We start from the raw sequence: 70649 nt of genomic DNA, 5'->3' as shown, positions 1-70649 counted from the left end.
TCTTTCCCAATACTGGTACATTAATACATTTTGAAGCCTCTTCCCAATGCTGGTACATTTGGGTCTTCTAGATAAAGGATCATGTAATCTGCAAAGAGGGATAATTTTAATTCTTCTTTTTCTATTTGAATTCCTTTGATCCTTCTAGTGTCTTATTGGTCTGGCAAGAGTCTTGAGGACTATATTGAAGAGGAGTAGTGACAGTGGACATCCTGTCTTGTTGCTAATTCTAGAGGGAATTCTTACAGATTTCCTTCATTCAATATGATGTTGGCTTTGGGTTTATTATATATTGCCTTAATGATTTTGAGATACATTTCTTCTATTCCATTTTATGCAGTGTTTTTAACACAAATGGGTGTTGGATTTTGTCAAGAGTTTTTTCAGCATCTATTGATATGATCGTGTGGTTTTTGTTTTCAGTTTTATTTATGTGGTAAATGACATGTATTGATTTGCATATGTTGAACCAGCTTTGCTTTCCTGGGTCATGATTTGGTTTTGAGTGTGTATAGCTAGTATTTTGTTTAAAATTTTTGCATCTATGTTCATCAAAGATATTGGTCTGTAATTTTCTTTTCTTGAGGTATCTTTGTCTGGTTTTGGTGTTAAGGTGATTCTGGCCTCATAGAAGGAGTTTGAAAGAACTCCATCTCTTTTGATTCCCCGAAACAAGTTGTAGAGTATTGGGATTAATTATTCTCTAAAAGTTTTATAGAATTCAGCTAGAATCCCATCTGGACCTGGGCTTTTCTGGGCCTGAGCTTTTCTTTGATAGCAGAATTTTTATTGCTGTTTTTATTTCTTTGCTTGCTATTGAAACGGGGGTTTCTTGAGAGAAAACCCAGCGAATTCTTGTCTATGGTGAGCGAAGAATGACACCCGCAGACCTCAGGAAGGGGAGTAAAAGGTTTATTGGAAGCAGCAGGGAATGGGGCAAGGGTGGCTGAACACCCCAAAGGGGCTGGAACTCTGGGTCCAGCAGCTGCCTTCAGGACAATACTTGATAGTAGCCCAAGCCGAATTGCCTTCAGGTGCAGGCTGCTTTCTTCCGGAGTCCACGCGATCTGCCAGAAGGGAATAGAGAAAAGTGGCCGAACACCCCATAGGGGCGGTCGGAACTCCGGGGTCCAGTAGCTGCCTTCAGGGTCACTACCCGAGTGTCGCCCGAGCCAAGTACCCATCAGTTGCAAACTACTTTCTCCCAGAGTCCATGTGATCTGCCAGAAAAGAGGTGCAGGTCACCCCTAGGGGCCTGGCCAGCCATGATGTCCAGCAGAGGCCTTCAGGTCACTACTCGAGAGTCACCTGAGCCACGTGCCCTCAGATGCACTCTGCCTTCTCTCAGGGCCAACACGACCTGTGAGAGAGAGAACAGCTCCCCAAAAGGGGAGGGGGTCCCGAGCGGGAAAGTCCCCCCTTTTGCCATCTGACTGGCCTTGGCTGACCGCTTGCAAGTCAGCTTTTGGTTAGGGTGACTTTTGGGATTCCAAGGAGAATTTGCATAGGGCATTTGCAAGTCCTTTGAAGGGTCTCCTTTCAGGAATGCCAGACTTGCTTGGTAGGTTTGTTGATTAGGAAACTCAGGATGGCTTTGTGAAGCTCTGGTCCTTCTTATCTCTGAGCCTTTGGAGTTTCAGGCATTTGTCGCCCCTCAGGAAACTCAGGAAATTAACTTTTTTCTACCAAGGCCTTTTCCCTATCTGCCTATTTCCTTTCTATCTCCTCACTATTGGTTGGTTTAGGCTTGCTATGTCCTCTGGGTTCAATTTAGGTAGGTTATTTGTGCTTAGAAATTTACCGATTTCTTCCATGTTTTCCAGTCTATTGGAGTATAAATTTTCAAAACAGTTTCTGATAATCCTTTGAGTTTCCCCACTGTCTGTGGTGCTGTCTCCTTTTTCAATTCTGATTTTAATGATCTGAGTTGATTTCTCTTTCTTTTGGTTAGGTTGGCCAGGGGTTGTGACCTATGTATTTTTTAAACCTTGATGTGTGGTCTGTTGAGCATTTCCTTCTATTGGCTGAGATTAGTTTATCTCTATATCCTGGTTGTCCTTTCCTGTGGATCACCTCTCTGATCCAATCTTAGCCAGAGCAATTTAGAGGTGACAACAGGTTCACACACGGGGAAGTAGTATTGTTTTCAATGGTGAGAGTTAGGTGAGAGAGGAGGAGCTGGGTGATGGGTACAGGCATAAGGTAGAGAATATGATCAAGTTGAGTAAGAGCCTAAGTATAATAAGATAGTATCTGAGCCGAGCATGGTGGCACATGCTTGTAATCCCAGAATTTGGGAGGCTGAGACAAGAGGATCCAGGTTTGAGGCCAGCCTCAGCTACTTAGTGAGGCCCTTTGCAACTCAGTGAGACCCTGTTTCAAAATAAAAAATAAAAAATAGGGCTGAGGGTGTAGCTCAGAAGTAGAATGTCCCTGGGTTCTATCCTCAGTACCACACACACACACACACACACACACACACACACACACACACAAAGGTAGTATCTGGTTGAGATGAGAGATAGTTAATATATAGTAGGATTCTTATAATCAGTATAGAGCATTTGGGTATAGAGATATGAAATAGTCTGAATATAAAACAAGAAGATACAGAAAGAGAAAAAAAGGTTTTAAGAGAAAAGAGTAGATAGGATAAAGAGAGGTTTGTAAAAGGGATGAAAGAAGGAGCTAACAAACATGTAGAAAATAACAAAATAAAACAACCAACCAACAATAATTACAGCAAATCAATAACAAAACCAACCAAAAAAAAAAACTAACAAAAGTGAAAGAAAAATAATTCTGCAAAAATTTATACTTAACAGGCCCACTTGACCTCCGCAGAGATACTTTCAGCCGTTTAATATCTGTTCACTGTAATAGGTTCTGGGGAATGTTCCAATATCTCTCGTTTAATCAGCAACCTATTGTCAGTTTTTGGACCCACTTTTTGAGTGTCTGCACCCCTCTCTTGCCTCTCACCACCTTGTGCTCAGGTCTCAGGGTGGCGGGTATCACTGTAAATGGGTTCCATGTAAGTGCAGGGCTCTGTGCTTTCCAGCTCTGGGCCTGTGCCTCCCTACCTGCACTGGCAGAGGGTGCCCAGAATGATACCCAACCTACCTTTATTCGTCAAGTCACCTCAGCATGCGAATAAGAGGCTGTGAATTAAATACTTGCTCTCTTCTTCTTAGAGAACTCGGACTTCCCATCAGGTTAACACAGCGAATCAGACTTTAAAATGTACTTTAGGGCCATGCATGGTAATGCACGCTTGTAATCCCAGCATTTGGGAGGCTAAGAATGGAGGATCATGGTTCTCAGACAGCCTCAGCTACTACTTAGTGAAGCCCTTTGCAACTCTGTTTTAAAATAAAGAATAAAAAATAGGGGTTGGGGTGTACCTCAGGGATAGAATGCCCCTGGGTTCCATCTCCAGTACTGCAAAAATGAAAAGAAAATGTACTTTAGGCAAACTCTGTCAAGGAACTTACTACTCTGGCTAGAGCTTCCCCCATACCTCTTTCCAGGCTCTGAGTTGGTCCAAAGGCTTGTCTTAGGCCCAGCCCCTTCAAAACATGATATGATGAGCCATTCTTAACATGGCTGATACACGCCTGATACAGAAAAACCTGACCTAACCAATGTGTAGCTTCTCTGTGTCAATTCCTACAGGCAATAGTTGCCTATGACAAGAAGTAGAAGACAAAACAAGCCAGGTACCATCTCACTATTAAGACTCCATCAGATGGATCTCAAGGGTGCTAGTTAATTCCCTCTTGGAAGGTGTTCACTTCTCTACTCCCAGAGCAGTAAAAGTGCCCAGGATCGCTAGCTGGCTCTATCCTACATGAATCAAACCATGCTGACAGAAAAAAACTCTGGAATTTCAAAATCAAGCCAAACCTGTATGGAGCTGGGTGCCGATAATTATTTAAATTTCCTTGTTAGAAAGGAAGAAGATGGCTGGGCGTGGTGGCGCACGCTTGTAATTCCAGCATTTGGGAGGCTGAGACAGGAGAATATCGGTTCGAGAACAGCCTCAGCTAATACTTAAGCTCTGTACAACTCAGTGAGACCGTGTTTCAAAATAAAGAATAGAAAATAGGGCTGGTGTTGTCACTCAGAGGTAGAATGCCCCTGGGTTCCATCCCCAGTACCGGAAGAAAAAAAAAAGGAAAAAGAGGAAGAAGATGGGTAGCTCCTAGATTCCTAGTTTGGGAGGCCTTCCTCAAGGGAGATGATATTTGTATAAAGGAATGGGGGGTACTGGGGCTGGAAGTCAGGGGCATTCTACCTGCATACCACACCTCCAGCCTTTTTTCAATTTTTATTTTCAAACAAGCTCTCACTACATTGTGAAGGGCCTCATTATATTGTGAAGCTGGCCTTCAACCTGTGGTCCTCTTGTCTCAGCCTCCCAAGGATTGGGATTACAGGCATGACTCACCACACCCAGCTGAAAACATATTTATTAATTAATTAATTTATTTATTTACTTACTTAATTACTTATATATTTTTGCGGTACTGGGGATTGAACCCAGGGACATTCTACCTTCAAGCTATACCCCCAGCCCTATTTTTAATTCTTTATTTTTTGAAACAGAGTCTCACTAAGTTATGGAGTGCCTCACTAAGTAGCTGAGGCTGGCTGTGAACCTGCGATCCTCCTGTCTCAACCTCTCAAGTACTGGGATAACAAGTATGCCTCATACTACACCTTCAGCCCTTCTTCATTTTTTATTTTGCAACAAGGCCTTACTACATTGTTGAGGGCCTCGTAAAATTGTGAAGCTGGCCTCCAATCTGTGATCCTCCTTTCTCCACCTCCCAAGAACTGGAATTACAGGCATGTCTTACCACACCCAAGTAACAACATTTATTGTTTAGGGAAGCCTTCTCAACATAAACCCCTGCACAAAGGAATGGAGAAATTTCCAGTGATTTACAATTCAGCTAATGGGCAATATACAGTTAGAAGGTCAGACACGGGGCTGTGGGAAGCTGCCATGTTCTTCCCGACTCTTTGCTGTCTCTGAGTCCCTGTGTTTTGGCTGTTAATGAGGAGGGAAGTCCATAGCCTGTCTGAACTTCTTTCTTGTTTTGTTTTGTTTTGTTTTGTTTTGTTTTGCAGTCTTGGGAATGGAACCCAGGAGCATTCTACCTCCGAGCTTACACCCCCTGCCCTATGTTTTTCCTTTATTTTGAAACAGGGTCTCACTGAGTTGCAAAGGGCCTCACTAAGTAGCTGAGGCTGGCCACAAACTGCGATCCTCCTGTCTCAGCCTCCTAAATACTGGGATTACAAGCTTGTGCTACCACGCCCAGCTCAGCCTGCCTAACTTCTGAGACTCAAGGCCCCATTTGTTTTTCTCCAGAGTTGATCCCCATTACCTGATCAGCCCTCTTGAGTCCTAGCAGGCAATATGCACCTGTCCAGATGGGGAATGGTATCTCTGAAGAGAAAGCAATGTCTGCATTATCCCAGGAAATGCCTCAAAAACCACAATTGGTAGTGAGAGAAAGGGGCTGATGAGGAGCTTTCTGCCATGGCCCACTGCAGGAGCATCCACTATACCAAGCACCCAACAAAGGGAGGACTGTTGTGGGAGCCCCAGAGACAATTCCCACACACCGCTAGATCAAAAGGAGTCCAAGAATACTCATGGAGGGGTAAGAGGAGCAGTCCACTGTACCCACATCACTCTCGCCATGGTGGCTCAGCCCAGAGCACCAGAGGCCCTTCACCCGGGGTTTCCCCTGCAGGGGAATTGAGACGCTGTTTGAGCATGCCAGATTCCCTAACCCATGGGCACAGTGCCCAAGAAGCCACTTCTCTCCAGCCACCCCAAGTATAAGGTGATCATCTTGGCTGAGTATTTGGAAGAGGCTGGGAGCAAGACCAGACCCCATGCACCACCAAGAAACTCACCCACAAGTCACTAGGCATGCCTCACTCATGGGCCTCCACTGCCGGAGAGCAGGCATATTGACTGTCCACCAGGGTGGCCTCTGGAGCTCCCATGACCTGTGCAGGTGTCTCGAGCAGACAGCTGGCTCAACTGCAGGATGACAGCAGCACATGTCTGACCTGTGAGCGCAGCCCTGGGAAAGCGCTGGTGTCCCCAGCTGACGGGTCCAGCCCGTCAGGTGTGGGGCTGAGAGGGAAGGTTGAGTGCCGATGGCCTGAACAGAACCACACGAGCCAGGAGACGTGTCAAGCAGGATCTCGTTTTTTTTTTCCCCCCCTCAGGCAACCCAATAAGGCTCAACATTACCAAATTGGGCTAGCAGGGGCAAGGAGAGTAGTTACGCCCTCCATATCCACTCAGCGCTACATGTTGCAGATTCATTCATCGGAAGTTCAGGTGGTTCTGCAGACCTGCGCTTGACACTACCTGTAGCTGATTCATCGGAAGTTCTGTCAGGCAGTTGTGCAGACGTCAAGGCGCTTGGCGCTACATGTAGTTAATTCATCAGAAGTTCTGTCAGGCCATTCGAGCAGACCCCAACACCCAGCACCTGTCCTAGCCTCGTGGAACAGAGAGAGTGATGGAAGGAACGCCACTCAGGAGAAACAGAGGTGAGAGCCTGCACAGGTGAGAACAACTCCAGAGCCTCCCAGAGCCCAGCTGGACCCATGGTGACAGTGATACCAAATACCTTCCCTCCACACCAGAAGGAGGGGACCTGCCTTCCCATTCCAGTGCACACCCAAGGGAACCGGCAGTGCTGGGAGTGGAGGGAGGAGACCGCAGAGGACAGGAGGTCAGGCTCTGACCAAAGGGACTGAGCTGAGGGAAGAGGAAGAGGCGGCCACTGTCCACAGCCTTCTTCTGTCCCCCACACAGGTGGCAGTCTTGCCTGCGAGGACACACACAGTGCCTATAGTCAGAGTCTTGGAGCCTGAGGAGTCACAGTCTCCATTCAGTCTTGGCTGAGCTTTTGGGTTATCCCTCTCCACCTGGAATGTCTCCAGAATGGAGTGTTGGCAGAGAAGGTGGGTGGGAGGTACAGGGGGGGAGGGGCTCAGGTTTCAGGAGCACTAAAGCCAGCGTTGCCTGTGGAGTCCTCAATTTGGTGGACCTGTGGGAAGAGGAGGAGGCCCAGCTAGGGGGAGGAGCAGCAGCAGCCACAGCTCTGTCCATGGTGCTGACCTCTCAAGTCTAAAATTCACCCTGGAGCAGACATGGTGGCGCACGCGTGTAATCCCCACATTTGGGAGGCAGACACAGGAGGATCGCGCAGGTTCGAAGCCAGCCTTGCTGGTTTATGAGACCCTGTTTCCAAATAAAAATATAAAATAGGTCTTGCAGTATAAACTGGAGGTGGAAAGGTTCCCAGGAACCCCAGTACCACCAAAGGAGGAGGAGGAGGAGGAGGAGGAGGAGGAGGAGGAGGAGGAGGAGGAGGAGGAGGAGGAAAGAAAAAGGGGAAAAAGAAAAGAAAAAAAATTCACCCTCGAAACCCCATGTAATGTGGCCACCAACTGGAAGAGGAAGAGGCAGGAGAGTGTCTCAGGTACTTGAGGGATTCGCTAAGAGTTACTCTCTGATGTTGAGTAGCCTCAGACACTGGGAATATTTGCAAAATCCGTCTACTTCTAGGACTCTAGCTTCTCATTTCTCAAAGGCAGGATCCTGTTGGCATTTTCCAAAGGCCAATAGGTTCTGGACTTCTGTGCCAAGAATGTCCAGGCAAAGGGAGTGTCAGAGCTGACCTGTGCTGGGACCGCAGGCAGTAGCTAAGATCATGGTGTTAAGGGAAGAGGGAAGGTGAGGAGGGATGGTGACCCATTTCCACATGGGCAGGGCATCCAGATATGGAGGCTGAAGCTGAATCTCCTCTACAACATGGCTGGGTCACTTTCCTCACAAGCCCTCAACAATTGTAACTCCCAGCCTCCACGCCAGATGAGGTTCTGGGGGTGTGAGAAAGGAAGTGAAGGGGACAGCGCATGGGCTTCCACCCACACTGGGAATTCATGGTCCTGCTGTGGCCGCTGGAAAAAGGGCCAGGCTGAATTTGAGGAAGGAAGAAACAGCCTTCTCCACACATTTCTGAATCCAAGTGGCCTGCAGTTGGGGTATATTTTTAGCAGGAGTGCACTCATGTGTCAAGAACCTGGAAAGCTTGGGGTCAGGGTGCTGGCTGGATTGGGAGCCAAAGTCACCTCCCACTACAGTGAATGTAGAGGCTTGTACCTAAGAATCGTCACTCTGAGGAGAACCACTGGGGTGTGTACTGAGTTCTCACATCCCATCTACACAGGATCATAATCTGGAGCTCAGAGGAACCTGAGGATTGGGGGAAGAGGAAATCTATGCAAAAACTGGATGAAACCAGAAACTTTGTATGCACTCTCAAAATTTTTTCTTAAAAACTTATTCCCACTTTTCTCTATATTCTTTGACTCTAAAACACATATTTAGTGAAGGGCGTAGTAGTGCACAAGGAATAGGAATACAAAAATAAATGCTTGTAATCCCAGCATTTGGGAGGCTGAGACAGGAGGATTGTGGTTCAAGGCCAGCCTCAGCTACTACTTAGTGAGGCCCTTTGCAATTCAGCGAGACCCTGTTTCAAAATAAAGAATAAAAAATAGGATGGGGGTGTAGCTCAGAAGTAGAACACTCTTGGGTTCCATCCCTGGACCAGGAAAATAAATAAATAAATAAATAAATAAATAAATAAATAAATAAATAAATATTTGCATGCGCGCGCGCGCGCACACACACACACACACACACACACACACACACACATCCCTGACTATTGCATTGATGCATGCCTATAATCCCAGTACTTTGGAGGCCTGGGAAGTTGTTGAGGGTCTTGCTCAGTTGCTGAGGCTGACCTCAAACATGCACTCTTCCTGTCTCAACCTCTTAAGTACAGGTGTGTCTCACCACACCTGGCTATGCCAGATTCATTTCTAATTGCTTGTCTTTCCCCAATACACTGTCTGTGGTCCACCCTAGCTGGGGGTCTGCACCTGGTCTTGCAGACAGCAGTTCTCCCAGGGCTTCCTGGGAGTCAGACCTGACAGGGCTGCTGCAGCTGCCCCTGCCCTGTGGCATCTGCTCCTCCACACCTGGCATCTGCTCACAGCTATGTGTGTCACCTCGCCATCCCACAGCAGGTGACATCCTTGCAGACAATGCTGCGGGGAATCTGTGTTTCAAACAGGGTGAAGCCTCAGCACTGAGCCTGGGCCCAGGCAGTGAGCTGAAATGGTCCAGTGCACGTTCCTACCAGACCTCAGCCCCCTGGTCCATCTTCAGACCTGTAAAAATAAAAAATAGCAGCATAACAAAGTGACAAACAACTATAATGGTAAACCAGACATAGTGATGCATATCAGGCATCGCAAAAAGTGGGTGGGAGAGACAGGAAGATCACAGATTTGAGGCCAGCTGCAACAAAGTAGCAACAAAGAATCTCAGCAACCGAGCAAGAATCTGTTTCAAAAACAAAGATAATAAAAATGGCTGGGGGTGTAGCTTGAATGTAGAATGCCCCTGGGTTCAATCCCGGGTAACACACACACACACACACACACACACACACACACACACACACACACAAAGATAAACATATGGACAAACATAATATGATATTGTATCCTGCAAACACAGAGGAGGGGAGCACAGCTTCTTGCCCATCCTGGACACCTGACCTCATGTCCAGGAGGTTCCGGAAACTCCTCCTCTGAGACCCCTGGAAGATCCAAGATTGCAGGGGCCTCAGCTTGGACCTCTGTTCCTTGAGGCCAATCTTTCTCCAGGGACTTTCCTTTTTCTTCTGCTCATGACCATGATGATATAGATTTCAGACATTTGAACTATTTCTAAATGTTAAGAACAAAAAGTGTGTGTGTATGTGTATGTGTGTTACTGGGCACTGAATCCAGGGGCATTCTAGTATTGAGCTACACTCCCAGTCCTATTTTATTTTATTATTTTATTTTGTGGTACTGAGGATGGAACCCAGGAGCATTCTACCTCAGAGCTACACTCCCATCCCATTTTTTATTCTTTATTTTAAAACAGAGTCTCACTGAGTTGCCAAAGGCCTCACTAAGTAGCTGAGGCCATCTGTGAACCGTGACACTTCTGTCTCAGCCTCCCAAATGCTGGGATTACAAGCGTGTGCCACCGCACCCGACTCTTATTTTTTTTTTTTTTTATGTTGAAACAGGGTCTCACTAAGTAGCAGAGGGCCTCACTAAGTTGCTGAGGGTGACCTCAAACCTGTGATTCTCCTGTCTTAGCCTCCCAACTACTGGGATTACAGGTGTGCACCATCATGTCCAGCTTATTTTATTTTGAAAGGGGATCTCACAGAGTCAAGCAGGTTTTCCATGATCCTGCAAGCCTCATATCTCAGCCTCCCAACTACTGGGTGTACAGTACTTGGGACCTTCAGTGGACACACACATTGTCCAACACCTTGAGCCTCTCACATTCCAAACCCATGTTTACCCTGGTCTAGAAATTAACTATAGCTGAACCTCCCCATGTCTTAGGAACCACAACTCCGAGGACGGATGTGCAGGACAGCAACCTTCAAATGAGGAAGCTGAGGCTTGGAGAATAGATGCTGATGCTGAAGACAAGGTGGGCAGGAAATGAGGGGCTAACATTAAATACAAAATAGCCTCACCGCAATCAGGGCAGCCCTGCCCAAAGAAACAGGATTAGTGTTAGGCCAGAATGGCTCAGAAGTCTGTTCTCAGGGAGTGGGGCAGGATCCTTGTTAAGTAAAGAAACAGGAAGCCTACACAGGGGACTGTTCAGCAGAGGATACACACACACTCAGAGCCAGGACGAAAGCCAAGTTTCCATCCTACCTCCCCGCACCAGTGCCTGTGCTCACCCAGGACGGAGCTCCAGGTGAGATTTACATCAGTGCTCAGCGTCTCTGCTGCTCTGCGTCCACCTGCAGCAGGAGCCTGCATCTTCCCCACAGTATCTCCAGGGCGGGGCTGATGACTGGCCATGGCAGGGACCCCACAGCACTGTGCAGATGGATGGGCTGGAGGAGGGGAGGGGACCATGGGAGACTCTGAGAGGAAGAACCAGGTGTATTTCCCACTCTATCTTGGTCCTCAGTGAGGACAGACAAGGCAGAGAGAAGATGGGGTGGGAGGAACCACGTTCCCTCTGAAGGGGCTGCAGAGAGGTTGAGCCTATCAGAGTCTCCACCCTGGGGGAATGAGTGGTTTCTGGGGAGCAGTTCCCCTTCCTGTGGGGCTGCTGAAGTGACAACCGCGTGAGTAGCAGGACCCAGCCTCCAAGTGGCCACAATCCATGTGTCTGTCCTTCCGGGCAGACACTGTGAGCTGCTCCATCTGAACACCGAGACCATTGGGAAGGGACGCCATGGCTCCAAACTTCATGTACCTGCTCTGCCTTGGTGAGACCTGAGGAGGACAGGGGACACCCTGTTCTGGAGGGGCCCCACCCCACAGCTAAGACCTAGTCCAGCAGGACACCCCAGGATCCATGGTTCTGGGGAAAACAGGAGCTGTTCAGACATCATGGCAAACCTCTCACAGGGAATTCTCTTCCAGGGCTGAGTCTGGGTCCCAGGACCCCAGTGCAGGCAGGTGAGTCCCAGTGTCCCAGATTAATGCTCCTCACTGGAAACAAGGGGCTACTGTGGGCAGTGGGGTGATGGGCTGATGCTGGGGAGGCCTGGAGGGTCCTGGGCTGAGAGCTGGGGTCTGAGGGGGAAGGTGCTGGGACCCAGCCTCTGATCTCCTTGCAGGGACCCTCCCCAAGCCCAGGCTCTGGGCTGAGCCAAGTTCTGTGATCAGCTGTGGGCAGCAAGTGACCATCTGGTGTGAGGGGACTCTGGGGGCCCTGGAGTACCACCTGTATAGAGAAGGAAACATACAGCCCTGGGGGCGACAAATCCTGACTCCATTGGAGCCTAGAAACAAGGCCAAGTTCTCCATCTCGTCCATGACAGAGCACTATGCAGGGCGATATCACTGTTACTATCACAGCCCTGCTGGGTGGTCACAGCACAGTGACCCCTTGGAGCTGATGGTGACAGGTGAGAGGACACTTGGGGACCCCAGACCCAGGCTCTGCCTTCAAGGAGGGGGTCTGCTCTCAGGGTGTCCCCTCTCACAGCCAGCCCTGAAGAATAACTTGTGAAGTATGAGCCCATTTAACTCACTGCTTCCTCCTCTCCTAGGAGCCTACGGCAAACCCAGCCTCTCAGCCCTGCCCAGCCCTGTGGTGGCCTCAGGGGGAAACGTGACTCTGCAGTGTGGCTCCTGGATCAGATATGACAGGTTCATTCTTGTTGGGGGAGGAGAACACAAGCTGTCCTGGATCCAGGACTCACAGCCACATCCCAATGGTCAGGTCCAGGCCCTGTTCTCTGTGGGCCCTGTGACTCCCAGCCACAGGCAGAAAATGTTCAGATGCTACGGCTATTATGGCAATAAACCCCAGGTGTGGTCAGACCCCAGCGATGCCCTGGAGCTTCTGATCTCAGGTAAGGAAACCCTCTCTTTGCCTCACACAATCCTGGGCACCAAGCAGGGTAAAGGCAGGGCCCTGTCCTGACCCCTGGAGAGAACCACATTCTGCAGTGTCCCTCTGACCTCAGCTATGATAGATTCACTCTCTCCAGGGAGCGAAGATGTGACCTCTCCCAGCACCCTGGCCAGCAGCCCCAGGCTGGGCTCTTGCAGGCTGACTTCCCCTGGGCCCCGTTGTGCAGCTCTTATGGGGGACTGTACCAATGCTACCTTGAACACGTGTTCAAGTATTCAAGTGTTCAAGAACACGTCCTCAAGTGTTCGGCCCCCAGTGAGCCTTTTGGGTGCAACCAGGGACCCTGACAGGCCCCTCTAGGGGAGCCCCAGGAGGGGAAGGCCAGGGTGAGGGGGGTCGCATGGAAGGAGAGACAGAGTTACAAAGTAAGACAGAATCAGATAAAACAGAGACAGACAGGGACACTGAGGGTCCTCAGGGAAAGGTAGTGGTGACATCTCAGTTCAGAAGCAGATGTGCGGCCCTCACCCCTTTCTCTTCTCTCTAGGAGATGGAGGCCACGCCCCCTTCACAGTGCCCCCAGGAGAGAACATGACCCTGTTGTACCAGTATCAAACCCTGATATATTCTTTCCCTCTTTCCCGGGAGGGGGCAGCCCACTCCCCGCAACACACATCTGAGTCCTGAGCTCAGCAGCACCAGGCAGAATTCTCCATGGGAGCTGTGACCTCAGCCCTTGGGGGACCTACAGGGACCCTGGTTCCCAAAACTTTCCCCCATCTCCTGTTATGGTCCAGTGCCCCCTGGAGTTTTTGGCCTTAGGTGAGGATCTACTGACCCCATTCTCCATGAGCTCAGAGCATCACTCTGTCCCTGTCCCCAGATCAGCTCTGGTAGGGATAGGACTGAGAGCCACTGAGGAGGCTCTGTCAGAGGGGTTTCTGCCTAAGAGGGGAGATCAGTGGGTTCCACCCAGATATTTGTACCCCTCCCCATCACTGGAATAGAGAAGGGGTTTGTGGGGCAGCAGGAGGGTCGTGGGCAGGCCACAGGGCAAGTACAGGAGAGTGAGCAGACACAGGGTTCCTGGGGTGGTCCAGCCCCTCATCTTCCTCTGGTCCTCATTGCCAGGGTCTTCTGGGCCACAGATCTCACCCAACACTCAGTGAGACTCAGAGGCCTCTGTCAAGGGTCATCTGTGTTCTCAGGCTGCCTGGACACACACTCAGTCCATTTGAGTCCTAGTTAATAATTTCAACTGGACTTGTGTCCACAGGCCTGGCATTCAGGCAGAAATGTTGGCAGAGACCCCAGGGTCCTGGGGGCTCAGAGATGGGCTGCAAAAGGTGTGGTCCAGGCAGAGGGAGATGTTGGGGCCCAGGTGGGGGAGTAGTAGCAAATAGACCTGGCCATCAGGGAGCCCAGCCCTCACCTCCCCATCTCATCCCAGTAAGGCCTAAGGACCCAACACTCACCCCCATAGAGGCAGGGGCCCTGAGTGGTAAGTAAGGGACTCTGGTGGGTGGTGGGCTAGGGACAGGGCTGAGTGATGGGGCTGTAGCCCCCTGTGCAGATGCCAACTTGGATAAGCTTCTTCCCTCTGGGCTTCAGTTTCTCCAGGTATAGATAAGAGGTCTGGTTCAGACCTATCAGTTCTGGTCCACCTTGGGTCATATATCCTAGAAGAGAGGTCCCCTCAGGAAGCCTCCAGGGCTTATTATGCAGTGGGTCTGACCCTCTACACAGTGATGCGGATGTTGCATAGAGGAGGGGGCACAGGTTCTAGATTGGGGTGCTCAGGATCATTCCTTGCAGCTCACAGCTCAGCTTGGAAGGAGAGACAAAAGGCTAAGATTCTCCAAGTTCAGTCCCCATCTCCATTCCTTCCTGCTGGGACCCAGGGGTTAGCGATTACCCCTCTCTGAGCCCCAGTCTACTCATCTGTAAGCTGGGAAAGTGGGGCGACAGTGCCATGGCCACTGTTTTGTGGGTAGGCAAGATGAGTGCACAGCAGAACATGAGCTTGGCATGCAGTAGGCACTCACTGGACACCTTCATTCCTCATTCAAATCATCACTGGTTCACAAGGATAATAAAGGCACCTGAAGTTGTGATTGGGGCCCCAGTAGTCTCCTCCAGTGGCTTTTCCTCTTTTCTTCCTCCTAGCATACTGGTAATGGGACCCCTGAGGACTAAACCTTACCCTGGATCTGGTCCTCAGCTGGTGAATTGGGAAATTCATCCTCAGGGAATTAGCTTGCCTGGTCCTCTGTCCAAGACTGAGCAGGGAGCACACAGAACAAACGGGTTTCTGGACTCAGAGACCATTGTTCTCTCTGATTCTGAGCTCTTGGGTCTCAACTAAACTTGGCTCCAATGTGATTTAGACACAAGTTCTGATATCAGAGTGCACAGAGAGGATGAGGATTCACTGAGGATACAGAGGGAGCTGCCACAGCAGGGACAGGCTCCTGCAGGATCTGCAGAAAGTCATGTCATGAGAACAGGACCAGGGGATCTGGAGCCAGGGCAAAGGCTCGGGTCTCTTCAACGCTTCACCCTTCCTACTCCTATTCTGTGGTTCTCAGGAGCATCTGAGACCATCAGCCCATCACAAGCAGCTCACACCCTGGAGAGGGGACCAGGGAGACTCCTCAGTGATGGGCTGGACACAGTGAAGTCCTGTGCAGGGAGCAGGTGCCCTGGGTGCACATGCAGGGATCCTGGGGGATTTGGGTCTGCCCTGACCTCTGACCTCTGTGTCCATAATTTGCAGCCCCACAGCCCCAGGATTACACCGTGGAGAATCTCATCCGGATGGGCGTGGCTGGCTTGGTCCTGGTGGTCCTCGGGATTCTGCTGTTTCAGGCTCTGTACAGCCAGAGAAGGACCCACGATGGGGCCAGGATGTGAACAAGAGAGAGAACAGGACACCAATTAGAGCCTTGAGAAGAATCTGATGACCCAGGAGATACTAGAAGAAAAGTCGGTCTCCTGGCAATTTTGAGGGGTCACAGGGTTTGGCTATGAGAAGATGTCAGCAGTCTTCTGCATAGATGCTTCCTCTATTATATCTTTGTATCTCCACCCCTCCTATCCAGTGTTATTGACATTCTGAGGCTGGTCCCTTTTTTAATCTTATACTTTCATGTAGCACATTCTGCTCTTCTGCAATTGCCGCATTCCCTAATGAATTCTATTGATGCTAAATCCAAAACGGTGCGCTAAGACCTGTCACTCCTCATGAAGTGACGCTGTATAGATGCTGCAGGCATCTTCTGGAACCAGTCACGGGTGGTGGATAGGACAGCCCAGCAGTGAGCTGGGAATCCTGCTCTGAAGATTATAAGAACAACTGTAGGATCATGCCCCTATTTAAAAGGAAGACAGCATTTAGTATTTAGAGAGAATTTCCAACCTAAACCCCATCAGCAAAGACATGGAAGGATGCCATGTAATTTTTGATGTTCCACTATTTCCACATGACCCAGGTGAGGCTGGCTGGTGTGCTCAGGATGGACACCCCAGGGCTGATGGGAAGCAGCAATGCGCTCACCTAGATTAAAACAATAAAAATGTGCGAGCACCTTCCGGGATGGGAAGGATAGAGTAACCAGAGTGGAAACAAAGAGGGGAAGGGGCATGCTCACAGAGAGTATGAAGAAAGTAGTAAGGATGCACAATAGGTCAAAATAACCAGCTAGAAGACAGGGGTGTGGAAGTCTACTCAAAGAAACTTCACTAGCCCGCTAGTATGATACTGCTAGTGTGATAGTGCTAGTGTGATACCGCTCCTGTGATACTGGAATTTTCCAGGCAGAAAACACAAGCGAGGAATAAAGAGCATTTATTTTATGGGTACAGAATCAATTTGTGGGTATTGATCAGGATGCTCATATGGCACAGGAATGCTGCATAGTGTGACCTGAATCCCACACAGATCTCCAAAACAGTAGTGACACATGCAGACATCTCTGCGGGGTCTGGATGTAGCAACATTAAGTTCCCAGTGAGGACAGGGGCTGGTCAGTGGTGTGGCTGAACTGTTTGTTGGTTGGGCTGTGTGGTGCAGGGTCTCCTCTGACCGTTTCTCCCACCTGCCAGACATGCTGGGGTGAGGGGCAGGTCGCTGAGCAGTGGGCTGAGGAGGAAGAGGACTGAGCAGGTGTGAACGGCAATGGTGGCCACCACATCCTGCTCATACTGCAACTGTGCTGGGCTCTTGTGTCCTGATGTAGAGAAGAAGTAGCGTGCCCTCTGATTCACCTCCCCTAAGGTGCAGTAACTGCTGGAGGGACAGTAAGTGAGGGTCCCGGTGGGAAATCCCATCCTGAAGACATGGTGGTACAGAGTCCTGGATGCCAGCAGGAGCTGACGGGAAGCTGAGCTCATGGTTGCCGGGCCCAGGCTGAGATGCCCAGGAAAAGCTCTGAGACCACACATAGTCATAGGAGAGTGGGTTCAGTGGGTCAGGTCACCTCTGTTGGGGTTGTCTCTCCAGGACTCCTCCTGGCCAGATGATGTAGAGAGACATGGTGCGTCCTCCACATTCCATATTGTACTATGCACCAAACATCTGGGGCTCTCCCAGGTTGGAGGGATGGGGATAATGGGACAACCTGAGCATCCCTGCAGTGAGTCCCTGGCAGCACAGACATGGGGTCCTTTGGAGACCCAAGACTCACCCTCTGTTCTGGAACCTCTCCCTCCATACCTCTCAGGGCCCAGCCAGGTTCCCAAAGAGCCTCCAATGTCCTGTCTTTGGGGCCTCCGGGGTGGGCTGTGTCCACTCTGTGAGGAGTGCGCTCTGTGCTGGGATCAGGACCTCTGAGGACCAGGAGCTGACTGCTGCGGCTCTTCAGCCCGTGCACAATGAAGAGTTAAAGGGCTGTCTACTGCAGGACCTGAGGGACTGGCTCGAGGGCAGGGATCACACAGACCCCATAATACATTCTTGTGCAGGTGAATTGCTCAAAATGAATTTTCCTAATTTATCTTTTCTTACTTGGAGCTGATGAATTTCACCGTAGTGTCCCACCCATATATTACTACTGACACATGTCACAGTGTATACACAAGTTGGAAAAGGATTTCTGAGAAAAAGAGTAGAGAGGCGGAAAAAATGTCAACTGTGGGGCACAGCATATATCAGTAGCTGTAACAAACAAAAATCAACTAACAAAAAAGCAGCCCCTTGACAAGAAAAACAAAGCAGTGAAAATACATACGAATGAAAACACATAAAAGGGAGCACGGTGAAATAAAATCCAATAGTCAGAACACGAGATCGAGAGCGAAGGGCCTGAGCACATGACTGACCTGATGCGGTGGCTGGTGCCATCTCAGGCTGTGGTCCACTCCACAGCCCCAAGAAATCCCAGCAAGAAAACCAAGGACTTGAGGTGAAGTAAGCAACATATGTCTGCACCCAGTTGCCTGTGCCCTTCTTCCTCATATTGGAATGTGGACCAAGTTCTATTTTTCCTTATAGTTAATCTTATTATTCTTTTTTTTTGTTAACCTTCTTTTGAAATAATTTGCTTTTCATTAAGTTCTTGTTACCATATCTTAGTATACTGATGTGTGTGTGTATGTGTGTGTGTGTTTGTATCAAACCCAGGGGCGTTCTACCTCTAAGCTCTGCCCCCAGGCCTTTTTATTTTATTTTATTTTATTTATTTTCTTATCTGTATCTTTATTTGTGTGTGTGTGTGTTACTGGGGATGAAACCCTTCTACCTCTGGGCTACACTCCCAGACCTATTTTATATTTTTTATTTGGAAACAGGGTCTCTTAAGCCAGCAAGGCTGGCTTCGAACCTGTGCGATCCTCCTGTCTTTGCCTCCCAAGCGTGAGGATTACAAGCATGCGCCACCACGCCCGGCTCTGTATTTTTATTTTTAAATAAAATCCAGCTTATTTTTATTTTGAAATAGACTTATTAGGTTGCTGAGTCTTGCTAAGTTGTTGCGGCTGGTCCTGAATCTGTGATCCTCTTGTTTCAGCTTCCAAGTAGTTCAATGATTTATTTACTCATTTATTTATTTATTTAGTGGTGCTGCAGATTGAAATCAGGGGCACTAAACTTACAAATTATACTCTGAGCCCTTTTTATTTTTTTATTTTAAACAGGTCTTATCAAGTTGCTGAGGCTGGCCTTGGACCTGCAATCCTCCTGTCTCAGCCTCCCAAGTAACTGCTACCACACCCAGCTAAGTTCACTGATTTTTTTTCCTATTTTTTTTGGGGGGGCAGGGTGCTGGGATAGACCTACGCCTTTCTACCTCTATGCTACACGACCAGCCATAATTTACTTTTTATTTTATTTTAACATAATTTACTATTTATTTTATTTTAACAGGGTCTCACTAAGTTGCTGAGCCTGTCAGCGAACCTGTGATCCTCCTGTCTCAGCCTCCCAAGTCCTGGGATTATAGGTGTTCACCACAATGTCTGGCAAGTTCACCGGTTTTAAAATGTCTTTTCTAATCATTCCTGCTTTGTTTTTATAAGGAGGAGGGTGCCAGGGATTGAACCCAGGGACATCCTACCTCTGAGCTACACTCCCATCCCTTTTTCATTTATTGTTTGGTGACAGGGTCTCACTAGGTTGCCAAAACTCCTGCTTCATTGCTGAGGCTGGCCTCAAACTGGCCATCCCTCTGTCTCAGCCATTCAGCAAGTAATGGGATTACAGGCCTCTGCCACCACATCCACCTGAGATCACTGATTTTTTTAAATATGTTTTTAAAAAAATCATTCCTCTTTCTTAATTATCTTATTTTCTTTGATGTATAATATCATCATCATAATACTATTTATTTATTAGTGGTAACTTAATTGAGCCTAGAGACATTCTACCACCAACTACGCCCCCAGCCCTTGTTTAAAATTTTTGTTTTAGGCTGGGCTTGTAATCCCCGCGCTTGGGAGGCGGAGACAGGAGGATGGCGCAGGTTCAAAGCCAGCCGTGCTGGCTTAAGAGACCCTGTTTCCAAATAGAAAAAAAAAAAAAAGTATAAAATAGGTCTGGGAGTGTAGCCCAGAGGTAGAAGGACTTCCAGGAACCCCAGTACCACCAAAAAAAAATTTTTTTTTGTTTAGAAACAGGTTTTCACTAGTTGCTGAGAGTCCGGCTCCATTTCCAAGGCTTTCCTCAACCCTGCGATCCTCCTGTGTCAGCCTTCCAAGATTTGGAAGTACAGGCATGAGCCATCATGCCCAATTTATCATTCATTTGTGTGTGTATGTGTGTGTGTGTGTGTGTGTGTGTGTGTGTGTGTGTGTGCACGTGCATGCACGCTTGCATGCACACTGTTGATTGTGCTACAATCCCAGCACTATTTTATTTTTTATTTTAAAACAGGATCTCATGCCGGGTGTGGTGGCGCACGCTTGTAATCCCCACGCTTGGGAGGCGGAGACAGGGGAATTACGCAGGTTCGAAGCCAGCCTGGCTGGCTTAAGAGACCCTGTTTCCAAATAAAAATATAAAATAGGTCTGGGAGTGTAGCCAGGAGATAAAAGGGTTTCATCTCAGGTATCACAAAAAATAAATAAATAAATAAAACCAGGAAATCACTAAGTAATGGAGGTCCTCAATAAGTTGCTGAGACTGGCCATGAACCTGCGCTCCTCCAGTCTCAGCCTCCCAAGTACTGAGATTACAAGTGTGCACCACCACACTGGGCCTTATGATTCAGTTGAAAACAGGCTCTCTCTTCTGTTTGTTTCTTATTAAATTGACTGATTATTGAGAGATCTCTAACTTTATTTTCAAAATATAGGGGCATTGAGTCCCAGAAGTTTGTGGAACCTCTGGGTGTCTCTGTCAGGTATCGTAGCCAGCTGAGGGTCATTGGTTCGTGTCTTTCAGGACAGGTCATGGCGAGAGGCCAGGGCAGCGTACACACTGGGCTCGGCTGGGGGCTCCCGTTCCTGCGAAGTGGGAGGCGCGGGTGTCCCTCGTCTGAGTGCCCTGCTGCACACCTGGGCGTAGATCACTTCCTGGGCATCTTCAGGTGCAGCCACCTGGAGTGACAGTGAGAGGGAAGGCTGTGCTGGGCACTGGGGAAGCCTGGGGGCTGGGAACAGGGAACCTGATCATCTGCCTGTCCTGTGTTCTTTGCATCCAGGAATTCCTATGAGTGGGTGGGGTGAGGAGACCCCACCTTCCAGGGTTTAGAGCTCCCCTGGGCATCCTTCGCCCCTGGGGGTCTCCATGACCTGGGCTCTGCAGCGAGAGACACTGAGACAGAGACAGAGCCCCTCCATTCCACCTGCAACTCCTCCAGCCACTTTCCCACATGGTGGCCAGGTGATCCTTTAAAGACTGAGGTTGGAGTAAGTCGCCTCCTCCTGCAGCCCCAGCCTCCCCTCCCCACACTCTGAGCCCTGTCGTAGGCTCCATCTTCCTGAGGAGTGTGTTGCTGCCTCAGGACCTTGGCACCTGCGTGTCCTCAGCTGCGGGTGCTGGTCCATGAGCCACGCGTGTGGCCCTGTCCTCCAGCCTAGTGCTGAGCTCACCTCATCAGAGCCCCCAAGCCCACACATCCATCCCTCTCTCTGCTCTCTGTCCTCAGCAGCGCTTGTCACTCCTGACACTCCACTGATGTCCTGTTTGCCCCCCTCGAGGCAGCTCAGGGAGGGGGAGCCCTGCTCCCTGCTGTGTCTGCAAGAGGGGGCTCCAGTGCACCCTGGAGGGGCGAGTGCAGGGAGCCTGGGGACTGCGCGGTGGCTCATTCCTCATGAGTCTCCTGAGACCCTGAGAGAGAGCAGTTGCCAGCAAGCCAGAGGCTGAGGGCACAAGGGACCCGGAGGTGCTCACCTGACTGTCCAGCTCCACCCTGTCCTCAGGCCGCCTGCTCTTCACAGCAGCATCTGTGGGGACAGAACACGGGGGTCTCCTGGCCAGAGCCCCTGGGGTTTCTCAGCCCCGCAGGTCCCTGCACTGTCCCACATGGGGACACAGAGCCAGGCAGGGGCGCCAAGGTCCCAGGTGCACAGTGAGGGGGTCCATCCCCTCAGCCCCTCCCAGGCCCGGCCACCCCCGACCCAGGCCCCTCGCCCTCTCACAGGGGTACTCCTCACAGGGGTGCTCCTCCTGGGCTGTAGCAGCTGGGCTGGAGCTGGGGAGACAAGGGGTGTCAGGTGGCCGGGAGGCACGGCAGGCTGGAGGGGGTCTGGGTCCTCGGGAGAGAATCACCTCTTGTGTAGGCTGCTGGTCTCAGGTGCTGGCTCCGCGGCCCCTGCAGGATGGTGGGAGTCAGCCTGTCCCTGTGCTGTGTGAGACAGACAGAGCCTCAGCCTGGGCTTCGCACCCGCCCACCCCACAGACCCTGCAGGGGAGGAAGGGACTGAAGACAGGCTAGATGGAAAGGCTTAAAATCACCTGGAAGCCCTAGGACACAGTGATGGAGTGTGTTCGGATTTTGGATCTAGGATTCTGCACACGTGTTTCTGAGCTGACCTAAGCTGACCTGCGCCCACCTGCCTGCTTTCCCTGGGCTGTGCCCTGAGCCCACCCTCGGCCACCCCCTCCTGAGGCCCGCATCACCCTCGGCCTACTCACCCGCCTTCCTGCCTGTGCCCTGGCGGCGGTGTCTCCAGCGGAGGAGGAGAAGGAGGAGGCCAAGGCCAAGCAGCAGGAGGAAGGCCGCGGAGACCCCAATCAGGAGGTTCAGATGCCTTCCCAGGCCTTGGGCAGGAGTGACACGTGGATGAGAAATGGAGCTGCTTAAGTGAGCGCCTGTGTGTGCAGGGCCTGGGCTGGGTCCACCTTCCTCACCTCCTGCCCCACAGGTGTACAGCAAGGGATGCCACCCACCCAGTTACAGACCAGGAAACTGAGGCTCAGACAAGGGGTCTCCTGCCCCGGGTCCACAGCAGGAAGCAGCAGGGCTGGGGATGAACCCAGGAAGTCTGACTTCAGCCTCCTTCATCCTCCAGAGCTGCCCTGGGGCCCCTGTCCCTGCTCACTCTCCTGCCTCTGCCCTGCGGCCTCCCGGTGACCTTCCTGCTGCCCACCTGGCCTGTTCTTCATTCCAATGATGGGGTGGAGTGCACTTATCTGGGGGGACTCTGCTGATCCTGCCCCTCACAGGAAGAATCCTTCTCTGGCTGAGGTTCCCTAGGGAACCCTCACTCCAATCCTAGCCAGAGCTCTGCTGGGGGCAAGGACCCGTGACTCTCTGGACTCAGAGAAACAAAATCAAGGGTCCCTCACCTGAGACCACGAGGTCCAGGTTGCACTGGGCCATGGCAGCAGGTGTGAGGGGGGCTGAGAACCATGGCACCTGTGGGTGCCCCAAGGGCTGAGGTCACAGCTCCCATGGAGAATTCTGCCTGGTGCTATTGAGCTCAGGACTCTGATCCAGATGCAGGGGGTATGGGCTGCCCCCTCCCTGGACAGTAGAAAGTGCCCCTTGAGCTCTAAGACTGGAAAAACAGGGCCACGTTCTCTCTCAGGGACACTGTGAAACAGGGAGCTGTCCTAGGGAGGAGGAGAGCGAGGGCCCCACCTGGTTCTCAGCTGAGTCCTCCCAGGGGCCTGTCTCTGAGGACCCTCGGTGCCTCTGTCTGTCTCTGTTTTCTCTGACTCTCTCCTCCCTGCTCATCTGTCTCTCCCTCCCGGAAACCCTATCCTTTTGATTGCCCCCTTTTGGGACAACCCCAAAAAGGCCTGAGAATCTGCATCTCTGGCTGCACCCGCTGGGGACTTTTTCCATGATCAAGGAGGAGAGATGTCCACCATAGTATCTGTACTGGTCCCTGTGGGAGCCACTCACCAGGCCCAGGGGAAGTCGCCCTGCAAGAGCCGAGCCTGAGGCTGCTGGCCAGGGCACTAGGGGAGGTCGTGTTCCCCCACCTTGGACAGAGTGAATCAGTCATAGCTGAGGTCAGAGGGACACTGCAGGGTGAGGTTCTCTCCAGGGGCCAGGACAGGGCCCTGCGGGGTCAGGAGGGAGGGCTCCCTGGACACCCCTGGAGGGCAGAGGAGCCAGGGCTCAGGGCTGCTTCCTCCAACCCCTACCCCTCCCCTGCTGCCTGCGGGACTCTGTCTCTCACACCTGGGTCTGGCTCAGAGCCCAGGCTCCCATCCTTCCTCTCACCTGGGGCTGTTCTGGGGAGCAGCCGCCCACACCCTGCTTGGTGCCAGGATTGTGGGAGGCAAAAACAGGGTTTCCTTACCTGAGACCTGGAGCTCCAGGGGGTCACTAGGGTGCGACCACACCTGCGATTTGTTGCCATAATAGCCGTAGCACCTGAATGTCTGCCTGTGGCCGGGGGACACAGGGCCCACTGGGAACAGGACCTGGACCTGACCAATGGGTTCTTGCTGTGATTCCTGGATCCAGGACAGCTTGTGCTCTTCTCCTTCAATCAGAATGAACCTGTCATATCTGATCCAGGAGCCACACTGCAGGGTCACGTTCCCTCCTGCGGCCACCACAGGGCTGGGCAGGGCTGAGAGCCAGGGTTTGCCGTAGGCTCCTAGGAGAGGAGGAGGCAGTGAGTTAAATGGGCTCTCAACTCCCACATTAACCCCAGGGCTGGCTGTGAGAGGGAACACCCTGAGAGCAGACCACTCCCTGAGGGCAGAGCCTGGGGCTGGGGTCCCCAAGTGTCCTCTCACCTGTCACCACCAGCTCTAGGGGGTCACTGTGCTGTGACCACCCAGCAGGGCTGTGATAGTAACAGTGATATCGCCCTGCATAGTGCTCTGTCATGGACGAGATGGAGAACTTGGCCTTGTTTCTAGGCTCCAGTGGAGTCGGGATATGTCGCCCCGGGGGCTGTATGTTTCCTTCTCTATACAGGTGGTACTCCAGGGCCCCCAGAGTCCCCTCACACCAGATGGTCACTTGCTGCCCATGGCTGATCACAGAACTTGGCTCAGCCCAGAGCCTGGGCTTGGGGAGGGTCCCTGCAAGGAGATCAGAGGCTGGGTCCCAGCACCTTCCCCCTCAGACCCCAGCTCTCAGCCCAGGACCCTCCAGGCCTCCCCAGCATCAGCCCATCACCGCACTGCCCACAGTAGACCCTTGTTTCCAGTGAGGAGCATTAATCTGGGACACTGGGACACACTCACCTGCCTGCACTGGGGTTCTGGGGCCCAGACTCAGCCCTGGAAGAGAATTCTCTGTGAGAGATTTGCCATGGGGTCTGGGCAGCTCCCAGACCCAGAACCACGAATCCTGGTGCCCTGCCAGACCAGGTCCTGGCTGTGGAGTGGGGGCCCCCAGAACAGGGTGTCCCCTGTCCTCCCCAGGTCTCACCGAGGCAGAGCAGGTACATGAAGGTTGGAGCCATGGCGTCCCTTTCCAGTGGTCTCGGTGTTCAGATGGAGCAGCTCACAGTGTCTGCCCAGAAGGACAGACACATGGATTGTGGCCACTTGGAGGCTGGGTCCTGCTACTCACGCGGTTGTCACTTCAGCAGCCCCACAGGAAGGGGAACTGCTCCCCAGAAACCACTCATTCCCCCAGGGTGGAGACTCTGATAGGCTCAACCTCTCTGCAGCCCCTTCAGAGGGAACGTGGTTCCTCCCACCCCATCCTCTCTCTGCCTTGTCTGTCCTCACTGAGGACCAAGATAGAGTGAAAAATACACCTGGTTCTTCCTCTCAGAGTCTCCCATGGTCCCCTCCCCTCCTCCAGCCCATCCATCTGCACAGTGCTGTGGGGTCCCCGCCATGGCCAGTCATCAGCCCCGCCCTGGAGATACTGTGGGGAAGATGCAGGCTCCTGCTGCAGGTGGACGCAGAGCAGCAGAGACACTGAGCACTGATGTAAATCTCACCTGGAGCTCCGTCCTGGGTGAGCACAGGCACTGGTGCGGGGAGGTAGGATGGAAACTTGGCTTTCGTCCTGGCTCTGAGTGTGTGTGTATCCTCTGCTGAACAGTCCCCTGTGTAGGCTTCCTGTTTCTTTACTTAACAAGGATCCTGCCCCACTCCCTGAGAACAGACTTCTGAGCCATTCTGGCCTCACACTAATCCTGTTTCTTTGGGCAGGGCTGCCCTGATTGCGGTGAGGCTATTTTGTATTTAATGTTAGCCCCTCATTTCCTGCCCACCTTGTCTTCAGCATCAGCATCTATTCTCCAAGCCTCAGCTTCCTCATTTGAAGGTTGCTGTCCTGCACATCCGTCCTCAGAGTTGTGGTTCCTAAGACATGGGGAGGTTCAGCTATAGTTAATTTCTAGACCAGGGTAAACATGGGTTTGGAATGTGAGAGGCTCAAGGTGTTGGACAATGTGTGTGTCCACTGAAGGTCCCAAGTACTGTACACCCAGTAGTTGGGAGGCTGAGATATGAGGCTTGCAGGATCATGGAAAACCTGCTTGACTCTGTGTCCTGGGTGAGCACAGGCACAGGTGCAGGGAGGTAGGATGGAAACTTGGTCTTGTCCTGGCTCTGAGTGTGGGTTTCTTCTGTTGAACAGTCCTCTGTATGGGCTTCCTGTTTCTTTACTTAACAAGGATCCTGCCTCCTCTCCCTGGGAACAGACTTCTGAGCCTTTCTGGCCTCCACACTGGACAGGGCTCTCCTGATGGGGTGGGGCTGCCTTCTATTTAATGCCAGCTCCTCATCCACGGCCTGTGTTGTTTCAGCATCAAAATCTGGTCCCTGAGCCTCAGCTGCCTCACTTGGGGCCTATCATCCTGCACCTCAGTCCTCAGCACCATGGGGCACTGGTGCCTGGAACATGGGGAGGCTCAGCCTGGCTTATTTCTAGAACAGGGTAAACATGGGTTCAGGGTGTGAGAGGCTCACGGTATTGAGAATGTATTTGACCACTGAAGGTCCCTTCAGCTAGGCATGTTGTCGCTGGGCTGAAATTCCAGTACTTGGGAGGCAGGGACAAGAGGATTGCAGTCTCTGGGCCAGAAACCTTCTAACTGTACATTGTACATTAGGTGCATGAAAAATCACAGGAAGCTGGCGTGATGGCGCATGCTTGTAATCCCAGCACTTGAGAGGCTGAGACAGGAGGATCGAGCTGGTTCAAAGCCAGCCTCAGCTACTTAGTGAGGCTCTCAGCAACTTAGTAAGACCCTATTTCCAAATAAAATATAAAATAGGTCTGGGAGTATAGCCTGGAGGTAGAAAGCTCCTGGATCTCACCCCCAGCACCACAAAATCAATCAATCAGTCACAGGAAATTCTTCCATTTCCTCTGTTCAGGAGGTTTATGGGTTTATATTGAGAAATTTTTTTTTTTAGTGTTGTTAGTTGGGTATGGTGGCACAGGCCTGTAATCCCAGTTCTTGAGAGGATAAAGCAGGATTGCAGGTCCAAGGTCAGTCTGACAATTTAGTGAGGGCTTCAGCAACATGGTAAGACACCATTTCAAAATAAAAACCAAAAGTGCCAGGGGTGTAGCTCGTAGGTGAAATGCTTCTGAGTTCATTCCCAGTGGTACACACACACACACACACACACACACACACACACACAAACACAGTCTCTCTTATTAATAGTGGAATAGTTCTATACCTGTCCTTTTTATGGCATTTAATTTATTCACCATCATTTTTTTAATGGATCCATATTCTAATTAGTAGTTTCAGTTTTCTTTCTCCCTCCTTTCCTTCCTCCCTCCCTTCTCTCCTCTCTCTCTCCTTTCTTTACTACCCAAGTTTGAACGCAGGGCACTCTACCTCTGAGCCATGTCCCCAGCCATATTTTATTTTTTATTTCAAACTAGGTCCTCACTAAGTTTCCGAGGGTCTTGCTAAGTAGCTGAGGCTGGTCTCAAACATGTGATGATTTAGTCTCCCAAGTATTGTTATTAAGAGCATGCTACATCCTGACTGGAATTAGGTGAAACCTCAGTGTAGTTTTAATTTGCATTTCCCAGATTGCTAAAGATGTTTTGCATTTTTCACCAATTTGCTGGCCATTTGTAGTTCCTCTTTTGAAAAAAAGTCTAGCCGGGTGTGGTGGCGCACGCTTGTAATCCCCGCGCTTGGGAAGCAGAGACAGAAGGATCGCGCAGGTTCGAAGCCAGCCGCGCGCACTGGTTTAGGAGACCCTGTTTCCAAATAAAAATGTAATAATAGGTCTGGGAGTGTAGCCCGGAGGTAGAAGGGCTTCCAGGAACCCCAGTACCATCAAAAAAGAAAAGAAAAAAAAAGAAAAAAAGTCTATTCAGATTGGTTGCCCATTTTTTGATTGGTTTTTTTTTTTTTTTTTAGTGCTAAGTATGTTTCTCTCATATGTGGAAGCTAGAGAGATATTTGTAAATAAAAGTAGCATCAGATGGATGAGCAGAGACACCAGGGGAGGGACTGAGAATATCGGGAAAGGGGTGAGGAAGAACAAAGTCATAAAGAATGCAGTCATCGAAACAATACTGTGATAGCATGCAAAATCACCAATTCTAATCTCAAAGGCATGGGGCAGGGAATGGGGAGGGAGGAGAAGACCCAGTGGGAAGGGCACCAAGAGTTGTGTGCATATATTTTTCTGACACACCGTACCCCAAAATGATATAAAATTACAACACACCAAAAGAATAAAAGAGAGCAAGTGCCATTGTGCCCACCTTGTACTTTCAGATTACACATTTTCTCCTTTGTATAAATATAAATATATATATATATATTTTTTTTTTTTTGCGGGTCTGGGGCTGGAACCAAGAGGCATTTGACCTCCAAGCTACAATTCCTGCCCAATTTTTTATTCTTTATTTTGAAACAGGGTCTCACTGAGTTGCGAAGGGCCTCACTAAGTAGCTGAGGCTGTCCGCAAACCATGATCCTCTGGTCTCAGCCTCCCGAATGCTGGGATTACAAGCGTGTGCCACCACTCCCGGCTTGTATAAATATTCTAATGTTTGCATATACTACCAAATTTGCAAATTTTTTTTGGTTGTTGGATAGGTTCTTTTTGTGTGTGTGTGATACTTGGGGTGGAACTCAGGGGCTTTTCTACCTCCGGGCTATACTCCCAGACCTCTTATACTTTATTTGGAAACAGGGTCTCACTAAGTTGCTGAGACATCACTAAGTAGCTGAGGCTGGCTTCGCACCTGTGTGATCCTCCTGTCTCAGCCTCCCAAGTGCTGGGATTACAGGCATGCACCACCACGTCCGGCTATTGGATAGGTTCTTGTATTTTATCGCTGTTGGCAATGAGAGCTGTGGCCCCAACAATGTTGTTGTGATTGCATCCTGGGGCATAGGTACATGGTTTCCTGTAGGGTATGTACTTCCTAGTCATGGCTGAATGTCTCATCCTCTTTGATACTGGATTCCAATCTTGCCCCCTAAAGGATTATGCCAAATCCATACTCCTAACACTAATCTATGTGCTTAATATTCTCTCCCAACCTGACCTTGCTAATTTTTCCCTTGTGGATGCCATAGGCCTCTTGGATCATTATGACACTGAAGTGGTGACAGGCCAGGGACAGGAACCATTACTTAAGCAGAAGGGAGCATAGGCCTGCACGCAGGCTCCCACGGCACTGGGTCGTCTGCTTCACGCTCCCTGTGAACGGCGATTCTGAGATTCATGACGAACTACACATCAGTGATGTCGCACAGGGACCTGGAACTTGGAGAAAGGAGTGTTTACACCACAAATGCTATAAGTCAGCGTCCTAAAACACAATTTCTTTGGAGCTGGCCTCCCCTCTCACCACTGTGCTGCCTATCACTCACGCCTGTGTCTTGGCCAGGCCTCTTCTCTTGCACTTGGAGAAGCTGAGGCCCAGAGGGGATAGCTTGTCCACGTTGGCATCTGTGGAGGAAGCCGCACCCACCCCCATCAACCAGCCCTATCCCCCCTACCTCCCACCAGAGCCCCTCACTCAGCACTTGGGGGGGGGGTCCTGACTTCGTGGGGATGAGGGTTGGGTCCTCAGGGCATCCTGGGGTGGGATAGGGAGGTGAGGGCTGGGCGCCTCTCTCCCAGATCAGCCTGCTGTCCTCCAGGCTAAGTCCCAACATCCCTCTCTGCCTGAACCCCCACCCTTCGAAACCAGCCTCTGAACCCTGGGACCCTAAGGTCCCCACTTAAGTGCCCGTCTAAATGCCAGGTCTCTGTGCACAATCCCAGCTGAGACTGTAACTAGGACTTAGACAGGCTGAGGCTGTGCATAACTGGGGACATGGAGTCTGTGGACAGAGACCTGAGCCTCATAAAGTGTGGGATGGGCCCTGAAGGTGGGGGCTGGGCAGAGAGCATCCTGGGAATGAGGACCAAAGGAGGGGGATGGGCAGGGCCGGCACTGGAGACTTCCGTGAAGCAAGGCCGCTACTGAGGCCTCCGAGGCCTGGATCGGAGCCTGCCTAGGGGCTAGGCCAATGCCGGGGCCATCAGCTAGCATCGGAGCCTGCCGTGAGGAAGGCCGGTGCTGGGGCCTCCGCTGCCAGGATGGGTGCCTGCCAAGGGGTTAGGCCGGTGCCGGGGCCAATGGCCTGCATCGGAGCCTGCCGTGAGACAAGGCCACTACTGGGGCCTCGGAGGCCAGGATTGGAGCCAGCTGAGGGGTTAGGCCAGTGTCGGGGCCAGCGAGACCAGAATCGGGGCCTCCCATGAGGCAAGGCCTCTGCTTGAGCCAGCGAGGTCTGGATCAGTCCACCGGGTAGCCAGGCTACAACTGGGGCCGTCAAGAGTGGGATTGGTATTTTCAACGTGGCATGCACAGAGAAATATCGCAGAAAATAAAACCAGATGCTTCCTCTAATCAGCAATAACTAGGAGGAAACGGGCAACAGGAAGTGGTCGAGCTATAGAAAGGGCCCTATAGTGAAACAATTAAGGTGACCAATCAGAGGGTATGGAATAGGGGAGGATGGAGCCTCTTTAAAACGTAGGAGGTACATAAACAAATGTATCAAAGTTAATCACCAAACAAGCATGGGATCGTGGCAGGGGGAGGGAATGGGATGGGGACTGGATGAGGGCTAATTGAATGATGTGTGCTTGTATATCCTCTCAAGTCTTATATTCCAATGTGATGTATGATTACAATGCACCAATAAAAATAAATTTTTAAAAAATACATAAAACAAAATAAAAATAAAAATAAAAATAAAAATAAAAATAAATAGGTCTGGGAGTGTAGCCCGGAGGTAGAAGGGCTTCCAGGAAACCCAGTACCACACACACAAAAAAAAAGATTGAATACACTGCAGGTGTGCATGAACATGTAATGAATTACATGTACACATGTGTTGTGTAGCTTTTCGCAGGATCAGTGGGCTGCCCCCCACAAGCTCACCGGGTCTCTGGGCTTGCTCACCTGCTGGCTTGAAGTTAGCCCAGTGTCTGTCTCTTTTTTTTTTTTTTTGAAGAACATAATTAATTCTTTTAGCTTTATTATGGTTTAACAGACAAAATTATATATATATTTATGGTAGACAGCAGGATTTTTAATTTATGTACCCATTTTGTTTTTTTTATCGGTGCATTATATTCATACATCATATTGGGGTAAAAAACTTGTGTGTACAGACATGTACACATCACTGATTTAACCCCTACCCAATTCCCACCCCATTCCCTCCCGTCCCTCTCTCCCTTGCTCGGCTTAGTGGTTGACTTTGATATGTTTAAGTACATTGTGTGTTTTAGAGATTTTCCTTTTCCCCCCTCCTTCTTCCCCCTTTAGGTTGTCTTGTTTGCTCCTCTATAGAATTTCCTTTTTCATCTAGAGTTCCTCCTATGACCCATTTCTTCCTAACTCTCACATATTAGGGAAAGCATCTTATTTCTTATTTTTTGTGACTGACTAATCTCACTTAGCATAATGTCTCTTAATGGAGTGTGTGGGGCAGGGATGGAGGAGGGAGGCGTCTGGGGAGATGCCCTGTCTGAGCAGTGCTGCTCACCCACCACAGCCACGTGTACCTGACATTGAACACGTGTGTGTCTTCATGCCCATGCACACCTACATTACTTGCACGTGTGCACACCAACAAATTTGCATTAGTACGCGCGTGCGCACACACACACGCACGCGCGCGCGCACACACACACACACACACACACACACACACACACACACACACTTTCAGCCCAGGGAGGTGCTCCTCATCCCCTCACAGATGGGACCGTTAGCTCTCTCTGTCCCACTTCTGCGACAGCTGAGACAGGAGGATCGCAGATGAAGGCCAGCCTCAGCAACTAGTGAGGCCCTCTGAGGCCATTATTGCTGAGACTGTTTCAAAGAAAGAGATGTAGCTCAGAGGTGAAATGTCCCTGGTTTCAATCCCTAGTAAAGAAAAGTGTCCCTGGTTTCAATCCCTAGTACCACAAAGAAACAACAACAAAACAAAACAAGCCCATCTTACTGTATCCATTAAGTACATGCAATTATTCATTTTAATTTAAAAAGAATTTTTTAAAAATCCTCTCCACAAGAAGAAAAGAAGCTTGCATGCTTGTTATAGGGTTTGTTTAAAAAGTTTTTTAGTGGTATATTCATTTCGAGTCACCCCCTCATGCCATTTTGGCATGGGGCTGTATTTCTATTTTCTGTATTTCTATATTTCTAATAAACTTCTTTAAATCTTCAACAACAACAACAACAACAAAAAGGTTTTTAATAGCCGGGCGTGGTGGCGCACGCTTGTAATCCCAGCATTCGGGAGGCCGAGACCTAGAGGATTGCGGTTCGCGGACATCCTCAGCTACTTAGTGAGGCCCTCTGCAACTCAGTGACACCTGGTTTCAAAATAAAGAATAAAAAAAAATAGGGTAGGGGCTGTAGCTTGGAGGTCGAATGCCCCTGGGTTCCATCCCCAGACCCGCAGAAAGAAAGAAAGAAAGAAAGAAAGAAAGAAAGAAAGAGAGAGAGAGAGAGAGAGAGAGAGAGAGAAAGAAAGAAAGAAAGAAAGAAAGAAAGAAAGAAAGAAAGAAAGAAAGAAAACAAACAGGGCTGGGGATGTATCTTGGAGGTAGAATACCCCTGGATTCCATCCCCAGTACTGTAAAAAAATAAAATAAAAAAGGTCTTTATATAACTGGGCACGGTGGCACACATGTGTACTCCTAGTACTTGGGAGCCTGAAACAGGAAGATAGCAGGCTGGAGGCCAGCCTGGGCCACTTAACAAGACCTTGTATTGAAACATAAAATGGGCTGGGGATGTAGCTCACTGATAGAGCATCCCTGGGTTCAAACTCCAGTACTATGCACACACATAATATATATGAAAGAGAATATTTAAAAACTCAACCAAAGCTTAGCCAGCTCTTACCACGGGAGACGGCCATCTAGGTTCAATGCCACATCAGCGTACACATGCCATGCCACCGTCCACAGATCCCTGAGTGTCCCTGCTTCTCTAGGGACACCTGGGGCTGCGTGTGAGCAGCTGCGGGACTCTGAAGCCAGGCGTCGGGGGAGGCAATTTGGGTCCCTCAGGCAGGCCTTGGGGGGCCTCTGTGCAGCTCAGAGGTGGTTGTCTACTCTGAGTTTAGTTTGTCTACACTTTAATTCCCTGCTCCTCCTCAAGTTGGCCTTCTCCGGGCATCTGCTCCAGCCTCTGCCCTTTATCTCTGTCCTCTTCTTTGACGGCAAGACTTGACTTTCTGCTTTGCAGGGTCTACCTGCTCTTGGCCTCTGTGTCTCTCTGGTTCTTTTTCCAAGTTTAGTTCAATGTGTTTTCCACTGGAATCATGATGGGCAGGTAGCCAAAAGGCTCTTAGCAGAGCGGGGCCACTGGGCATCATGGACAGAGCACCTGTGATTTTCCACCCCTTCCCCAGCATAGGTATACCAGGCCCGAGCGTACTCCCGTGTTAGTGAGCGTGGGCATCGAGGCCTCAGGAGAACAGGGCAGAAATTAAACACCAATACCACATTATCTTTTCTGTAGGGTGGTGGAGGAGGTGGCCAGGAAGAGGAAGAAAAAGCATGCACAGGGCTGGCCTTCCCTCCCCAGTTTAGCTGTAGTCCCAACTTCCTCTAAATTTCACCTGGAACCCGCGGGAGAGCGCCACCTGCAGGACGACCACACTAGCATTCCTAGATCATGGTGTGGCCAGAGTGTTTTGCCCTTTGGACCCCCTCCCAGGTCCCAGAGATGCATTGGGACAAAAGTCATTCACAGAGGGCTGTTCAAGAGACATCCCGCCTGGCCAGGTAGGGCAGGAGCAGAAGCCGACTGACATCCAGAACCCTGGTGTACCAGTATTGGGAGGAGGTTTCAAAATGTATTAATGTACCAGTATTGGGAAAGATTTCCAATTTTAAAAATATATATTTTTGGTAGTGAAGAAAGCCAGGAGCTGTGGGGAGAGGGCCCCCAGATTTCTCCATGGATAATTAGCAAAAGAATAGAAGAAGCCTAGGGTCTTTTTACATTTCTAAAGGGAGGCAAGGTTCCTCAAGGAGAAGTAACTTAACACATTTTGGAGTATAACAAAAGGTGTGGGGGTCTGAGCCTGGAAACAGACCTCAGAGGGGGCGGATCTGGCTGGGATGGAGACAGAGTGGATACCTGGGCTAGAGATAGGGCAGCCGAGTCTCCAGATCAAAGGACCTGCCCTAGATCTGGTCAGGATGCCTACAAGAATGCTCCACATGTTGTGTCTTTGGTGAATTCATTCGAACCACTCCCTCGTGTTACCCTTGGGTACATGAGGCTGTAACTGTCTTCAGTATTTCTATCTTTTTAATAAACTTCTTTAAATCTTCAGCAAGAGTCCGGGCTAATGTGTATCTACCCTTAGCTCAGGACAAGAACCCACGGTTTTTCTGTTTTGGGTTTTTGTGTGTGTGTGTTTCGAGGGAAATTGTGTCCGGAACCCTAAAAGGGGTCCTCGGGGACAGTTTCCCCAAAACCATATCATCTCAAACCATAACACCTGGGACTAAGTGGATACTTGGTCAAAAAGAAGTGTCACCAGGTCTGAGGGAGCAGAGAGGAGGGAGTCCAGAAAATCAGGCACAGACACAGGAGGCCTCCACTCCTGGTGAGCAAGAGAGACCCCAGTCAGCTCAGACCCCAGGATCAGAGGTGGATGAGAGCCACGCAGCCCCAGCATCACCTGGGCTCACCTGCTCCCCCAGAGACAGCGGCCTGGGGAGGGGGAGAGAGAGACAGAGATGAACTAGACCTGAAGAGTGTCCCACAAGGCTGGGAGAGGCTGTGTTTTAAACTGCAGGAAACCTGTGTTCCCTGTGATGTAGGAGGGAAGATTATGAGAGATGAGATAAAAGAGAGACAAATAAAGACATTTATTTCTTAGGCATCAGGACCTGCTAACACACTACACACACCTGCACACACACGCACACATTCACACTCACGAGTGCACGCGCGCACACACACACACACACACACACACACACACACACATCTATGATGGCACCTCTACTTTCATGTAATACTACTTCCCTGTGCTTTATTTTATTGGTTGATTGATTTTTGGTACTTAGCATTCTAACTCTGCGCCCACTCCCAGCCTTATGTATGTATGTATGTATGTATGTATGTATGTATGTATATATGTATTTTGTGGCACTAATTGAACCCAGGGGCAGTCTACCTCTGAACTATACTCCCATTCCTATTTTTTATTCTTTATTTTTGAAACAGGGTCTCATTAAGTTGCAGAGAGCCTCACTAAGTAGCTGAGGCTGGCCATGAACCTGTGATCCTCCCGTCTCAGCCTCCCAAGTACTGGGATTACAAGCATGTGTAATCCAACTCCATTTATTTGTTTTTTAAACAAGATCTCACTAAGTTTCTGAGGATCTCACTAAATGGCTGAGTCTGGCCTTGAACCTGTGATCCTTCTGTCTCAGTCTCTCAAGTACTGGGATTTCAAGAGCATGCTATCATGCCTGGCTTCCCCCATTTTAAATTTCTAAGGAATTAAATGTCCTTCTTGAGTTTTTAAATGGCACTTCAACAAAATTAAGCAGTCCAGACAATGGAAAGCATTAGACAAAATGCCAGAGAAATGTTATTATTTCTTCCAGTTTTTCCATGCATATATATGATTTGGGGGAGCGGGTAATTGGGATTGAACCCAGGGGTATTCTACCTCAGAGCTACACCCTAAAAATCCCCTTTAAAAAATTGAAACAAGGTCTCTCTAAGTTGCTGAAAGGTATCATTAAGTTTCTGACAACCTCAAATCTGCAATTCTTCTGTCTCAGCCTCCCAAGTACTGAGATTACAGGAGTTGCCACCACACCCAGCTGCACAATAGTTTCTTAGGACATTCACATCTGCATACTTAGGAACTTTCAGTGTAGATTGGGGATATGTCAGAGCATCAGAGGGGCCGTGTCCTCCCAGCCTCACCCCAGTCCCTTACTCCATCTATAGTGTCCCCTAAAGATGAAGTCGGAGCTGAGGTCGGATGGGAGCTGGGCTGGTATCAGAGCCACAGCCAAGTCTTGGAATGCAGGGCATGGGCAGGAATGAGGACCCCACAGCTGACCCAGGGGATGCCTGTCCTGGAGAACAGGATGGAAAACAGAAACCATTGTCCTCTCTGTATACCAAATACGCCTGTGCTCACACATCACAGGTATGATTTTCTTAACAGAGAATTTATGGTTCTCCTCTGCCTAAGGGGAACCTAAGGGTTTGTGTGAGAAGGTGTTGAGAACCATAAGCCTGTTAGGATCAGAATCTCAGCCAGTAAGTTTACAGCCCTTGTGCTACAGTGTCTGTGCATCTATCATTTTATTAGGTGTACCTCATTCGATCGATCCATCCATCCATCTATTCATCCATTCATTCGTCACCCATCATTCAAAATCTGTACACCGGCCGGGCGTGGTGGCGCACACTTGTAATCCCCACGCTTGGGAGGCGGAGACAGGAAGATCGCGCTGGTTCGGAGCCAGCCTCGCTGGTTTAAGAGACCCTGTTTCCAAATTTAAAAAATATATAAAATAGGTCTGGGAGTGTAGCCCGGCAGTAGAAGGGCTTCCAGGAACCCCAGTACCACCAAAACAAAACAAAACAAAAAAAACCCAAAACAAAATCTATACACCGACCACCTATCTTTTATCCATCTATCTCTCAACATATCAATTATCTATTTGTCTATCCATCATACATCTATCTATGTAGCCATCAGCTAACCACTGATCTAACCTTTATCCTATCCATTCATTTAGATACCCTTCATCGTCCATTCACCCACCCATTACAGACACCCGTCCATCTATCAATCATCCATTGATTTTTTTCATCCATCATCCACCCATCCAACCATCCATCTGTGCATCATCCATATATTTATACATCCATCAACACCCCCTGATTCAATTCATATTTATCCATCTCTCCGTATATCCATCTATCCACTTACCTATCAGTCATCCATGTACCCACCATGACCCATTCACGCATTTATCCATCAATCCATCTGTCCACCTTTCTACCATCTATCCCCCTTCTGTTCATCAATCCATCCATCTGTCTTATTTCTCTACCCATACCTCCATCCGTAATCCATCCATTTGTCATTTATATCTACCAGTCATTTATCTATCACTGTATCATCTATTACCTATGTCCACAAGTATCTCTCTACCTATCCATCTATCTGTGGCACATAAATAACACATAGTTTATCTGTACACGGTTCAGCCTAGTTGTGAAATAGCTCACTAGAAACACCACCCGGAAACCAAGGCTTCCTGTGCTCACTTTGGGGAAGCTAGAATGGGGCCCAGAGGCCAGCCCTTTCCTCCCTGTGACGTGCCCTGTGAGCTCATCCTGCAGGGTCCTGTCCTCACACCCAGGGCAAGCACAGAGTGGGCTGGGGACTCTGGGCCATGTCCCTCACCCCCTTCCTGGCCCTCTGTGAGTTTGGGAATAAAAGAGGGTCCCAGGAACAGGGAGGGGGAAGATGAAAATGGACCCAACTCCTATGTCCGGTCCGGGTTGCTGATCCTGGGCTCAGGGGAAGTCATCCCTGCAGACGTCTGCCTGCTTAGTGTCCCCAGAGCCTGAGCTGACCACGGAGGGGCTTGAGGATTCTAACATGCCCTGGAAACTGAGGACCCAGGAAAGCAGTCCAGTGGGATTGGTTGGGAGATTCCCTGGGGCCTCTTCTGGACTCTGCTAGTACAGAAAGAAACTATCTGAGCAAGAGGCAAAGTTGCTTAGGGGCCTTGGCTAAACTCATCTCTCAAACTGACCCTTGGTCCCCAGTGTCAGGGAGCCAGACCCTGGCATTTCTCTCATGAGGCTTCTCTTCCAGTTCTCTGAATGGGCCAGAGGATCCACATGTTAGAAGGCGATCATATCTACAGGCTCCTAATCCCCTAACCCACATCTGCTCAGGACAAGAGTGGTGTTGATTCCAGGAGGGACTCCACCCTGCCTTACTCCACGTGAATACCACCAGTGTCATCTGAGCCTGACCCCTGCCCAACGTCTCAGATGCTGCTGTTTGAAGCTGTGAGAGGAGGAGCAGGGGCACCCAAGAGTGACCAGTAGACAAAGGGGCCGGATGAGCTGGGCAGAGCAGAGACAGGCCCAGGCCCTGAGATCCCAGCCTCACTCCAGAGCCAGGCCAGCCAGCTTCAGGCTGAGGGCTCTCGAGGGACAGCGGCCAAGCTGGGGTCCTGGCAGGCAGACACCACCAGGGACTGAAGTCCTGCTGCGCTCTTGTAAAATAGAAGGTCCATTCGACCCCAGTTCACTCCTGGGGCATCTGAGATCCAAGATGGTGTGACCCCTAGATATTCTTCAGTCAGCCTTCCTGCTGCTGTGAGTAAACTATCCAACAAGAACAGCTTAGAGGAGGGAAGATTTATTGGGACTACTGGTTTCAAAGTGTTAATCCATAGGGCCAGCTCTAAATCTAAATCAGAGAAAACAGATGGGGCCAGTGTGCACGGAGGAAGGCTGCTCTGATACCATGAAGGCTGGAATCAGTGTGGGGAATTTAGGAGGGCTGTTGATGAATATATATATATATATATATATATATATATATATATATATATATATTCCCCAAGTCCACACACCCAATGGACTGCCTCCTCTTATATTGGCACATCCCACCTGCTTATGTTATTACCACCCATTAAATCCCCTAATCCATCAGTGGATTTGTGCACTGATGAGATTAGAACACACATGATCCAGTTAAACCCAGGGGTGGCCAGGCATGGTGGCACACACTTGTAATCCCAGGATGTAGAAGACTGAGACAGGAGGATGCCATTTGTGGAAAGCCTCAGCTACTACTTAATGAGGCCCTTTGCAACTCAGTGAGACGTTGTTTCAATATAAAGAATAAAAAATAGGGCCAGGGGTATAGCTCAGAGGTAGAATGTCCCTGGATTCCATTCCCAGTATCACAAAAACATAAAAACCCCGGGGTTGCCAGGCGTGGTGGCGCATGCTTGTAATCCCCGCGCTTGGGAGGCGGAGACAGGAGGATCGCGCAGGTTCGAAGACAGCCGCGCGCGCTGGCTTAGGAGACCCTGTTTCCAAATAAAAATGTAAAAATAGGTCTGGGAGTGTAGCCCGGAGGTAGAAGGGCTTCCAGGAACCCCAGTACCACCAAAAAAAAAAAAACAAAAAAAAAAAAAAACAAAACAAAAAAAACCCCGGGGTGTTCTACCTCAAAGCTATACCCCCAGCCCTATTTTATTTATTTATTTTTATTTTGAAACAGGGTATCATTAAGTTGCTAAGGCTGGCTTCAAACTGCTATCCTCCTGTGTCAGCCTCCCAAGTACTGGGATTACAAACATGCACCACCACACCTGGCTTCTTCTGAACATTTTTACATTGCTAATACATGTGCTTTTCTAGGGGATATTCTATATCAAAACCATAGCAGATAAGGAGCCGAGTTTGATCAGAGGTGATTGTTATTTTTCCAGCTTTGCCTGTCCTGGGGCTCTCATGCTCACTGTGTGGGACCCAGAGGTGAGAATCTAGGGGTCACTAGTGCTCAGTGCTAGGTGTGGGACGAAGCAGTTGGAGGAGGTGGGACCAGGTGTTCCCCAGGAATGGACAGAGGATGAGTCCAGGATGCTGAGGTCAGCCCAGAAAGGGAAGAGACCGCCTATCCTTCACCGGCACTTTCTGACCCCTAGAGTGCCCAGTGAAGTCAGCCCTCATCCACAGAAGCAGGCTCCCACACAAGAGGGTCACCTGGGAGCTGGGCCTGGGAGCGGGGGAGCCCAAGGGGACAGTCACCTGACCTGGATGGAAAGTGGGAAAGTAGATCCTACTTTGGGGGTCCTGGGCCAGGCTTGTCCACACATCAGCGACACCCCTTGTCCTTCTGCTTCCAGCCTCCACCTTCCAGAACTACACAGGGTTGAACTGTGTCTGCCTGGGCCTGGCCAGGCTGGTCTTGCTTATCCTGGCGGTGGTCGTGGGAGAAGCTTGTCACAGCCAGAGGAAGTCTGCACAAGACAGCACCCAGCAGAGAGCTTGGACTCCAGGGCTCCAGAGGAGACAACCCCACGGGCTCTGAGAAGCAGGCCCAAGGAGAGGCCAAGCCTGACGTACACGCTTCTGGGTCCAAACCTGTTCTCAACAGGCCTCAGGGGAAAATGTTGACATTCCCCAGCCTCCCTTCAAATGTCAGCTCTCGTCCCCAAGGCTCTGCCTCAGTATCGGATGCCCGTCTTCAGGCCTGGCTCCACTCCTTCCTGGGTCTCTCCTCCCTTTTAGATTCCAGGACAGCATCCCATTTCCCTCAGCCTGAGCATCCCCTTCTTCCTCCCTCTGTGTTCTCCAGGCCCCGACGGCCCAGCCCAGGCTGCCTGCTCAGAATCAGGAACTTGTCCCCAAGGTCCTTTGTTTCCCAGAAACTGACACCCATCGCCAGCCTTCACCATATGAGCCTTGAATTATACCCTCCCTTTGGTGAATTGACCCCCTTAACATTGTATAGTGACATTACCTCTTGTATTTTTTCTCCAAAAGCTTTTTTTTTTTTGGCTGAAATAAAAATGGGCACATCTGCTTCCTTTTGGTTTCTATTTATTTGCAGTATCTTTCACCATTTTATCATCTTCCACCTACATGAGTCCTTAAAGTGAGTCTCCCAAGGGCAGAATGTAAATGGATCATATTTTTAGAAATTCATTTAAGCCAGTGCCATGACATGCATTTGTAATCCCAGTTCTTGGGAGGCTGAGACACGAGGATTGCAGGTTTGAGAACAGCCTCAGCTACTAAGTGAGACTTCCAGCAATTTAGTGAGATACTGTTTCAAAAAAAAAAAGTTCTGATAGTGTAGCTTGGAGGTAGAACACCCCAGAGTTCCATTCCTAGTGCCACAAATAAAATAAAAATAAATTTAATCTATTCAGCCCTTCTGTATCTTTTGATTAGAAAATTTAATTCATTTACACTTAAAGTAATTATTGTGAGGACTTACTATATCCTTTTAGTTAATTGTTTTCTGAATCTTTTGTAGTTTCTTTGTACCATTCTTTCTTTCTCTCTCTCTCTCTCTCTCTCTCTCTCTCTCTCTCTCTCTCTCTCTCTCTCTCACTGGAGCACTGGAGGTTGGACCCAGGGGCTTACTTTCCTTTCTATCCCGAACTACACCACCAGCCATTTTCATTTTGAAACAAGGTCTTGCTAAGTTGCTGAGGCTGGCCTGGAATCTGTGATTTCCAGAGTGAATGTCAGACACCAAAACACAACCCAGGAAGCCAAGAGACACCACTCAGGAGACTGCCAGAAACACAGCACCTAGGTGCGTGACCGCAGGCTGCCAGAAATAAAACAGTGACAAAATCTTGAAAGAAGTCGGGGGAAAATCTAACTTACCTGCAGTGGGATGCACACCAGATGTGGGTGTGACCCCCTCAGACACTGCTCAAGCAAGAGAGAGTCTGTAAAAGGTTTGAAATGCTGAAAGAAAGAAGAACTAACCTAGAATTCCCTACCCTGGGAACTCATTCTTCATAGTGAAGGAGAAAGACTTTCTCAGATAAAGACTTTCTCAGGATTTCTTGGCAGTAGACTTAACTTGAAAGAAATGTTAAAACTAAGGTCCTCAGAGGGAAAGAAAAATTACATTGATCAGAAACTTGATCTACATAAAGATAGAAAGAGCCCTGTGGATGGAATTGATGAATATTATTAACAAATAACAGGTTAATTATGCATTCCTCCTTTAGCCCATTCCAGAGGATGAAGTGAGAGGGAACACCTCCCAACTCATTCCATCAGACAAGCATAATCTTAACACCAAAACCAGACAAAGACATTGCAAGACAGTGAAACTACAGACCAGGGTCTCTCAGAAACACAGATGCAACGTACTCAGCTAAATACAGTCCTGTCCACGTAATAACATCGCAGCCAATGACAGCCCCTAAGACTGTCCCACAAAACTGTAATCCCATGAGAGTACTCCACCTGGTGACATCACAGCCACCTTGCTTTGTGTAAGGATACTCTGTGATGTTTGCTTAGTCACGTAATTGCCAATCCATAGATTTCTCAGAACATTTTACGTGGATAAGTGATCCAGGATGGCATTAGCAAGGAGAATCTGATAATGTGTAGAAAGAATGACACGCTGTGACCAGGTGAGGTTCATCCCAGGTGTGCAGAGACAGCTTGGCATTCAAGAAACAATCATTATTATCCATCACAGCCCCAGGGTCAAAAACAAAAACTACATGAAAAAAATCACAACAGTATATGTGAAGAACATTGGTCAATATCCCATATCCATCCTTCAAACAATCTCCCTGCAAGGAAGGAAAAGAGAACACCCTAGACTCTCTCTCTCTCTCTCTCTGTGTGTGTGTGTGTGTGTGTGTGTGTGTGTGTGTGTGTGTGTGTATACAAGTCATTTGCTTTTCTTTTTTTTTAATTAATTAATTTATTTTTTAAATTGGTGCATTGTAGTCATATATCAATCACATTGGAGTACAAGACTTGAGAGGATATACAAGCACACATCATCCAGTTAGCCCTCCTCCAGCCCCCATCCCATTCCCTCCCCCTCCCTCCATCCCATGCTTCTTTGGTGATTTACTTTGATACATTTGTTTATGTACCTCCTGCGTTTTAAAGAGGCTCCGTCCTCCAGTATTACATACCCTCTGATTGGTCACATTAGTTGCTTCACTATAGGGCCCTTTCTATAGCTCAACCTCTTCCTGTTGCCCCTTTCCTCCTAGTTATTGCTGATTAAGAGAAGCGTCTGATTTATATTTTCTGCGATATTTCTCTGTGCATGCTGTGTTGCAAGTACCGATCCCACTCTTGATGGCCCCAGTAGTGGCCTGGCTACTCAGTGGACTGATCCAGACCTTGCTGGCTCAAGCAGCGGCCTTGCCTCATGGGAGGCCCCAGTTCTGGTCTCGCTGGCCCCTGCACCGGTCTAACCCCTAAGCTGGATTCGGTCCCGGCCTTGGAGGCCGCAGGAGTGGCCTTGCCTCACGGCAGGCTCCGATGCTGGCCATTGGCCCCTGCACCGCCCTAACCCCTTGGCAGGATTCCAATCTTGGCCTTGGAGGCCCCAGCACCGGCCTAGCCTCACGGCAGGGTCCAATGCCGGCCTTGTTGGTCCCAGCACCGGCCTAACCCCGCGGCAGGTTCCGTTCCCGGCCTAGGAGGCCCCAGCACCGGCCATGCCTCACGGCAGGCTCCGATGCCGGCCTCGCTGGCCAAGTCATTTGCTTTTCAATTAGCCAGCAATGAACAGTGGAATTTGAAATTCAAAAACCCAAAGCCAGTTCTGTGTGTGGCTTCTGAGCTCTGTATAAATGACTGCAGTGGCATAAATCAGAACTTGTTTATATAAAAAGTGACTTTTTTAGAGACAGTTCACAGTTGCTCCCAAGACTGCTCCTTCCTACACCACAGCATGAATTCCAAGACATTGTATTGCAGGAGAAACTACACAAGAGCATCCAATGAACGTGGAAGGGTTGAGGCTGCAGAGAGAGCAGTGGTCCTCACTCTGCATTCTGGCTGGAATGTGATGTTAGCTCCTTTGCTCTGTTACTGGAGACAAGCTCCACCTTCTCAGCTGCAAGGACGGCGTCTCATTAATGCATGTTTTGGAAGGTGCTTACTAAAATGAGGCAGTGATCCATGAAGATGCTGAGCATGAGCTGCACAGAGCCAAGACCCAGCCTTGCCCCTGGATGGACTCAGGTCCTGGAGGTGAGGAGAGAGGAGGGCCCATCAGCAGGGGTCTAAGCAGGACTGAAGGATAGCCACACAGCACAGCAGGAGTGTCTCAGCTCCAAATCTAGCCAGTTCCCTGCACTGAACCAGAGTCCTGTGCTCTGGACATGCTCCAGAAAACAGTTCCCCATGGATGCCTGGGTTTTCTTTCAGGACCTCATGATTCATCAAGACTCTGAGCAGAGCCCTGCTCTGTCTTCTGTTCACCTCCTGTCCCCATTGCAGGTCATTTTCTGGCTGTGCAGATCCTGAAAGAGCAGAATCCCAAGGACCACCAGGACCAAGCCAGCCATGCCCATCCGGATGAGATTCTCCACGGTGTAATCCTGGGGCTGTGAGGCTGCAAATTGTGGACACAGAGGTCAGAGGTCAGGGCAGACCCAAATCCCCCAGGATCCCTGCACGTCCACCCAGGGCACCTGCTCCCTGGACAGGACTTCACTGCGTCCAGTCCTTCACCGAGGAGTCTCCCTGGTCCCCTCTCCAAGGTCTGAGCTGTTTGTGATGGGCTGATGGTCTCAGATGCTCCTGAGAACCACAGACCAAGAGTAGGAGGGGTGAAGCGTTGAAGAGACCCGAGCCTTTGCCCTAGTTCCACATCCTCCTGTCCTGTTCTCCTGACGTGACTTTCTGCAGATCCTGCAGGAGCCTGTCCCTGCTGGGGCAGCTCCCTCTGTCTCCTTGGTGGGTCCTCAGCCTCTCTATGCTCTGTGAGCTCAGAACTTGTGTCTGAGTCACGTTGGAGCCACGTTTAGCTGAGACCCAAGAGCTCAGGATCAGAGAGAACAATGGTCTCCGAGTCCAGAAACACCCCCGCGCTGTGTGCTCTCTGCTCAGTTTGGGACAGAAGACCAGGCAAGCTAATTTCTGGAAATGAGATCCCCCTGATTGAGCAGCTGAGGACTCAAGTCCAGGGCTGAGGGGTTAAACCTCAGAGCTCCTGGAGGTCAGGAGCACAAGGGGTGAATGTCTGCACTGCTCCTCCATTAACCCACCCAGTTTTCCTTTAATTTATTATTCTATAGCCAGAAACAACTGCAGTGCAATATACACATATAGGCACACACAGATAAATATGGATATAATCTAAATGATAATGTCAGTAGTGTATAAAATAGCATTTTTACTTTTTAGAAGTGTAAACCTATGTTGAATGAACAATAAAAACATACCAATTCAACAATATTAAGAAAATGTTTGAATTGTAGATATAAATATATGTAGATACATAATATATATGATAAAAGATAAATATTTACAGATTCATATTAAAAGATATAAGCATAACTATATATATGCAAATATTTGAGCAAGAATATTTGGTGTGCAATTTATAAATTAAGAAGAGAAACTTTCATCATATTTTGTTAGTTGTAAATATTATCAGCAAATCAGAAGGAATTGAAAAGCAATTAGAAAGGAGGATATCCTAAGTTAATATAAAATAAAACTAATGCACCCAAACAAATTGTGGTCTTATATTTGTTGTTTTAAAATACAATAAAAACTTACTTATCAATGATTTAAATAGTTGGATAATTTTAATATTACCCATGAATGTATCCAATTTTATGAATAAAAACTGAAAATATTTCTAAGTTTCATCCATAAACCTCAATATTACACACCTTGAATGAGAAGACAATATCAAGAAGATGTCATTCTCCATAACTAATGTTTAATCTAGTCCATGTAAGACAGGAGTAGAATTGTTTGCTTTTAAACCCTCAAACCAGAGCCGGGCGTGGTGGCGCACACGTGTAAATCCCCGCACGTGGGAGGCTGAGACAGGAGGATCGCGCAGGTTCGAAGCCAGCCTCAGCTACTTAGTGAGGCTCTCGGCTACTTAGTGAGACCCTGCTTCCAAAAAAAATATTAAAAAGGTCTGGGAGTATAGCCCGGAGGTAGAAAGACTCCGGGTTCCACCCCCAGTACCACAAAAATTAAATAAATAAAAATTTAAAAAATAAACCCTCAAACCAAATATCTTAGACTAAGTACCCACTTTAAAAGTTATAGGGAGAGGAACCATGCATTAGTGTAACCCAAAAGTGCAGAGTTGGAACCGATTGAATTGCACCAGGGATGAGCAGGGCGCTGGTCTCCTGCACCACTCCAGGGCGCAGGTGCATGGCCCTCCTTAATCCAGGTGAGCACTGAGCACAGAGGCGGCCAGGTGATGGTACCCAGGCCTGGGATGCTTCTCTCTAAGGGAGCCTGTGTTTTGATGCTCAGCCACAGTCATGGCCTGAGCAGCCTTCTCAGGTCTGAGACAGCCACGGGTGTGGGTGAGGCGCTGCACCCTCAGGGCGCCTCAGAGGGAGAAGTCAGAGCTGCCAGGGGTTTCAGCTGTCCTCTCTGACTTGCCAGGCCACTCTCGCCCCATGGATTTCAGCATCGTTCCAGTTGGAGATCAGGCCTATACACCATGTCCTGAGCCCACCCCCTCTTCCTCCTCTCACAGGTCCTCTGGGGTCACAGGGAGCCATGTGTCATACAGGGCTCTCTCAGTAGAAAATCTCCATGACTGTGTCTGATCCTCAGAAGAGGAGAGACTAAACCAGGAGGGCTTTATCTACCTTTGCTGTTTCCAAAATACTGTGGCCTCCTCTTATCTGAGATCCCAGGATTGATGGACAGTCCTGCCCAGCCCAGCTTTTCCAGACAGGGCTGGAGAGTGGGGGTCTAGGGTGTGCCCCACCCAGAAGGTCAGAAATGAAGGATCCTTGGGGATCCCCTCTAGGCAGCTCCACCTCTTTAAGAGGGGGCCCAGGACAGGAGGACAGCCTGTCTAAGGAGGTCAGCCTCCCAAGGAGAGGCTGAGCCCACACTGACCCCTGCAGGTCTCCGAGGGCTGAGGTCCCGGCCTCCATGGGGCATTCTGCCTGGAACTGCTGAGCTGGGACTCTGATCTCAGATGCAGGGGATAGGCCGCCCCTCCCTGGGCAGAAGGAAGGTGTCCATCAAGCTCTGTGACTGGCCCCGCAGGGTCACGTTCCCCAACATAGGGCTCAGCTGCAGGAAGAGGAAGGCTGTGGCCGGGAGCTGTCCTAGAGAGAAGGAGGGTGAGAGCCCCCCACATGGTTCTCAGCTGAGACCTCCCCATGGCCTGTCTCTGAGGACCCTCCGTCCTCTGTCTGTCTCTATTTCCTCTGACTCTTTCCTCCCCTGTCTCTTAGTTTCTCTCTCTCTTTAAGACTCCCATCACCCAGCCATTTCCTACTGGGACTCCACAAGACGGTCCTGTGCAGAGTTGGGGTCCTTCGTTGCACCTGCCAGGCCCTCACCATCAATCAGTATATCCAGGGCCTCACTGGGGTCCGATCATTTGGAGGAAAGGCTGTGTCTACCAGAGCATCTGTACTGGCCCCCATGGGCGCGGATCACAGGGTCCAATGGGGGGATTGGGGGAATCCGCCTGTGAGAGCCCAGCCTGGGGCTGCCAGCCAGGATGCTGGGGGAGGTCACAGAAGGAATCTGTCATAGCTGAGGTAGTAGCAACATTTGAAGGTGAGGTTCTCTCCAGGGGCCAGGACAGTGCCCTGCTTGCTCAGGAGGGAGGGCTTCCTGGACACCCATGGAGCAAAAGTAAACAGAGCAAGCACAAAGGAGCTGGTCCCTCCAAACTCCTGCCCTCTCCTGTCCAGACTTACAAATCTACCTGTCTCTCACACTTGGGTCTCTGGCTAGGAGCCCTGAGCTCCCCTCAGCCATCCTCCCACCTGGGATCCCTTGGGAGTCCACCCATTCACCCATCCAATGCCACATATCCATCCATCCATCTACCCATTCATCTGTCTTCCCACCCATTCATCCTTCATCCTTCCTCACCTGAGATCTGGAGCTCCAGGGGGTCACTGCATATTGACCACACCTGAGGGGTTCTCCTGTAATAGCCATAACATCTGAATGTCCACTTGTGGCCAGAGGTCATAGGGCCCACAGGGAACAGGGCCTGCACCCGTCCATTAGGTTGTTGCTGTGAGTCCAGGGTCCAGGACAGCTTGTGTTCTCCATCCTGGATCAGAATGAACCTGTCATATCTCTGCTGTGAGCCACACTGGAGGGTCACAGTCCCTCCTGAGGCCACCACAGGGCCGGGCAGGGCTGAGAGGTTGGGGTTGCTGTAGAATCCTAGGAGAAGAGGAGGCAGCATGTTAAATGGGCTCACATCTCCCCAGGGCTGGCAGTGAGAAGAGGTCACTCGTGAGAGCACCTTGCTGAGGGTAGACTCTGTGTCCTTCTAGTGTCCTCTTACCTGTCACCACCAGCTCCAGGGGGTCACTGCGCTTTGACCAGCCAGCAGGGCTGAGATAGTAACAGTGATATCGCCCTGCATGGTGCTCTGTCACTGATGGGATGGAGAACTTGGCCTTGTTCCCAGGCTCCACTGGAGGCTCTGTGCCCCAGGGTACTGGGCTCCCCTCTTTGTTCAGACGGTACTCCTGGGCCTCCAGGGTCCCTTTGCACCAGATGGTCAATGGCCAACCCTTGGTGATCACAGAGTCTGGCTCAGCCCAGAGCATGGGCTTGGGGAGGGCCGCTGCAAGGAGATCGGAGGCTGGGTCCCAAGATCTTCTTCCCTTTCTCAGCTTCCACCTCTCCTCCCAGCATCAGCCCATAGCTGCTGTCCACCCCCACTGCTCACAATGGCCCATTGCCCCCAGTGAGGAGCAGGGACCCGGGACACTGGGACACACTCACCTGCCTGCACTGGGGTCCTGTGGCCCAGACTCAGCCCTGGAAGAGAGTTCCCTGTGAGAGGTTTGCCTCAGGCCGGGGCAGCTCCAGTCCTCCCTGGAGCTACTGAGCCTGGGGTGTCCTGCTGGACCAGGGCCTGCTGTGGGGTGTGACCCCTCCCCTCCCCAGGTCTCACCAAGGTAGAGCAGGGCCGTGAGGGTGGGGGTCATGGCGTCCCCTCCCAGTGGTCTGGATGTGCAGATGGAGGAGATTATAGTGCCCAGCAGGAGACAGAGAAACAGGATGTGGGCTCAGGGGCCGGGTCCTGCAAATCATGTTGTCACATCAGCAGCCAATGTGCAGAAAAGGGAACTGCTCCCCAGGATCATGGCTCTCATTGCCCCAGGGCTGGGCTGAGCAAGCTCCAGGCTCTCTGAAGATAGCTCAGACAGTAACTAGGTCTCCCCTGGCCCCATCCTCTGCCTGTGTGTCTGTCCTTACTTAGGGCCAGGACATAGCAAAAAATACACCTGGTTCTTCCTGAGCAGCCCCTTCCAGGTGAGTGATACTGAAGGCCGGTTCTTCCTCTTAGAACCTCCCCATGAGCCCCTCTCCTCCTCCAGCCTGTCTATCTTCACAGCGCTGTGGGGTCCCCACCATGGCCAGTCATCAGCCCCGCTCTGAAAATGCTGCGGGGAAGATGCAGGCTCCTACTGCAGGTGGACACAGAGCAGCAGAGATGCTGAGCACTGACGCGCAGCTCACCTGGAGCTCCGTCCTGGGTGAGCACAGGGACAGGTGCAGGGAGGTAGGATGGAAACTGCTCTTGTCCTGGCTCTAGCTATGGGTGTCCTCTGCTGAACCATCCCCTGGGTGGACTTCCTCTTTTTCTTCTCAGCAAGAATCCCAACCCCCTTCCTGGAAACAGACTTCTGAGCCCTTCTGGCCTCTTCGCTGGCCCTGTTTCCTTGGGCAGGGCTCTCCTGATTGGTTGGGCTGCCTACTACTTAATGCCTGCTCCTCATCCATGGCCCATATTATCTTCAGCATCAACATCTAGTCTCTGCCTCTTTTAGAAGCTGTCGTTCCAAACCTCAGAGTCATGGGTCAGCGGTGCCTGGAACATGGGGAGGCTTAGCCACAGTTTATTTCTAGACCGAGGTAAACACAGTTTGGGGAAATTAGGAAAGAAAAGGGACTTCAGATAAATGAGAAGGGAGACCAGTAGCACCGTGGAAAGGGAGGGGGAAGGGAAGAGAAAAAGGCACCTTGGTGAAGTAAACATTTCAAATAAAAAGGGGGAATGGGGTATCTGGCAAGAGTCTCCCAAGCATGTGGTACATGATTATATAAATATATTAAGTTCTCGCCAGATGTGGTGGCTCACACTTTTAATCCCAGCATTTGGGAGGCTGAGACAGTAGGATCGAGGTTGGCCAACATTAGAGATTCCAGTGCAGGCCATGGCTGCTCTCAACCTCCAGGATGTCCCGGCAGTGGCTCAGGCCTGGCGGGGACAGATAATAACCCTTACTGACCAAGGGCCTCAGGTCCTCATGAACACAGGTTGAGAGCTTACTCCAAAAAATCTGTTTCTTGCTATGATTGTCATCCTCAGTCTCATGCTGACGCAAACAGGTGCCTATCAGTCTTGGGCCTACATTCCTCATCCTCCCTTGTTGCGGGTGGTTGGCTGGAATGAACATTTTCTTTCCATTCTGACACCATCCTCTCATCTCCCAGGATGGCACTTTTCCCTGAGAAGGAGGGGGCCTTTTACAATTTTACTCTGGGGTATAATGAGCCTCCTTTTTGTGTGGGCTCTGGGTTGTGTTTGTCTAAGGGGGATCAGGAGTGGATGTATATTTTACCTCCGCAGAACCATCACAGAATGCAAATGAAAATGCCGAAGACTAAATCCATACAGTTTAATGTGAGTCACCTCCTGTTTGTGGGCAAAGGATCAGAGCCACCCTTCCCAGTGTTTACATATAATAACCTCTCTTTCTTCTCAGACTCACCTTTTCTTTGGAATAAATGTCAATCTAGTATTAAAAAAAATTTGTCCATAATCATACATCTATTGATTGGGGACCTCGGGAGCGTTTCCTTAGGGCATGCACAGAGCTGGATAGCAGCTGTACCCACTTTGCATCTTCCATTGCTATAAACTGGAGATTTAAATCCACAGATTAAAAAAGTACTACTTTCTCTTCTTTGCTACCTGGATGGATTGATTACAGATGGGCCCACCTAGAAATTGAGCTCGAAGATCACACCTTTGGACCCCCTCAATGGGACTTACGGAAATTAAGCTGCTGCCTCTGCTTCCATTGAACTTTGGACTGGAAATTTTTCTGGCAAAAAAAACCTCAGCATCTACTTTGTCTTTTGCTCAAGGCATCTATAGACCAGTTACTGCTTGGGTTAAAGTGCCTTTTGTATTAGCTGTGGGAAAGTTGCTATTTAATTATAATGAAAACCTGGTTTCTATGGCAACATCAACGATACACTTGTGTCTCATCGTCATGCTGATGTAATTGTATTATGAGCTCATAGCAGTGTATGCTTTCCTGTGTCTCTTGGGTGGCCTTGGCAAGCATCACTTATGGATAGACTTGTGGCTCATCTTATTAAAAACTTAGGCGGAAGAGCCAAAAGGTTTGTTATATGGGTAATACTAGCTATTCTAGGATTGATTGCCATTGTAAGCACCGCCTCTATTGCTGGGGTAGCCCGTTATTCCTCTGTAAAAACCAAAGAGTTTGTAAAAAAAAAAATGACATAAATAGTCTCATAATCTTTGGGCAAAATAACATTTAATTGATAAAGAGCTTAGGGATAAGGTCGAAGAGTTAGGTCAAGCTGTCACCTGGCTAAGTGAGCAAATATTAGTCACTCAAAGGCAAATATTAAGATGTGATTGAAATAGCACTCAAATTTGTATTACTCCTCAAAGGTTCTATGTTTCTAAACATAAATGGGATACGTTAAAAATTCATTTATGCCGGGCGTGGTGGCGCACGCTTGTAATCCCCACGCTTGGGAGGCAGAGACAGGAGGATCGCGCAGGTTCGAAGCCAGCCGCGCGCGCTGGCTTAGGAGACCCTGTTTCCAAATAAAAATATAAAAAAATAGATCTGGGAGCGTAGCCCGGAGGTAGAAGGGCTTCCAGGAACCCCAGTACCACAAAAAAAGAAATAAATAAAATAAATAAATAAAAATTCATTTATGAGATATTCATCATAATTTGACTGTTTCTATTGATAAATCGCACCAAGAAATTAATGAAGCTGTCTCCTCTAATTGCCCAATTCCACCTCCATGGAAGAGCTGGCATCTGGCTTGCTAACAGATCAAGTGGATTAGATCCACATAATTGGTGGCAGAGTCTAACACATAGCTTAAGCAGTGGAGCTACTGCATGGATTTTAAGTGTATATTCAGTGCTTTTCATTTTTCTTCTGATCAAGAAACATTTCTTGACAGATAAGGGACGTCAAGCCCTAGTGGCTCTTACCTCTGTGATATATAACGAAAAGGGGGAACTGTTGGGGGACAGAGTGCTGACAGTCTAGTCACGAGAGTCTGAGATCACTCCCTAAGCCCTTTGGTGCATGAAGAACAGCAAGCTGCCCTCAGGCGTTCATCCTCTGCCTTGTCACCTAGGCTAATTTTAGCGTGTCTGGCTCCTTTTACTTCCCCATTGCTTTGTCTATGACTTTTCCCATCCTTAAATTCTGTGCATATTCTGCCTGATAAGCTCCTAGCTGTTCATTCTGCCCAGAAGGACCTCCACCCTTGCTTGTGCTTTGAGCAGACTCTGTGGCGCCAGGTATGCTTTAACGTGGGTTGCATGCTGTGCACGCCTGATGTGTATTGCTGACGTGGGTTAAAGGGTTCTTGGTAGTTCTGTATGATATAAATATGCTGCCCAGCTGCATAATAAACACCTATTGTGCTTCCAAGCCTCCGGTCCCCTGTGTCCCTCTTTACTGTCTTCTTTTCCCTTGATCTCTATTCCTCAGTCCTGACCCCACAGGGGGTTGAGGGAAAGCTGCAACAGTCCCTGTCAGGCTTGATTCCCGGGGTAGCTCTGGGAGAACCCCTGTCTGTAAGACAGGTACAGGGAAGGGAGACCCCCCAGCTGAGATAAGACAACAGACAGTGTATTGGGAATAAATAGGCCATTAGAAATGAATCTGTCATAGCTGGGCATGGTGGTACACTCCTGTAATCCCAGTACTTGGGTCACTGAGAAAGGAGAATTATGGGGTCAGGAATAGCCTCAGCAATGTAGAGGGACTCTCAGCAACCTAGTGAGACCCTGTTTCAAAACAAAAAATGAGCCAGGCGTGATGGCGCACGCTTGTAACACCAGCTTTGGGGAGGCTGAGACAGGAGGATCGTGGTTCGCAGACAACCTCAGCTACTTAGTGAGGCCCTTTGCAACTCAGTGAGACCCTGTTTCAAAAATAAAGAATAAAAAATAGGGCTGGGAGCCGGGTGTGGTGGTGCACGCTTGTTATCCCAGCATTCGGGAGGCTGAGACCAAAGGATCACGGTTCACGGACGGCCTCAGCTACTTAGTGAGGCCCTCCACAACTTAGTGAGACCCTGTTTATAAAGAATAAAAAATAGGGCAGGGGGATGTAGCTAGGAGGTAGACTGCCCCTGGATTTCATCCCCAGTACTGCGAAAGAAAGAGAAAGAAAAAGAAAGAAAGAAAGAAAGAAAGAAAGAAAGGAAGGAAGGAAGGAAGGAAGGAAGGAAGGAAGGAAGGAAGGAAGGAAGAAAGAAAGAAAGAAAGAAAGAAAGAGAAAGAAAGAAAGAAAAGTAGGGTTCAGGGTGCAGCTTGTGGGTAGAATGACCCTGGGTTCAATCCCCAGTACCACCAAAAAATAAAAGAGGCCTATAGAATGGGAGAAAATCTTTTCAAGCTACCCATCTGTTAGAGGATTAGTATCTAAAATATATAGGCAGCTTTTAAAAAAAAACTTGATAATAAAAAAGAACCCAGTAAAAAATAAACTATAGATTTAAATAGACACTTTTCAAAAAAAGAAATACAAATGGCCAATACATATGTGAAAAAAATGTTCAATTCATTAGCAGTCAGGGAAATGCAAATCAAAACTACATTTGAGATTCCCCCTAACCCCAATTAGAATGGCAATCATCACTAAGACAAACAACAGTAAATGTTGGGAAGAATGTAGGAAAATAGGAACTCTTTGGGTGGGATTGCAAATTAGTATGACCACTACAGAGACCAGTATGGAGGTCCCTTAAAAGTCTGGGAAAAGAGCCACCCTACAATCCAGCCTGGCCACTCTTGAGGATCTTCCCAAAGGCATTGAAATCAGATTACTATAAGGGAACATGCATTTCCATGTTTATAGCAGCTCAATTCACCATAGCCAGACTATGAAACCAGCCTAGGTGTCCGTCAACAGCTGAATGGATTACAAAATCATGGTATATGCACACAATGGAATTCTACTCAGCTATAAAAATAATGCTATTATGTCACTTACAGGAAAGTGGCTGGAACTCAAAAATATATGCTTTGTGAGATATGCAAGTCACAGAAAGCAAAAGGCCATGTTTTCACTCATATGTGGAAGCTAGAGAGAAACTGGGAACAAAGAAGACCTCCGATAAATAAGGAAAGACCCTAGTGGAATGGGGAGGGGGCAGAGAAAGGGGAGACCCAGTGTGGTAACTATACAAACAGCTTTTGTTCATACAGCGAGTTATTTGTATGAATGTAAAGACAATCTAAGAAAAGAGAATCTAATAAAAATGAGAGTGCAATGTCCCAGGCATGCATGATCTATCACTCTGAACCTCATCGTGATGTATGATTACAATGCAACGCATCAATAAAAAAAGAAGTGTAGAGCCGGGCGTGGTGGTGCACGCTTGTAATCCCCGCGCTTGGGAGGCAGAGACAGGAGGATCGCGCAGGTTCGAAGCCAGCCGCGCTGGCTTAAGAGACCCTGTTTCCAAATATAAAATATAAAATAGGTCTGGGAGTGTAGCTCGGAGGTAGAAGGGTTTCCAGGAACCCCAGTATCACCAAAAAAAAAAAAAAAAGGAAGTGTGGGCTTATTTGAAATCTTTATTTTAAATGTGATTATTTATCACTGTACACTTCCCTCTTAGTGCTTCTTTGGCTTTATCCTGTAAGTTCTTAGTTGATTTTTTTTTTTTTAGTTTTGTTTCTGGGGATTGAAACCAGGCCTCCAGCATGCTAATTATATGGTCTACACTGTAACATCCACACATTCATCTCAGAACTTTTGATTTGTTATGTTGTTAGTTTGTCTTAAGAAATTTTTCAATTTTTCAATTTTTTTTTTTTTTTTTTTGCTACTGGGAATTGAACTCAGGGACATTCACTTCAGAGCTATACCTCAGCCTTATGTATTTTGAAACAAAGTCTCAGTAAGTTGCTGAGGGTCTCTCTAAGTTACTGAGGATCTCCCTAGGGTGCTGAGGCTGGCCTCAAACCTGGGATCTTACTGTCTCAGCCTCCCAATGACTGAGATTACATGTGTGCACCACCACGTCTGACTTGTCTTGAGATAATTTCAAATTTCCTTTTTTATTAAATCTTCAATTTTCTTTTATTGTATCTTTCACCTTTTTATAATATTTTACTATTTATTATTAGCATGAGTTTGATCATTCATCTTTACAACAACAGGTTAAATGCAGAGATGAGAGAATATTTAACACACAGTAAAATATGTGGAATTAAATGTTTCTGGTGGTTCTTTCCAAAGTGACTCTCCAGTCATCCAGAAGAAAATAGAAATTAGACTCAGCCAAGTGTGGTGGTGCACATTTGTAACTCCAATACTTAGAAGGCTGAGACAGGAGGACCAGAGGTTTGAGAACAGCCTCAGAATCTTATCAAGAAGCTGCTTCAAAATGAAAAAAAAAAAATTGAAATTGGGCTGGGGTGTAGCTTGGAGGTAGAATACCCCTAAGTTCAATCTTCAGTACCTCACAGAAAAAAAGAAAGAAAGAAAGAAAGAAAGAAAGAAAGAAAGAAAGAAAGAAAGAAAGAAAGAAAGAAAGAAAGAAAGAAAGAGGTAGAAAGAAAGGTAGAAAGAGGAAGGAAGGAATAGAGAGAGAAAGAAAGAAAGAAAGAAAGAAAGAAAGAAAGAAGAAAGAGAAAGAAAGAAATGTAGAAAGGTAGAAAGAAAGAGGAAGGAAGGAATAGAGAGAGAGAGAAAGAAAAAGAGAAGGAAGGAAGGAAGGAATAGAGAGAGAGAGAAAGAAAAAGAGAAGGAAGGAAGGAAGGAAGGAAGGAAGGAAGGAAGGAATTAGAGTCAGGACGTTATGGAGGAAGGATATTGGGAGGGTTCTGATGGTTCCAAGGGGCTTTGCCAGCCATCCCTGGAAACTGGGAATACTCAATGTTTTTTCCTGTCAAATTTTCTAATGGGCTGCTGCTGCCTTCCGGGTCCCACTGTTGTGCACCCAGCACATGGAGCCAGCCCCTCCCTGGTCAGGCTCTGCTTCTCCCAGGGTGTGGCTCAGGAGGGTCCAGGCTCCATGATGACATCTCAGTCTGAACCTGAGGTCCCCCAGGTCACAGCCCTTCCAGCCTGGCCTGAATCCCACTCCACTAAAGCAGAATTTAGGCTCCAGCCTATATGGCTGGACTCAACCCTATGATATTTATCTTTTTGGAGGGTCCAGAAAGGGAATTTAATGTAATTCCTTGGTAGTCAAATAGATGTAGTTACCGGGCAGGTTAATCACAGGCTCAGAAATATACCACGGGCTGCCTGAGGCGGCTTATGCCCACAGTCACAGTATCGGGAGCCTGAGACTAGAGGATTGCAGGTCCAAGGCCACCTTCAGCAATTTAGTGAGACCCTCAGCAACTTAGAAAGACCCTGCTTTGGATAAAAGAAACATACAACAAAGCTGGTGGTGTAGCTTGAATGTAGTATGCTCCTGGGTTTAATCTCATTCACACACACACACACACACACACACACACACACACACACACACACCACATACATTGTGGTCCAGAGAGACTGCTTGAACTCTGAGGACTAGACCCCAGATAGACCTTGAGTGGCTGATTTCCCAGGGCAGGACATCGTGGCGGGAGCCTGTGGTGGTGCAAAACCTCCCATCACCACCTATCCTCTTACTAAATTGATCGTCTCAGTTATTTTCTTACAGCAACACACTGCTGACTGACATAGCAGCTGAACTAAAGGGGCCCTTCTCTGTGCCCCTAGATTCCCGTTCCCCAATTTCCAGCTTTGGTTCTGGAAATGTGAAAGACGGCTGGTCGCAGCTGCTCAGAGTCAGTCGTTGCAGAGGATCCACAAACACCAGCGCTGTGTGGCTGAATCTGAGCCTGGGGGGTCACAGGAGGGAGATGCTGAGCTGCCTGACCCGGAGGGTCCACGTTGAGCTTCACGCTGGGGTCTTTTTCTCTCTGTGCGTCTTTCCCTCAGCTCGCCGGATCCTTGACTGATAATGGTTGGGAAGCCCTGGAGTACATTCCATAGATGCAGGCTTTCAAGCTGTCCCCTGACATCCTCATTTGAGGGTTTGGGGTCTTGCCAGGGCTAATGTTTTTCCGGTCCCTTTACTCTTTGTGTGTCTGCGGAGGAGGACCGCAGGGTTGCCCCGCAGCTCAGAGTACAGCAGTTTCCCAGAGATCCCTGAAGGTTCCTTGGATCCTGCATGAAGGAGGAGTCACTACACTTCCCAAATGGGGCATGAGGTAAGAGCGGGGAGCCTCAAGTGGCCTGAGCCAGCCCCTCCCCCTGCTGAGTGGAGCTCTGCTCTTGGACCACGCTGGCCCCCGGAGGAGCTTGCTGGCACTGAAGAGCTGTGTGCTCCCCTTGGAGCCTTGTGAGAGCGCTTGCCATCTCTGGGGCAAAACGGCTCAGGTAAATACACTTGAGGAGGAAAGATTTGCCTTTGTCAACATCCAGTCTTCCAACTTATTGGGGCCTTCAGCGCCATGCTGAATACAAGTGTCAACAGCAAATGCCTATCTCATTCCTTATTACTGGGGTAAATACATGCATTATTCTTTTATCAATGGGATATTTCTTATAGGTTTTGGCAAATTTTTTTTTTGCCATACATATGAGCACTTATCCCACTTTAAAAATTGTGAACAGCTACTGACATGTTATCAAATACTTATACTTCATCTCTTCAGAAAGTACACGTTTATTAAAATTTAAGGATATATATACATATTTTATTAAAATTAAATAAATAAATAAATATATTAAAATTTAAGGATATATATATACATATATATACATTTTTGGGGGGTGGTACTGGGGTTCCTGGAAGCCCTTCTACCTCTGGGCTACACTCCCAGACCTATTTTATATTTTTTTAATTTGGAAACAGAGTCTCTTAAGCCAGCAAGGCTGGCTCCGAACCAGCACGATCCTCCTGTCTCTGCCTCCCAAGCGCGAGGATTACAAGCGTGTGCCACCACTCCCGGCTAGGATATATTATATTTTTATGTATTTATATTTTTTTATACAGGAGATTGAACCCAGGGGGAGTCTACCTCTGACCTACATGCCAAGCCCATTTAATTTTTTTTTTTTTTTGCGATACTGGGGATGAAACCCAAGGACATTGTACCTCTGAGTTATACCTCCAGCCCTAGTTTTTAGACTTTTTATTTTTGAAACAGGGTCTCACTGAGTTGCGGAGGGCCTCAATAAGTAGCTGAGGCTGTCTGCGAACCATGATCCTCCTGAATGCTGGGATTACAAGCGTATGCTACCACACCCAGCCCAAGCCCATTTAATTTTTTATTTTGAAATGGAGTCTCACTAAGTTGCTGAAGACCTCCCTAAGTTGCTGAGGCTGGCCTTGACCCTGCGATCCTTCTGTCTCAGCCTCTCGAGTGCTGGAATTACAGGCATGCACCACTGCACCATGCCAAGAACAAATTTTATAGACATATGTTTTTCTTCAAATGATTGATTATAGGTTGTTATGATGATGATTTTCTTCTTTCTGCTTTTCTCAAACACCCATTTCCTCTTTTTTTCTTTTCTTTTTTTTTTTTTTTTTTCGTGGTACTGGGTGTGGAATCCAGGAGCTTTCTACCTGCGGGGTATACTCCCAGACCTATTTTATACTTTATTTGGAAACAGAGTCTCACTAAGTGGTGGGGATCCTCACTAAGTAGCTGAGGCTGGCTTCGAACCTGTGCGATCCTCCTGTCTCAGCCTCCCCAGTGCGGGGATCACAACTGTGCGCCACCATGCCTGGCTCTCCATTTCCTCTTTTTTGAAATTTGAACTGAAGTCATTGATTTTTCAGGCATGTTCGTATTTCAACAGTTTTATTTAAGGCTTTCATTTAATTGATACACTGTGCGGGTGCTATTGTCCATCAGCCCAGGAAGAGCCTCATACACAGTGAACCTCCAGGAAGAAGGGTACAGGTTACCTGGAGCCTGAGGGCGGTATCGGTGCAGGTGGCTGCAGTGCTGATCCCTGAAGGACGGGAAGAGGTGACCCTGTGACACTCACATAACCCTCCTGCATCCCATGAGAACTCATGCTTGTCAGGGCTGCGCACCTGGACATACCTGGGTGGGGGGGGGGGAAACTTCAGCACAGCGGGGGTCTCCCTGCAGGTGATGCCCCCAGGTCTCCCACTTCCTATTCACCCCCTGTCCTGCCTTTGCCCTGATGCCACTATTCCAAGAAGACAAGGACGAGCAGCAGGAGGAAGACCACCAAGACCCCATCATAAGCTTTTCCCATCCTTGGGAAGGACTGCCATGGTGAGTGAGGAACAACGCCAATTAAGTGAGCACCTGCTGTGTGCAGGGCCTGGGCTGGGTCATTGTCTTCCTCACCTCTAACCCCACCACAAGGGACTGCCACTCCGTTTACAGGCCAGGAAACTGAGGCTCAGACACGGGGAGTCTGCTGCCCCAGGTCCCCAGCAGGAAGAGGCAGAGCTGGGGACTGAACCTGGGGAGTCTGGAGAAACTGAGGCCCAGAGAGAAGGGCTTGACCAAGGCTGCATCTACACAGGAGGCTCCACCCACCCATCACTCAGCCCTGGCCCCGGCTACCTCCCACCGGAGCCCCTCACTCACTCCTTGGGGGTGCTGACTCCGTGGGGGTGAGAGGCAGGTCTTCAGGGCCTCTTGGGGTGGACTGGGGAGGTGAGGGCCGAGCTCCCTACTCCCCATGTTTGCTGCCTGCTACAATCCAGGCTGGGCCCCCAACATCTCTCTCTGTTTGAAGTCCTCTCTATCTAGACCCTGGGAAATTGGAGTCCCTGACCATGTCCTGAATGCCAGGCCTATGGACACAAGCCCAGCTGAGACTGTAACTAGAACTTAGACAGGCTGAGGCTGTGCATGACTGGGGACACTGGGGTCTGTGGACAGAGGCCTGAGTCTCATCAAGTGTAGGATGGGCCCTGATGGTGGGGGCTGGACAGAGAGCATCCTGGAAATGAGGACCAGAGGAGGGGGAGGGGGCAGCACTACCCTTGGAGACCCTGTCTGTGCTCACTCTCCTGCCCCTGCCCTGGGTCAGGACTCAGAGAGGGCGGGTCAGGGCCCCTCACCTGAGACCCTGAGCTCCTTCAGCCACCTCCCACCTGGTATGCTCTGGGAGATTAGCTCATGGTAGCTTGACTGCAGCTCTAAACAGTGTTAGTGTAAGCCGGGCGTGGTGGCGCACACTTGTAATCCCCGCGCTTGGGAGGCGGAGACAGGCACGCTTGTAATCCCCGCGCTTGGGAGGCGGAGACAGGAGGATCACGGTTCGAAGCCAGCCTTGCTGGCTTAAGAGACCCTGTTTCTAAATAAAATATAAAACAGGTCTGGGAGTGTAACCCAGAGATAGAAGGGTTTCCAGGAACCCCAGCACCACATAAATAAATAAATAAATAAATAAATAAATAAATAAATAAAATAAACAGTATTAGTGTAAAGATCTGGCTTTCTCACCTGAAACCTGGAACTCCATGGGATCACTGGGTAATGACCACGCCTGGGGACTATTCTAGTAAAATCCATAGCATCTGAATGTCAACCTGTGGCTTGGGGTTACAGGGTTCACAGGGAACAGGGCCCGGACCCTACCATTGGGGTGCTGCTGTGAGTCCAGGGTCCAGGAGAGCTTGTGTTCTCCTTCCTCAGTAAGGACAAACCTGCTAAATCCAAGCCGGGAGCCACACTGGAGGGCCACATTCCCTCCTGAGGCCACCACAGGGCTGGGCAGGGCTGAGATCTTGAGTTTGCTGTAGGCTCCTAGGAGAGGAGGAGGCAGCGAGTTAAATGGGCTCACAGCTCCCACGTTACCCCCAGGTTGGCTGTGAGAGGGGACACCCCTGAGAGCAGACCCCCACCTGAGGGCAGAGCCTGGGGCTGGGGTCCCCAAGTGTCCTCTCACCTGTCACCACCAGCTTCAGGGGATCACTGGGCTCTGACCAGCCAGCAGGGCTGTACTATAAACAGCGATATTGCCCTGTCACAGATGTAATGGAGACGTTGACCTTGTTCCTAGGCTCCAATAGGGTCTCTTTGCATAATGGCATTGAACTTCCTTCTTTTCTTAGGCATTTCTTGTCCACTAGAGTCCCCTGATACCACATGGTCACTGGTCTCTCTCCCCAGGGTGACCACTGAGCCTGGCTCAGCAAAAAGGGTGGTCTTGGGGAGAGTCCCTACAAGGAGGTCCAAGGCAGGGTCCCAGGACATTCCCCCTCATTTCCAGACTGAACACAGGACTCCCCCCAAAACCTATGCCCACACTGTGCCCAGGCCCTAATTCTCTATCCCAAGACCTCAGGGGCAGGGGAAGAGACTTCTGGGCAGGAAGTCAGATCCTGGGGGAGGACTCACCTGCAGCTCCTCCGAGCCTCTGTCCCAGACTCAGCCCTGGAAGAGAGCTCCCTTTGAGAAGTTTGCATTCCCGTGGTTGGGGGGGAGGGTGCTGGTGTGTTTTTCATTTGGATTGCTTGAGCCCTGAGTCCTTCCCACCCAGCCTGTGCCCCCTCCTCCTCCTCCCACACTGACTGAGGCAGAGGAGGAAAGGGAGCATAGACACCATGCTACCTGCTTTGCATGCTGCAGCTTCAAGAGAGGAGACCGCAGGGCCCTGCAGGACAGAGCCCGGAAGTGGCCAGTGAGAGCTGCTGCTGCCTTTGGGGTCCCACAGCTGTGCACCCAGCAGACAGGACGGCCCCTCCCTGGCCCAGCTCTGCTTTCCCCAGGGCAGGGCTCAGGAGGATCCAGGCCCATGGACACATCTCAGCCCAGAACTGAGGTCGACCAGGTTGCAAGTATCTTCCTGCCCGGCCCGAATCCCTCTCCTCCTCCAGTGTAGGACTCAGGCTTTATCCTGAGTGGCTGGACTTGAACCCATGACACTTATCTTTTCCAAGGGTGCAGGAACAGAATTTAATGTCATTCCTAGGTTAGTTTAAGCATGAGAACTTACAGGGCAGGTTGATCACAGACTCGGAAATCCATCGTGGGCCTGTGCAATAAGACATGCTGGTAATCCCAGTGCTTGGGAGGCTGGGACAGAAGGATCACAGGTTTGAGGCCAGCTTCAGCAACTTAGCAAGCCCTCAGAAACTTAGTGAAACCATGTTTAAAGTAAAAATAAAATAAGGCTGGGGGTGTGGCTCAAAGGTGGAATGCCCCCTGGTTTTATTCTCTGTACCACAAAAGAAAAAAAAAGCACTTCATGTTACAGATAGACCACTTCCCTGAACTCTGAGGACTGGACCTCAAATGGATATTCAGTGTCTGATTTCCCAGGGTAGCACATCCCAGCGGGAGTCTGTGGTGGCACATAACCTCCCCCATCAGCCCGTCTTCCTTTTTAGTTGATTGTCTCAGGTATTTTCTTACAGTAACACAGTGCTGACCCACACAGTAGCTGATCTAAATGGCTCTTCTCCCTGCCCCCAGGACCCATATCCCATTTTCCCAGTTTGATCTGGAGATGTGAAGGACGGCTGGCCGCAGCTGCTCAGAGTCAGCTGTTGCAGCGGATCCACACACACCCGCGCTGTGTGGCTGAGGCTGAGGCTCTGCTTCTCTGTGCCCTGGAGCTGGGGGTCCCTGGAGGAAAATGCTGCACTGCCTGACACAGGGGTTCCATGCTCTGCTCCACCTTGGGGTCTTTTTCCTTCTGTGCATTTTTCAGTGATCACAGGACTCCTAGTGATAATGGTGGCCCTTGAGCACAGTCCAGGGACGCAGGCATGTAAGCTGCCCTCTGAAGGCCTCCTTTGAGGATTTAGGATCTGGACAGGACTAAAAGTGAGCCCTGTTGTGGATTCGAGGAGAAGGGCTGCAGGGCTTCTCTGAAGCTCAGAGTGCAGCAATTTCCCCAAGATCCCTGGGAGCCACAAATGTCCCCTGGGTCCTGCATGAAGGAAGAGCCATCGAGACCTCAAGGAGGCATGAGGGATCAGAGCGCAGGGAGCTTCCAGCAGTGCCCTGGGCCAGAACCCCCTCCCTGCTGTGTGGAGCTCTGCTCCTAGGGACCAGCCTGGACCACGGAGGCGCTTGCTGATGTCCAAGAGCTGTTGTGCTCGTGAGCTCTCCATCCCACACAACAGTCAAATGGATCCACTTGGAGGAGGAACACTAAATCTGGCTCAGAGCTGCAGAGGTTGCAGTGAGGAGGCTGGGCCCTGGTGCTCTGGTGGTGTGGAGGCAGCTCAACATGGTAGATACAGAAGAAGGAGCCAAGTTCTCACCTCATCACTGATGCAAAACGAAGACAGAGGTTGGCCAGGGTCCACACCCCTTCAAGGAATGACATGGTGACCTCCTTCCTTCCTCTAGGCCTTTCCTCCTAAGGACCCACCACCTCCCCTAGGGCCACAGGTGGTTACCAAGCCCTTGGCATGTGGCCAGGTTCATGGCATCCATCTTGGCCCCAGAAAAACTGGCATGAACATGCTGCCTTGTTTGTCTCCACAGCCCTGCTTCCCTCAAACACAAGTAACTAGCACGAGCTCAGAGTGAAGGGCGGGAGATGAAGGCCCTGTGTCCCGTTGTCGGGGCCCACTCGGCTGGACCGAGATGGCACCCAGGCTTGTTGCCAGCATGGACTCAAGATGGCGCCTAGGCTTGCAGCCAAGTCATGAGACTCACAAGATGGACATCTCCTTGAGCATGCGCAGTGTGCCATGTTACGTGCCTGCAGAATGATCAGTGACGCAGCACGTGCTACCACCAGCCTGCCTATGAGAGAGTCAGAAATGTGCATGCCCTAGCTGTGGAAAGCTTGGGGTTGGTAGGGAATAGAGGGAGGGATTATGATGCTGATATATATTGTGCTTGCTGTACGCATTGTCAGACATATTGGGACATATTGAGAAGAAGAAGAGACATATTAAGGATCCATTAAAGAAGAATTCATGTTTCAGCTGAAGAGGTGTCTGTGTCGTTCTCTAAGCCCCTGCGGGTCGGAGTCTTAGGGGACGATATCCCGTGAGCAGCTCAGCATCTGGGCCCTCCCTGAGACCCATGGCAAAGCCCAGGGTGTTCATTTGTTGACCGGCTTGTGTTAAGACATTTTTTTCTGGCACCTGCCATATCCAGTCTCTACACTCTCCCCAAGTCCTGACCTATCCCTTTCTTCATCTTTCAACCTGTGCAAAAAGTTCCACAAGTGCTAACAATTGTACAAATCAAAGAGCCAATATGAGAGCAACTGAGGGCTGAGTGTGGACAGAAAACCCTGCATCCCAGAGCGAAGCTGTGCCCCGGCCTCTCCTCCCCCTCAAGGGCACTTCCTCAGGACGGAGGTGGAGGCGGCAGAGCTTGGGTCAGGTCTAGTGCAGGGGCCAAGACCAGATCCTGCTCAGAAGCATCTTGTTGCTCCTGCCCACGGATGACTGGGAGTGGGGAGGAGGAGGATTCTGGAGAGAGGAAGGGAGTGTGATGGGGCAGACCCTGCATGGAGCAGGTCCTCTGCAACAGGCCCCCTTCTGACAGAGAGTACTTGTTCTTAGTGAGGGCACCTTATCCTCTACTAGAAAGGGGGTGTCTTTGTCCTCACATTCTAGTCCAGGAAATTGATGCTTCTTGAGTTTAGTGAATAGAATGTCCTGAACCTCCAGGGGATCCCCAGAGTCAAACCCAGTATTTCGTCTTCCACACACAATGTCTGGTTCCTCACCAGACTTGCTGTTGGCTTCATGGATACCTGAACTCTGGGGACAGCCTGATGTATATGGTCAGGGCATGGGCTGCTCTAGATTTTCATTAGCTATGACCAGGATCTCCAGGGCATCCCAGTGTGGTGAGCATGGGACGAGGTCATGAGTCTGGGATACACGGCAACTGTAGGTGCTGTGAGCTGTGGTCACAGGGCTGGGGGGTGAAGGTATTAGTGAAACATCCACTCAGAATTCAGGTGGAGGTTTCAGAGGCTTTTGAGTAGTTTGAATTGGAACATTGAGATGGCATTGGCTGTATAGAGACTTGTCCAACCTAGGGAAGCCAGGGGCTTAGCCAGGATGGTAGGAAGGGCTTTTGGAGACATGAACCCATCATGTGTTACCAGGTCACCTGGCCAGAAAGAGTCCTGGGGGAACAACCCCAGCAGAGGTGACCTGACCCCTGAGGATCCATCCTCCTGTGCCTGGTCTTGAAACTTGGCCTGGGCCAATCACCCTGGGCCCAGCAATCATGAACTCAGCTTCCCGAGGGCTCCTTCCTGCAGCCCAGGCAGGACGTCCCACCATGACCCTCACCTGCTGTCCCTCCAGCAGTTACCATCACAGAGGGAGGGGTGAATTTGGGGGACTTTCCTTCCTCTGTAAAACAGCACACAAAGCCCAGTACAGTTGTAGTGTGAACAGGATGTGGTTCACACCTGCACAGCGCTCTGCATCCTCAGCCCACAGCCCAGTGGCCAGCTGCCCTGCACCCCAAGATGTGGGGCCATTGGGGGAAACTGTCAGAGAAAATCAGATGTCACAGAGCCCAACCAAAACCAGCTCAACCCACCTCTGACCCCCTGAACACCACTGGGCTTTGCTATCAACCACCCCTTTGCTGATGCCAGAATTCCTGCAGAATCTATAGAGCATCGCTAGGAGTGAGGGATCTCAGCACAACAGGTTGGGTTTAGTGGTTTCAGAGTGGGTTCTGATTTTGTCAGTCTACTGTTACTTAAACCAGATGCTTTGTGCAGATGAAGAAGTAGAGGGTCAATGACATTCATTATGGAATGCAGTAATTACAAACAGCAGGATATGTTCTTGCAAGTATGAGAGAGTGAAGAAGTTACAGGTGCTTAAGGGTAAGAAAAGAAGGGGACCAGTCTCAGAAAGTCAGGAACAATTTAATAAAATCTTTTTTTATCAAGACCACCACAGACAGATCCACATATCTAAACCCTGTCACCCCTCCACATTGCCACCAGACACTTCCCCCATAATCCTCTGGGTTTTCTACCAGGAACTTCAGGATCATAAGATTCAGCTCAAGACTCTCAGCAGTATCCTGTTCTCACGCCTGTTCACCTTTTGGCACCATCGTGGGTCCTTCTCTGGCTGTACAGAGCCTGAAACAGCAGAATCCCGAGAACCACCAGGACCACGCCAGCCACGCCCATCCGGATGAGATTCTCCACGGTGTAATCCCGGGGCTGTGGGGCTGTGAATTTTGGAAACAGAAGTCACAGGTCAGGGCAGACCCAAATGTCTCCAGGGTCCCTGCATGTGCACCCAGGGAACCTGCCTCCCTGGCCAGGACTTCACTCTGTGTCCAGCCCATCACTGAGAAGTCTCTCAGGTCTGAGCTGTTTCTGATGGGCTGTGTGAGGCAAAGGTGGGGTTTCCTCACCTAAGACCTGAAGCTCCAAGGGGTCACTGCGGTCTGACCACACCTGGGATTTGTTCTCATAATAGCCGTAGCATCGGAATATCTGCCTGTTACTTGGGGCCATGAGGTTCACAGAGAACAGCGCCTGGACCTGCCCGTTGGGATGTGGCTGTGAGTCCTGGGACCAGGAGAGCTTGTGTTCTCCTCCCTCAATCAGAATGAACCTGTGAAAGCCTAGCCAGGAGCCACACTGCAGGGTCACATACCTCCTGAGACCACCACAGGGCTGGGCAGGGCTAAGAGCCTGGGTTTGCCATAGGCTCCTAGGAGAGGAGGAGGCAGCATTAAATGGCTCACATCTCCCACATCACCCCCAGGGCTGGCAGTGAGAGGGGACACCCATGAAAGAAGACCCCTCCCTGAGGGCAGAGCCTGGGGCTGGGGTCCCCAAGTGTCCTCTCACCTGTCACCACCAGCTCCAGGGGGTCACTGGGCTCTGACCACCCAGCAGGGCTGTGATAGTAACAGTGATATCTCCCTGCCTGGTGCTCTGTCACGGAGGTGATGGAGAACTTGGCCTTGTTCCCGGGCTTCAGGGGGGTCTGTGATTCCCGGGGTGATGGGCTTCCCTCTTCAGACAGATGGTACATCTGGGCCTCCAGGGGCCCCTCACACCACATGGTCACTGTGCTCCCCAGGGTGATCACAGAGCCGGGCTCAGCCCAGAGCCGGGGCTTGGGGAGGGTCCCTGCAAGAAAGTAGCAGGGGAGGTGGGTCAGCCCTGAACAGGGGCACCGTGAAGGTCACACGTGGGGATGACACAGAAGCAGGTCCCTGAGGAGCAGAAGGGCTGCAGGAGCCACGTGAAGATCCATCTCTGTTCTGGACCCTCCGGCTCCCGTTCACCGTCTCCCTCATTTTGACATCTGGTCTCAGGGCCTCCTGCTCTTGGCCCCAGTGGGCTCAGGAGTCCTGGTTCCCCTCACCCCATGGGATACTCAGGACCCCCCCCCCAAACATGTGTCAGGTCCTATGTCACTCAGGGAAAGTTTGGGGCCTCCTCACCTTGAACCAAGACCTCCATGGGGTCACTGGATTCTGACCACACTTGCGGAAAGTTCCTGAAATAGCCATAACATCTGAACGTCCAACTGTGCCTGGGTATCATGGGGCTTATAGGAAATAAGGCCCGGATCCCACTGCTGGGATCTTGCTGTGAATCCAGGGTCCAGTAGAGCTTGTGTTCTCCTTCCTCAGTCAGAATGAGCCTGTCAAATCTCAGTTCGGAGCCACACTGCAGGGTCACATTCCCTCCTGAGGCCACCACAGGGCTGGGCAGGGCTGAGAGCCTGGGTTTGTCATAGGTTCCTAGGAGAGGAGGAGGCAGTGAGTTAAATGGGCTCATACTTCACAAGTTATTCTTCAGGGCTGGCTGTGAGAGGGAACACCCTGAAAGCAGACCTCCTCCTTGAGGGCAGAGCCTGGGGTTGGGGTCCCCAAGTGTCCTCTCACCTGTCACCACCAGCTCCAGGGGGTCACTTGGCTCTGACTTGCCAGCAAGGCTGTGATAGTAACAGTGATATCGCCCTGCATGGTGCTCTGTCATGTATGTGATGGAGAACTTGGTCCTGTTCCTGGCATCCAGTGGGGTCTGTCTGTCCCAGGGCTCAGTCTTTCCTTCTCTATACAGGAGGTACTCCAGGGCATCCAGGGTCCCCTCACACCAGATGGTCACTTGCTGCCCACGGCTGATCACAGAACTTGGCTCAGCCCAGAGCCTGGGCTTCGGGAGGGTCCCTGCAAGGAGATCAGAGGCTGGGTCCCAGCACCTTTCCCCTCAGACCCCAGCTCTCAGCCCAGGACCCTCCAGGCCTCCCCAGCATCAGCCCATCACCGCACTGCCCACAGTAGCCCCTTGTTTCCAGTGAGGAGCATTAATCTGGGACACTGGGACACACTCACCTGCCTGCACTGGGGTCCTGGGGCTCAGACTCAGCCCTGGAAGAGAGTTCCCTGTGAGAGGTTTGCCCCGGGGCCTGGGAAGCTCCTGTCCTCACCTGAGTCATGGAGCCTGGGGTGTCCTGCTGGACCAGGGCCTGGCTGTGGGGTGGGACCCCTCCAGAACAGGCTGTCCCCTCCCTTCCACTTCTTCCCCAGGTCTCACCGAGGCAGAGCAGGGCCGTGATGGTGGTGGTCATGGCGCCCCGCCCAGTGGTGCTCACCAGGAAGGATATACACACGGAGTGTGGCCACTTGGAGGCTGGGTCCTCCTCGTCACACAGTGTCACATCGGCATTCTCGCAGAAAGGGGAACTGCTCTCCAGTTCCTTCTCCTTTCCCCAGGGTGGCAGCTGGGATGGGCTCCAACCTCTCTGCAGACCCTTCAGGTTAAAGGTGTTTCACCTGAAACCCCATCCTTTATCTGTTTGTCTTTGCTCACTTAGGGCCAGGACTTTATGGCAAATAGACTTGGCACTTCCATTGCCCTTCCAGGTAAGAGAGATCAGGGCCAGCCCTTTCTCTCAGGGTCTTCCAATGGGTTCCTTCCCCCCTCCAGACCATCCATCTGCAGAGCACTGTGGGGTCCCCACCATGGCCAGTTATCAGCCCCGCCCTAAAGATGCTGCCAGGAAGATGCAGGTTCCTGCTGCAGGTGAGCATAGAGCAGCAGAGATGCTGAGCACTGATGTGCAGCTTACCTGGATCTCCCTCCTGGGTGAACACAGAGACAGGTGCAGGGAGGCAGGATGGAAACTCGCCGCTTCTCCTGGCTCTGTGAGTGTGTGTGTCCTCTGCTGTGTGGGCTTCCTTTTTCTCTTCTCAGCAAGGATCCTGCCCCGCTCCCTGAGAACAGACTTCTGAGCCCTTAGGCCTTCACCCTGGCCCTGTTTCCTTGGGCAGGGCTCTCCTGATGGGGTGGGGCTGCCTTCTATTTGTTGCCAGCTCCTCACCCACACCCATGATGCCTTCAGCATCAACATCTAGTCTCTGAGCCTCGGCTTCCTCATTTGGAGGCATAAGTCAGTGGTAGCTGAACCATAGGGAGGCTCAGCCTCGGTTAATTTCCCAAACCCAGTAAATATGGTTTTGGGATGTGAGAGGCTCATGGTGTTGGACAAGGTATGTGCCCACTGATGGTCCCTTCGGCCCAGCATAATGCTGTCTGCCTGTAATCCCAGTACTTGGATGGCTGGACAGGAGATCACACGCTCGTGTCCACCCTCAGCATCTTAGTGAAGCATTCCTTCTAAATAAAAAAATAAGCTGGGCATGGTGGTGCTTACCTATATCCCCAGTCCTTGGGAGGCTGAGTCAGGTGAATCCAGGTCAGCGTCAGTAACTTAGTAAGACCAAAATCTTCCTAAGACCCTGTTTCAAAATAAAAAATCAAAGGGCCTGAGGGTGTGGCTTGGTGGTAGAATGGCCCTGGGTTAAATCCCTCATATGAAAGACATAAAAAGATTCAAGCAGGCAGCAGGTTGAGTTAGAAATAGGGCCCTGAGTGACCATTTGGTCCTGCCTGGGATCACCTTGCAGGCACCCTCCCCAAGCCCAAGGGGCGGGTCAGGGCCCCTCACCTGAGACCCTGAGCTCCCTTAGCCACCTCTCGCCTGGGATGCTCTGGGAGCTCAGCTCATGGCAGCCTGTCTGGGGCTCTGAACAGCATTCAAGATCTGGGTTCCTCCCCAGAGACCTGGAGCTCCAGGTGTCTCTAGGTAAGGACCACACCTGGGGGCTATTCCAGTAATAGCCATAGCATCTGAACGTCCACCTGTGTCTGGAGGTCTCAGGGCCCACAGGAACAGGGCTGGACCCATCCATTGGGTTGTCTCTCTGAGTCCTGGGCCCAGGAGAGCTGTGTTCTTCTCCCTTGATCAGAATGAACCTGTCATGTCTCTCCCTTGAGCCACACAGGAGGGCCACATTCCCCCTGAGGCCACCACAGGGCTGGGCAGGGCTGAAAAGCTGTGTGAACACAGGCTCCAAGGACAGGAGGAGGCAGGTGTTAAATGGGCTCACCCCCCACATCAGCCCCAGGGCTGGTTGTGAGAGGGGGCACCTGAGGACAGACCCCCATCCTGAGGGTGGGGCTGGGACCCCTGAGTGTATACTTACCTGCCCCCACCAGCTCCAGGGGCCACTGCGCTCTGACCAGCCAGTGGAGATGTAATAGTAAGAGTGATATTGCCTGGCATAGAGCTCTTTCATGGCTGAAGGAGCAGTTAGCCTTGTTGGGCTCCAGTGTGGTCTCTTTGCATAATGGTGTTGAATTTCCTTCCTTATTTACACAGAATTTCTTGTTTCCTAATATCCCCGGACACCACATGGTCACTGGCCTCCCCAAGGTGATCAAAGAGCCTGGCTCAGACCAGTGGGTGCGCTTGGGGAGGGTGCCTGCAAGGAGACCCCAGGCAGGATCCCAGGACCTTCCCCCCTTACATCCCAGCTTAGCCCTTGGTTTCTTCCTATA

At 50.1% G+C, this 70649-nt stretch overlaps 4 protein-coding genes across 4 annotated transcripts in view; 1 reads left to right on the top strand and 3 right to left on the bottom strand.

Moving 5' to 3' along the window:
* The window catches only part of LOC308268624 (leukocyte immunoglobulin-like receptor subfamily A member 5), a gene marked incomplete at both ends in the record, with an annotated part of 464412 nt that extends 439583 nt beyond the window's left edge, over positions 1–24829 (bottom strand). The window contains 4 exons of the mRNA XM_080703733.1: positions 23708–24010; positions 24153–24443; positions 24609–24644; positions 24796–24829. Of these exons, the coding sequence (XP_080559859.1) occupies positions 23708–24010; positions 24153–24443; positions 24609–24644; positions 24796–24829 (664 nt within the window). The remainder of the gene's footprint in view (positions 1–23707; positions 24011–24152; positions 24444–24608; positions 24645–24795) is intronic.
* Positions 11387–15430, top strand: LOC308267884 (leukocyte immunoglobulin-like receptor subfamily A member 5; the record flags this gene model as incomplete). The annotated part of the gene is made up of 5 exons (XM_080702838.1): positions 11387–11420; positions 11578–11613; positions 11775–12065; positions 12210–12515; positions 15294–15430. 5 exons carry the CDS (start codon positions 11387–11389, stop codon positions 15428–15430), a joined length of 804 nt encoding a protein of 267 aa, XP_080558964.1.
* Positions 24830–43847: 19018 nt separating the features above from the next.
* On the bottom strand, positions 43848–48554 carry LOC308268623 (leukocyte immunoglobulin-like receptor subfamily A member 5; the record flags this gene model as incomplete). Its single annotated transcript, XM_080703732.1, has 4 exons — positions 43848–43984; positions 47476–47778; positions 47903–48187; positions 48521–48554. 4 exons carry the CDS (start codon positions 48552–48554, stop codon positions 43848–43850), a joined length of 759 nt encoding a protein of 252 aa, XP_080559858.1.
* An 11826-nt stretch (positions 48555–60380) lies between these two features.
* LOC308268622 (leukocyte immunoglobulin-like receptor subfamily A member 5) lies at positions 60381–70387 on the bottom strand (the record flags this gene model as incomplete). The annotated part of the gene is made up of 5 exons (XM_080703731.1): positions 60381–60628; positions 66642–66926; positions 68141–68176; positions 68343–68559; positions 70295–70387. The coding sequence occupies 5 exons, from the start codon at positions 70385–70387 to the stop codon at positions 60381–60383; spliced, it is 879 nt and encodes a 292-aa protein (XP_080559857.1).
* Between the last annotated feature and the right edge of the window lie 262 nt (positions 70388–70649).

The sequence above is a fragment of the Muscardinus avellanarius genome (assembly GCF_963383645.1).
Source record: "Muscardinus avellanarius genome assembly, chromosome: 10".
NCBI classification, from domain to species: Eukaryota; Metazoa; Chordata; class Mammalia; order Rodentia; family Gliridae; genus Muscardinus; species Muscardinus avellanarius.
The sequence above is the reverse complement of the archived record's forward strand: the minus strand, read 5'-3'. Positions and strand labels throughout refer to the sequence as shown.